The 60,948-nt window shown below is 37.0% G+C and overlaps 2 protein-coding genes across 2 annotated transcripts; one reads left to right on the plus strand and one right to left on the minus strand.

Annotated features, from left to right (window-relative positions):
* Nucleotides 1–14,533: 14,533 nt before the first annotated feature.
* Nucleotides 14,534–22,940, minus strand: LOC145156311 (protein C2-DOMAIN ABA-RELATED 4-like). The gene is made up of 3 exons (XM_079075736.1): nucleotides 22,574–22,940; nucleotides 21,968–22,063; nucleotides 14,534–14,991 (listed from the first exon to the last, which is right to left on the minus strand). Exons 1-3 carry the CDS (start codon nucleotides 22,682–22,684, stop codon nucleotides 14,716–14,718), a joined length of 483 nt encoding a protein of 160 aa, XP_078931862.1. The 5' UTR covers nucleotides 22,685–22,940; the 3' UTR covers nucleotides 14,534–14,715.
* A 19,490-nt stretch (nucleotides 22,941–42,430) lies between these two features.
* LOC145157385 (uncharacterized) lies at nucleotides 42,431–43,048 on the plus strand. The gene has a single exon (XM_079076431.1). It carries the CDS (start codon nucleotides 42,431–42,433, stop codon nucleotides 43,046–43,048), a length of 618 nt encoding a protein of 205 aa, XP_078932557.1.
* Nucleotides 43,049–60,948: the final 17,900 nt, after the last annotated feature.

Consider the following 60,948-nt stretch of genomic DNA (forward strand, 5'->3'; position numbering starts at 1 on the left):
CATATACTCATACATTAATTTAATTATTTACTTGTTAACCCTAGTTTCATGTTCACTATTCCTAGGCATATAATCTTGATGGTCATTAAAATCATAAGAGGAAAGCAATCAAGCAAATGTTCATACAACTCAATATATTTAATAATTAACAGAAAATAATTGTCATTAACACATAAGGATCTTTTAACAAGCTTAACAAGATAAATTAAACACGAATAAAACAATCAAATATAGCAATTAATCCACAAATCAAGGTTTCATCTAATCATAAACTCAAAGCAAATGGTTTTGACACCAAAATCAGAAAGTAAAAACATAATAGTATCACAGTGGAATGCTAAACATGGTCACGATAACAAACCACATGATTACCGACACGAATCCGCTCTTTAATCCTTCAGAGCTCCTGTCAGCTTAACGGCCTTCCGGCCGCCTTCTAGACCCTCAAAACGGCAGTTACGAAGTTTTCTTGTCGCACAAGTCGAAGTGACATATCATAGATTATGAAAATGGTGGAATGATATGGGGTATTTATAGTTGAAGGAAGATGAAATTAATATGGAATATTAGAGTTGGATTGGAATAAGGAAACTAATGGTGGCTTAGGGATTAAGCAAATAAAAATAAGATAAGTGGTGCTTGGGGAATAAGTAACTTGGAGGGAATTTTCGTCGAGCTTTTATGCTTCATCTTCAAGGCCGATTTTGCATAAGATAAATCCCGAATGAGCAAAAAGGCACTCTCACATAAGTCGTAGGAAATTTCGTCTAGTTTTCAGAACATTTTAAATCACGTAAATTGGACTAATGAGTCATCAGATATACCCGAAACAATTAAGATGGGTCAATCTGCCAGCAATATCCTTTTTGCATATTTTCAGCTCCATTCTCTTCCTTTTGTATTCCAACTCCCATTTTAACTGTAATTGAATATTTCAAAACATATTAAGTATCTTTTAGTTCTAAATAACAAAAAACATAGTATAAAATAATAAGAAAACATCATAAATATATGCATAAAATAGACGTTATCAGTCAACTCAACTGAGTGTCAAACTCATTGGTAATGAGTTCTAGCCTGGTTAAAGGTCATTCTAAGGAGTTTTGAGCCTAATACACTTAAGGAATGAGTGTAGAATGTACCTGCTAGAGACACTGTTCAACAAATTGAGCCTTAACCTCTTCAAAAAGAGTTCACGGCCACAACACTTGAGTTTACGGCCGTAAACTCAAGGTGGGCCGTAAACTCCCCCTTAAGGACTCATTTTCTTCACTTTTCATTCATTATCTCATTTCCACTTCAAGAAACTTGATTTCTCTCTCAAGTATCATCCCGATTTTCATCCTAGATCATCAAAAGTTGTAAGTGTTCTTCCTTGATTAGTTGATACATCTCTTAATCTAGTTTCATCCATTGATTTCATCCATGAAATCATTCCATTTGCTAGATCTTCAAGTTTCACCAAGAACACCAAGAACACACACTAGTGTTCTTGGCCAAAATCAACCATTTCAAGCCTCTACATCGTAAGTACTCTTCCCTACACTTGATATCTAGTTAGGACTCATGCTTAGAGCCTTGAAAACATCAAAAACACAAGTTCAAAAGGAGTTTACGGCCAAGCCATCTCCCATGCCCGTAAACCCCTTTAAGGGTGCCATTTTGGCCATAAACCCTCCTAGATGCAAAGCTTGTGACCTAGAACCCTTCCTTGATGGAAATAGGACCTTAAACTACTCTCAAATGCAAAATGACCATGAGTTTACGGCAGTAAACTCCCTTGGGCCGTAAACTCATCAAAAGCCTCCATTGAATCGGTCTTTCTCATCCTTGTGTAGAGCAAAAGTCCCTAAAGCTTCCCTAGCCTTCAAACAAACACTTATGCATGTTTGACCATGAGTTTACGGCCGTAAACTCCCTTTGGCCGTAAACCCATGGCAGTAAACTCATATTAGTACCATTCCACTCTCCTTTGATGAATCACATGTGATTCCAACACTTGGTCAAAGTGTTTCCTAGTCCCGGAAGGTGTTTCCTTTCATATAGTTGCTTATAAACACTATATTCATGCCAATATATGTCAATATATGTCATTTAGGACTTGTTGTGTCTCGGGACTTCATTCGTGGAACTTCTCATCCTTACACGCGTATTCGTTGAATCACCCACATCAGGTGAGTTCATACCCCGTAATGAATCTTTTAACTGTTTTAAATGCTTTTAAGGGGGGGGGGAATATAAGTTGAACACAATGATAATTGTGTAATTGTTTGTTATAAACATCTTTCAAAATGTTGCTTATGTCTTTTATAAGTGATCAAAACATTTCAAAAACTCTTTTAAAGTTTTGTTACTTTATAGTTTAATCAAACTCCGTTTTCAAAGTACAAGCATAACTTAGTAGTAAAATGAGTCTTTTCAATAAAACATACTATGATGAGAAACAAACAGAACAAACATATTAAGTTGCTATAGCATGGAACTACTACAGGATCTAATTATACCAATGAATCACTAACTCATTGTTCTAAACAAAAGGTGATAGTTATATTGGGTATACATGATCATATAACTTTAATGTGAATTACACGGCGTAGCAACTGGTTTGCTAAAAAGTCGCGTTTGGTTACCTTAATCTCTAGACAAGGAGAGCGTATAGTAGGGGTACTAGCCTTCACATTATGACCAGTATAAAATAAACATGTTTTAAGGTCATCAGTACATACGTATGTCATTTCAAACGACAACTGTGTACTTACATTTCCCATTACTTTCATAAAGTGACAGTACCACTTGAAAGTCAAATGCAAACTATTTTCGAGTTAAGATAGTTATAAACTAGGGAAAACTTACATTTTACAAACGACAAACAGAACAGTTGAGTCTAGTACATTCAGTAGAAAGGGACCATAATGCTAACCTTATGATTCCTTAATGTATACATCAAAGGATATATATATATATATATATATATATATATATATATATATATATATATAACAATAGGATCCGACAGATAATAGGATGTGTGCTCTCCGCTTCACTTCCTGTTCCTTGTTTGGTTGTGGGCTTGGAACGGATTCACCCAATCTATTATCAATTCGATTTTAGATATATATATATATATATATATATATATATATATATATATATATATATATATGTTCAGTATACATTAAGTCATCATAAGGGTACCAGGTATGGGTCAAGTCATGGGACACAAAGTCAATGCACAGTTTTCTAGTACAAAACATACTTTCCAAATCAGAACTTTTGGTATACAAAACTAGAAACTTCCCAGTAAAGGGTTTAATCCATTTTATTAAACCAATATAAACTTAAAGGACTTTAGGTGATTAACTCTATAATACCTTAGCTTATACATCATGGTTATATATCATTAATACCCAACAGATAGTTGGATGTGTGCTTTCCGCCTTACTTCCTGTTCCTTGTTTGGTTGTGGGCTTAGGGCAGATTCACCCAATTAACTATCTATTCGATATTAGATCATATATAGCCAGTATAACTAAGCGATTGTAGAAGTAATCACTGTGGTCACCATTTTATTATAAGAAATAAGGGTTTTCTTAAAGAATATTTTCATCAAATATAAAGGAACTATTACAGTTAACTCCGTGAGTACCAAGTGAATACGCCAGGGTTATATACAACGATGATCAAACAACCAATGGACTGTGTGCCTTCCGCCTCATTCCCTGTTCCTTGTTTGGTTGTGGGCTTAAGGCAGATACACACAACCCATTGTTTGTTTATTCTGGGTTTTATATAACTTGTATCCATTTAATACTCATAGAAAGGACTGTAGAGTCATTTTTACTTATCTTTCATCAAAGCAGGAAATATAGGATTTTCTGGAGGAATAGACAAACTTTTCTAAACTAAACTTACTACATCTTACTACATTTTCAACTACATTTTACAGCTTACTTACATCACTAAAATCTTATGAACTCACCAGCTTAATTGTTGATCAACTCTTTCAAATAACTTGTATTCTCAGGAGACTAATAGACAGGTACTCGTGCTGGGAATTCAGAAGATGGAGCATAGTAGCTTCAAGTCTTGTTTTGTTATTTGCTTATGAATTCGATGTTTTGTGAACACACACATTGTAAACACTTTCTTTCTAATGAAATGGTTGTTCATTACTTGCTTACTATAATGCATATCTTGTGATACTAAACATGACGTCCACCACCCCCGAACGTTTCCGTCGTTCCGGTTTTGGGGTGTGACAATATCTGAGTATAGTCCATTTTAAACTGTCATAACTGCCTTATTATAAGTCCGTTTGGGTTGTTTTTTTTATTAGAATGTAGTTCAATGTTTTGGTTTAATTTTAGGCTTAGAAAGACCTTATTTTCATATGTATTGGCTGACTTACATGTATATACATAATTATCAAAACAACAAACTTTTTTTAGGAGAGTATAATAGTAATATGGCGAAAAGGGTATAAATGAAAATAAGGCGAAAAGTACCAAAATTTCCGATTCAGGAACCCAGTTTCAACCTACCCATTTTGACATTTTCGGTTTTCCGGTTTTAGACCTATTTTCATTGCTACTTTAATTTAACTAGCAATGCAATGATGGAATAGTGTGTTTTATTTCATTGTATTTGAAGATCTGATCTTCATGTTTGCGACTAAAAAGTGAAACCATCTCATAAGTGTTCATGTCAAAAGGGTACATGTCAATTCCCAAAATGACCTTTAATCCTTAAGGTACCGTTTGGTAGATGAACTGGGTGGAACATAACTAGATTGGACTGGACTAGACTGAACAGAATTGGACTGGACATGACAAATAATTTGTATAGCGTTTTGTAAGACTGGAACAGAACAGAACAAAACAAGCTGCCTGGAACTATTTGGTAACAATAGAGCTGGATAGAACAGGATGTAAAAATGACCATATTATCCTTTTGCAAAAATGTTAATAATAACTCTATTTGACATACATAACTTAAAAATTAACATTTTTATTAAAAATTTTATTTAAAATTCTCATATTAACACAAGTTCTAATAACAAATAATCAAAAATTGCTTCAAAATATGAAAATTCTAAACCCAAATGGTTTCCGAAATCCATAATTTTAAACATAAAATAACAATCTTCAATTGTCTTCTTCCAATATAGTCTTCGCAAAAAATGGTTTGGTAGTTGCATCCAAGCTATTCCACCTCGGTAACAAATACATGTTTTTTTTTTTGCAAAATTGAAACAAATCCGCATGACTTCTGAAGAAGAAAACTCCATGGTCTTCAACTCTCCATATCTACAAAGTTTTTTTTTTTTTTAAAAAAAGAGGATTCTATTGATTTTAAAGAAAGACGTTTGAGTGACGGATATGGCAGATTTTTACCGGTATGGCAAAAAATATTATTAAAATAAATGAAATGTTTGCAAGAGGTTGGAGAGATACAAAAGCTAATAAAATAAAAAAAAACTACACAAAACAAACAATGTACTTAACCTCAATAACAATTCACTTTCACTACCACCAACCAAGACAACTGAACAATTGAATAAAGTCTTCCAACTAACAGGTAAAAAAACTCGAGGGCAAGTAGAAAAGTTCAGGGGCATTTTCGTCCGAAATTGAGTATCTACAACTTGAACCGGGCAAAACAACATAAACTTGACAAGGACCAAACTAGGCAACAACAATTTGCTTATTTTAGCCTCTCAAGAACCAACAAGGATGTTTATCATAAACTGGACAGTAACAAAAGCTTAGGGACAATTTGGTCAAAAAATGGAACACATTATCAATCTGACAAATAATGTTTAGCCTCCTAAAGTTGATACTACATTTTAATGATCTGAAGCATAACCAATAACACTTAAATCATATTCTAACATGTTCCTTTTAATTAAAAACCAGCAAAAGGAAACAAAATACACAAAGTAATTGAATTTCTTTGGGGAAGATCGATTAAGAGGGATAAAGACATAGCATAATCGACCCTTATCTTCCCTCTATGTCGTTAAAAACTTTTGAAAATTGCTGGCAAGAGTTTAATAAACATACATTACAAGGTACCTGATTAATTCTGCAAAAATATTGCAAATCGGTAGTGATTACTAATAACTTCAAGCCATTCAAAATTAAAACATATGAATTACAAAGCAACATATGCAGGTTAAGTTGCTGAAAAGTCGTATGACATCAAATCGAAATTAAAACATATAAATTAAGAAATCGTTCAGCTAAGTGAAGAGATGCATATTCTGAAGTTTAATCATACCTGGTGATGATGAAAATCCGATGACACTTGTAAGAATTCAATGGCTGGAGAAGTCGTATGGCATCAAATCGAGGATGAAGAATCGATAATCAGTTTGTGTGTGCAATGGATTGAGATGATTATACGAAGAAGAAGAAGATGATAATTATTTGAAGAATGCGATAACAGCTTGATAATGTAGATAGAGAGAAATCTGGAGTCGCAAGCCGTTCCACGTAGGGTTATTTTGGTCACATTAATAAAAGAAAGGAACGTGTTCTACCGAGTTCCACCTATTTGGATAGGACTATTTTTTTAGTAAATTGTCCCATTGGACTGGGTCAAATTTTCATTTAGTTCTATTCTGGACATGCAAAACACCATGGGAAGTTTTTTAGTTCTCCTCTGTTCCACTTAGTTCTCCTCACCAAACGGGGCCTAAGGGTGAATGGAGTCATGCATCGGATCGGTAGATTTTATAGGAGGTACAGACGGTACCTCCAAGGTACGGCTCCTTCTTTAGTGAGTTGAGAGCAATAGGTTGAGTATGTTTGATATGTGGCTTCCCTAACTTGATTCCACAATTTTCAACCCATGCAATGATCACTTGTACATTATGCTTTTATATTTGTACCAAAAAATTTTGTATGTTTTTAAATTAGTTTTATATGTTTTTAATATTTTGTAAATTAGTTTTGTATGATTTTTATTAGTTTGTGTTTATTTTAAAATTAAAAATTAAATGAGTTTAGAAAAATACATTTTTCATGTGTTTGTGGATATGAAAGATGGAAAAGAGAAAGAAATAGAAAATCTAATAAGAAGCTGATATGACAGTGAGTTAAATAGATTGAGACTTGGAAGTGGCAGAACCCCATGGATCCAAAAATTGTGTTTTAAATCTTGTCGATTCTTAAGATTATCAAAACTTTCAAGGTTATGAAACCTCTTTTTTTTCTCATATCTTAGTCAATTCCTTACCTCACAAAATACTGGAAAAAACACAAGATGCGATTAATGAGATGTTGATAAAGATATCACTTTAATGCCAACATATTGTATTGTTAGTTAAGATGAGCGGCGTGGAAAAAACCAAAAGAAAACATCAATATAGTCACAAATGAAGGAACTATATGATGCAAATCAGGCGGAAAACCAAGAAAAGCTTGGTAACGGGAAAAAAGCTCAAATGAAATGTCGTTATATAAACGACTTAATGAAAGTTCCATTAAATGGATTGGTGTTTATCGAGGAGCATAAAGAACAAGAAGAAATGGAATGAGTATGAAAGATGTTGAGAATGAAACTCTTAAACTGTATGAGACAAGTGGAAACAAGTTTAATGACAAGTGGAAACAAGTTTAGTGACACGATTGTTTTTAATGAGGTTATGTCTAAAAATTGAAAATGGGATTTACAACTAGACTATGATGTACACAATCACATCCTAAATGTGAAGTGGGCGATGAAGAAAGTGTTGGTAGCACAAAACGATCAGTGACTACCGATAAGGGGACTAGTGTATCAAATCCAACACATAACCACCACTAAGCGCCAAATAGTGGCGGTTCAACAATTAAATGTCCAACGAGTAGAGATGCGACTAAAATATAAGAAAAATGTAAGTCTTCTAATGAAATTGTTGCGAAAATTCGTGCAATGAGACTTAGTAGAGATAGTGAACATGGACAGGGTGAGTCTTCTAATATCGAAGTTTTTATGGAAACTAATTATAGTTTAGTGTATATTTTATTTTCAGTATGCTTTCAATATATTTTTAAGATATTTTATTATTTATTTGTATATGTTGTTGGATTAGTGTCTAAGCCCGTAACTATATTTGGTATGTACTTGACCCGGTTGTGCATGGTCCTTTTGGGTTGCCTTCACCAAAACAACTTGACAGAATGATTTATAGAGAGAGAAGTTATTATGGTTTATTAATATATTATATGAATAATATATTAAAAGAGAAATCATATAGTTTAATTAATATTAGTCAAGAATTAATTTTGTAACTAAAATAGATTAATTAAATAAAGGAGACTGGAACTGTCAATTGTGTGATAGTTGGTTTTGGGCTGTGGATCTTCCTGGATATGAGGGGGACAAAATTAGGAGTGGAAGCCCACTCTAATTTCGGCCATGGAGGCCTTATTCCAGAAGGTTCTCAAGCTGCTTAGGGCCTAAGTCATCCAATTAGGGTTTTGATTGAAACCCTAGCAGCTCAGCTATTTAAAGGACCCCAGGGCTTCAGTTTCGGCTACACCAAGAAACCCTAAGGTTACTATATCCGAAGTCTACCCTCTCTCCTTCTCTCTTCTAGATCATCCTCTTGATTGTGGTGTTTGTGAGCCATTAGAGGTGTTACGCTTGTGACACTAAGCTTCTTGAAGATCAAAGGATTCTTTATTGAAAGGTATCATCTAAACTTGTTATCTTCTAGATTTCGATTTTAATAGTATGCTAGATTAAGGATTCAAGTCTTGGTCGAATTGCATGTACAATAGAGAAACCTAGATCCAAGCTTTAGGGTTTTTTTCATGAGCACATAGGATTGTTCTTTTGCTTTAAACCCATCATCTGTAACATCCAAAAATATGGTCCCAAAAATTTCAATTTTAAATAGATAAAATAGTGTTTTCAAATATCATTCATACATCTCAACAACACCAACGTATCAAATGTTATAAAAATCAGAGTAAATGTCATATGTGGAATCCCAATAGTGTGTGCGATGCAGTCAACCCGAGCTCTTCCTCTTGGAACCGAAAGTACCTGAAACATAAACTGAAAACCGTAAACACAAAGCTTAGTGAGCTTCCCTAAGATACTGCATACCAAAATTATCACATAACGGGCCCCGCCCAATGAGATACGGTCCTCGCCCACACTCGTAATACGGGCCCCGCCCAATGAGATACGGGCCCTGCCCACACTCGCAATACGGCCCCCGTCCACACTCGCAATACGGGCCCCGCCCAATAAGCATACATATACAAGCACATACAAGTATCACACAGATAACAAGTATATCAACATAATCATCAAGTGTGACAACCCGAAATTTCTATCTGGTAAAGCCAATCAATCCAATCAAATGTCAGACTTGTTTCTGCTATCTTTTAGCCTCGTTAAGGGTATTTCTAATGAGTTCTAAGCCTAGTACACTTAAGGATTATGTGTAGGGATGTGTTAGCTAAAGTTCATTGGGTTGCAATCGATCCGGAAACTCCATCACAAGGAGTTTACGGCCGCAAACTAGAGTTTACGGTCGTAAACTCTTGGCAGCTGTGAACCCCTCCCCTTATGTATCAATTTCCTTCATTTCTTCATCATTCTTCACATCTTCAAGGTTGAAACTCATTTCTCTCTCAATTATCATCAAGAACACTTCCATTTCTCTTCAATATTGTAAGTGATTCTTCCATTGTTTCTTGATATCCTTCTTGATCTTGTGAAACCCTTTGATTTCATCCATGAATTCAACTCTTTTGGGTTAGATATTCAAATCATCATCCTTTTCACCAAGAACACCAAGAACACATACTTGTTTTCTTGGGCCGCAAACACTCTAAAGACCTCCAAACTGTGAGTATCTCTTCTATCATCTAGTTATCCATAAGAAACACTTGATTCCTAGCCATGAAACAAACAATTAGTGCATGATCTTCAAGAGTTTACGGCCGTAAACTCTTCCTATGGCCGTAAACCCTTCATAAGATCATGATTTTGGCCGTGAACCTTCTTAAGACCAAGAATAGGACAGCAATCACTTCATAGAATCAAGTTTGGGCCGTGAACACATCATGTGTTCTGGCCGTAAACTCTAGTGTGGCCGTAAACTCTAGTGTGGCCGTAAACACACTTTGTGTGGCCGTGAACTCCCTTTAATCAATCACATGTGATTGTAACACTTCATTTCAAGTGTTCCCTAGTCCCTAAGGTGGTTTCCCTTCATGTTAGTGGTGTTAAACTCTAATTATATACATATATGTATCAATATATGTCAATTAGGACTCGTTTGTGCCTCGGGACTTCATTCGTGGAACTTCTCATCCTTACACAAATCTTCAATTGAATCACCCACATAAGGTGAGTTCATACCCCTATAATCAATCTTTTAAATGTTTTAAAATGCTTTTAAGGGGGGGGGATACAAGTTGAACACAATGATATTGTGTAAATGTTTATCTGTGATAACCATCACATTAAAGGATTTCTTATACTCTTATAAGTGATCAAAACAATTCAAAAACTCTTCTAAGTTATGTTACTTTGTTGTTTATAAAACTCTGTTTTAAAGTACAAGTATAACTCAGTAGATAATCGAGTCTTTTCTACAAATCAGGGACAATACAAAACAAACATACTAGTAAACTATAATAGGTATAGTTTAGGGTTTCAGAACATACAATAACAAGAACAGGGAGGAACATACAATAACAAGAACAGAAGGAACATACGATAACAAGATCAAGATAACAATAATGTGAAACCACTACTTCACGACATAACAATATACTTGTTATGTCGCTTTTTGTAACCAGAGTCTCCTGGAAGGAGAGCGGACATTGTGTGTATAGATCTATACGGGATTGACAATCCCTCATCCCGACTGTTCGCTACAGTTTGGCCGGCAGGCCAAGGGGTGACAAATGTCACATCAGTTTCGGCGCCAGTAGGTTGTCGTGTTAAACACTCGTCAGTCAGTATGGTTATAATCACCTCACATTTTAACCTTAATGAACAAACTGGTTTTAAGGTAGTTAGTGTTCGGTAGTTACTTTATACAACATTACTGTACACTTTCATTTTCCCATTACATTCATATAGTGACCTTCTCACATAAAAGGTAATGCAAACTATTTTCTAGTAAAGATAGTCTCAAACTTGGGAAAACTTACATTATTACAAAAGACCAACAGAACAGTCGAGTCTTAGTACACTCAGTTAGAAGGGGGCCTATAATGCTAACTTTATGATTCCTAGGTAGATACATCAGGGATATATGTTAATCGGGTTCGACAGACAGTAGGATGTGTGCTTTCTGCTTCATTTCATGTTCCTTGTTTGGTTGTGGGCTTAGAGTAGATTCACCCAATCTACTTTCTATTCGATCTTAGCTATATATATTCCGTATACACCAAGTAATCATAAGGAGTACCAGGTATGGGTCAGGTCATAGCATACAAATTCAATATACCGTTTTCTAGTACAAAAACATACTTTTCAGATAGAACATTTAGTAGGCTAAACTAGAAACTTATCAGTAAAAGGTTTAATCCATTTTATTAAACCAATATGACTTAAAGGACCTATAGTGGTTAATTCTATAATACCTTAGTTTATACATCAGGGTTATATATAATTAATATCCGATAGACATTTGGATGTGTGCTTTCCGCCTAACTTCCTGTTCCTTGTTTGGTTGTGGGCTTAGGGTAGATTCACCCATTTAACTGTCTGTTCGATATTAGATTATATATAGCTAGTATAAACTAAGTGATTATAGAAGGAACTATTGTGGTTACCATTTTTACTAAAGGAAATATATGATTTTCTTAAAGAATGTTTTCATAAAATATAAAGAACTATTACAGTTAACTCCGTAAGTACCAAATGAATACGCCAGGGTTATATACAATGAAGATCTAACAAACAATGGGATGTGTGACTTCCACCTCATTTCCTGTTCCTTGTTTGGTTGTGGGCTTAGGGCAGATTCACACAATCGATTGTCTGTTTACTCTAAACTTTATATAACTTGTATCCATTTAGTACTCATAGAAGGAATTGTATAGTCATTTTTACTTTCATTCATCACATCAGAAAATATAGGATTTTCTGGAGGAACATGCGAACTTTTCTAAAAGAACTTGCAACTTACTTTTCATCACTTAAACACTTATGAACTCACCAGCTTAAATGCTGATCTACTCTTTCAAAATAACGTGTATTCTCAGGAAACTAGTAGACAGGTACGCGCACTGAGATTCAGAAGATGGAGTATAGTAGCTTCATATCTTGTTTTGTCATTTACTTTTGGAGTCAATCTCATGTGAAACTCATACTTTGTAAACACTTTCATATTAATGCAATGGTTGTTTGTTACTTTGATTACTATGATGCATGTGTTGTGATACTAAAACATGACGTCCTCCGCCCCCGAAGGTTTCCGCCGTTCCGGTTTGGGGGTGTGACATCAAGAATCGGCCTTGGTGCCTTAGACCCGCTAAACCTGGTGAGGAAAACTCACCTCGAAAAACTGAAAGAAGCGAATGATCCTTAACTGCTGGTCCTACGGCTCCCCGAGCTATCAATTGCCAAAAACAACTAATTAACATTTGGGATCTACATCATTAATCAAAACTCCCTACTTGGGGTAAAAAGACTATATTACCCCTAACATAACTTGGTCCAAGAACGAAACCCTAAATCACAATCCAATGGTCCAAATTAAAGTTAACAATCCAAAAAGGCCCAATTTCCAATTGGACCCAATCCCTTTGCATGAGCCTTAGCCTAAGGCCCAATAATGCTTCCTTAACCCAAAAGGTTTGATTCCAAATGGCCCACTAAGGCCCAAAACACAAAACCCATGCAAGTAGCCCATCCGAGGCCCAAACGACGCAAAACCCAAATTCATCGAGTACGGTGGGCGTACTCAACTGTACGCTAAGCATACAGGCTGCATGGCTTGTACGCTGCGCGTACTAGCTTATACGCCTAACGTACTCACCCATTAAGCCATAATCTCAATAAGCACTTAAATTCTATCATTTGTTGTTTTCGGTGATTCAAGGGATAATAGAGGCGTAAATAATTTATCAATATAAATTATATCTTCTGTTTTGAATGTAATACTATGATGTGAGTTGGTTAATGCATGGTTTATTGGATATGTAATTGTAAACATATGATTACCTTTTAGCATAAAATTTGGTCTTAATAATTTATATCGTACGGTAATACTATTACTTAAATTTTTATCTTTAAGATTTAATCCTAACTGAATATTGTAAATTTTATTTTTCCTTCTATTAAATTACCTTTTCCTTTTGCAGTAATATTTTATTGATCATTAATTATACGATCGTCTCTTATTTCTAATTCTATTGAGGTATCTAAATCACTAGAAGTACTTTTTAAAATTACTTGAATTATTGATATGTGAATATAGGCAATTTTTAATCTACCTATCTCTTTAATATTATATAATCGATTTCTTATTTGTTGTTTATTTATTATAGGTATAATAATCTTCCCTTGAGTTGATTCTATAGGTATAGGTTCTTCTCCTATGATTTTTCCATAATATATAATATTTTTTTCTAGAAAAGAAGTTTTTTAAAGTGTTATTTAAAATTTTGTTTTTCTTAATGTAAAATTTGTTTTCCGTATAATGTCTTTGTTAATATTGTTTTTATTAATGAGGGCATCAAAAGTATATCCTGATACCAAAATGAAATAACAAATGGATGAAAGAATAATAAAGATAAATAGATAGACTAACCTGAATATTGTGATTGTAATGGATGATATGAACTTAGATGTTAGATGCACTCTGCTATTCATAAATACAAATTTCAACAGAGGAAATCTTTGAGAGTATTCAAGTCTTACACAAAATAACTCTAATTTATTCATAATGAGCAGCACCGTATTTATATATATATGAATCATCGGGGAAATCAATGTTTGTTCCTGTCACCAAGCTCTTTGTGCAATATGTATATATAATAATGTGAGTGAAGTAAGAGTGATGTGAGTCCTTTTGTCGTAATATGTTTATAATAATGTGAGAATAATAATTGTGTTTGTCGTCTTAGAATAATAGCTTGCAATAATAGATTGTAATAATGTAAGTTTATCGTTTGTAATCATATGTGTACCAGACTCTTGAAGAGTCTATATGTATATATAAATAGGGTGCTGCCCATTGTGAATGAAGCAGAGTTGTTTTGTGTAAGACTTGAATACTCTCAAAGCTTTCCTCTGTTGAAATTTATATTTCTGAATAGCAGAGTGCATCCAACATCTAAGTTCATATCATCCATTATAATCACAATATTCAGGTTAGTCTATCTATTTATCTTTATTATTCTTTCATACATCTGTTATTTCATTTTGACTCATGATTTTCTTAAAAACATTTTTAGAATCATTTCGCCAAAAAAAAACAACATAGTGATAGGAGTGATAGTAATCAAACTAATAATGAATTTTAATAACTTTATGTCATTACAAATTTCATAGATAAAAATGGGCTATATTGCAATTTTTCATTCAATTCCAAAGACATAATGAAGAAAAACACCCTCGCATAAAGAATGAAAATAGTCAAATTCATTCCATCAGATCAAACAAACAAATTTTTACTTTTTTTTTTTAATATCATTCATATTCCACGAACCATTCCATTCCATTCTTTCTCTAGCTCCATCACCCCAAACCCTATTTGGGAAGATCAATCCAGTGCAATTCGAGTTCAACTTCACCACATTCAACGTTTTGCAATCTAAGAGTCATACCTTGAACGACCTTTCCATCTTTAAAAGTTACACAACTTTCTTCGGACAAACAATTATTCCTATCAGGTTTTATCGTTTTGAGGACGGTCCCATTTGGGACAGTGTCTATGGATTTTACTACATTGTAAAATGGTTTGATGCTAAATTGGGCATCTCCCATCTCGTCATCTTTAGTAAATATGTCATGGTCAAACACCATCTGCAGATATACATACAAGAAAAAAAATGCTTAAACGTTTATTTATTTGATATTATTTTGTTTTTTTTTTCTGGATTTATGCAAGAAAGTGGTTTTAGACAAAATATGCAATAATGTTTCACTCTTTATAAAGTTTGGGCACGGAAGGTCTAAATTTCAAACATTAAGAGTTTCATTAGGGATGGTTGGGAGAATGATGTGCTAGTGGGGAACCCATTTTTTCTCTTTTTTTAACCATTTTTTGCAACAATGTTTTGCTTTTTTTACCAATTTATGAAAAATTGAACTTGCTTTTTTTTTTATCAGTTTATGCAAAAATGATTTACTTTTATACTAATTTATTCAACAATATTTCATTATTTTTACCAATTTGTGAAAAAACTTCTCACTCTTTTTTACCCATTTATTCAAACATAGTTTCACCAATGCAATAATGTTACTTTCATCAATTTAGGCAACACAATTTTACGTTTTTTTTTTACCAATTTATGCAACCGGCACAAATTATGCAGCTAATATTTTAGTAGGTTAAACATGTTTTCGGTAAAATATTTCATCTTTTGATCCTAAAATAGAACATTGTTGCAAATTCTGTATTAGAAAACCACTTAATTGCATAATTAGGAAAATTATCAAATGTTGTTGCTTAAATCCACACATAACCTAATTGAGAAATGGTAGATATATGTCACACAACTCAAGTACTTCTTGCTAGTTCTCGGCCCATTATAGTGTTCTTTTCATAAAAGTCAACAAACAAACCGATACACCATGAATTATAGAAATGCACTACTATACCATTGGAACAGTATCAACTTAATAAAGTTATGGTTTTACCACTAAGCTAACTTTAGAGCATGTTTAAGAATTATAGATTTATTTATGAACTCTCCTTCATTTCAGGGGAAAAAAGGAAAGAAGAAAAAGTTACCTATGATTTTTGTGTGTCAAATCAAAATTCCAACTTGACATTGATTATGAGTATTTGTAAAGAAACTGTTACATATATGAAAAACTACTATAAGGAAAAATATATAGATTAATATTGACATTAAATTGAATTGACATTAAAATATGGGTTAACAATTTTGTATTCGAGAGGTGGTGATATTAGATTCTAGCATATGCTGATTATCTTGTAACATTTCGGTAAATTCCATATCCATATTGATTATTTTAAAATAGATTTAGAAACTTGTTTGGCACTTTAGAAAATATCGAAATTTATAGGAGAAAACGGGAATAAAATGATATGTCTAAATTTATGAAAGCTGAAAGTATGTTGTTGTTTTGAGGTTGTAGGGGTTTAATATGGAAATAATGATTGATGGATTTGTGTGATTTTCGATCATTGCGTGATAATGGGATTGATCCGTATTTAAGATTATTGATGTATATGATGTTTAGTATCATCTGTTTTACCGACTTGATCGGTCTAAATTATTACAAAAGCGTAATTAAAAAGGTTTAAAAAACATAAATTGTAAAAAACTTTTTGAAACTTTTTAAACATTTTTAAAAAACCTCTAAAAAGGAATCATCAATTTTAAACATTTTTACTTACGTTTCAAACTTTTTAAACCTTTTTGTTACGGTTTTTCAACATTCCTATATTTTAGAAAAAGTTTAAAAAGACTTGTAAAAAAGTTTAAATATGGTATAAAAAATTGTAAAAGAAAAGTTTAAAAAGTTATAAAAAAAAGTTTAATAAGGTTGTAAAAAAGTGTAAAAAAATACTAAAAAAAGTTATAAAAATATGTAAAAAGTCTTAAAAAGTTTGTGCATAAAGTACTTAAAAAATACGGAACAATTTTGTAAAAACAATTGACCAAAATTAATTGTAACAAATTGAATACTTGGGCCAACAGTGTAAATATGTAAACGACCTAGTAAACTTGTAATAGCAAGTCAAAACATATACGCTCTAAGCTCGTTATTGGAGATAAATCTCATATATAATTAGATTATTTGTTTACTATAGTTAGTTTATAATATTCCATGTATATCTCCTATATTCTTGTTGTAATTTGTATAAGTACACGTTTAATGATCAATAACAAGTAAGGTGAACAATTATCACCTTCTCACATGGTATCAACCATCTCACGTTCCTAACCCTAATCGCCCATCCTCTACTCTTGTTCCTCACTCAAATCGACGATGGCCTCCTCTGAAAATACCTTCTCCCTCAATACCCTCATCCACATGCTGACCATCAAGCTAAATTCTTCTAATTACCTCTTCTGGAAGAATCAGATTACACCTCTCCTTCTTCATCAAAAGTGGATGAGTCATGTCGATGGTTCCTCTACCATCCCGCCATCCACCATCACCGTTGACGGAAAAGAAGCTCCCAACCCAGCCCATGACGCTTGGGCGTAACTCGATCAAAAGGTCCTTTTGATCCTTCAATCGTCCCTCTCTGAAGAATCCATGGCGGAAGTTCTCGGTCTTTCCACCCCCCGTGAAGTGTGGACTACTTTGGAATCTGCCTATAGCCACGATTCCCAGGAACGATCACAGAATCTTAAAGATTCCTTACGTCAACTTAAGAAGGGTAATCTCTCTGTCTCTGATTATGCTAAGCAATTTAAGGGTATTTGTGATCAGTTACAGGCCATTGGAAAACCAGTTTCTAACGATGATAAAAGTCACTGGTTCTTGTGTGGTTTGGGACCGAATTTTGAGACCTTTTCCACTGCTCACCGCGCTCTCCCTACGCGTCCTCTATTTCGTGATTTGGTCGCTCACGCTGAAGGTCACGAGCTCTTTCTCTCTTCCTTGCATGAATCGACACCTCCCCCTGCTGCTTTTAATGCAAATACCTCTTGTGGAAGGGGCCGATCGGGTCAATCAAACAACCATGGGAACTCTTCAAATCGAGGCAGAGGTCGGTCTGGTCGACGACCTCCTCACTACCATCTATGTCGCACGGATGGTCATTATGCGAGTGCCTGTCCAGATCTCAGCAGCTATGCTCACCGGTCATCTCATTCTGCCGCAAACCTCGCTCAAGCTTTTTCATGTGGATTGCAACATCAATGAATCTCCTGCGGATTGGTATGTAGATTCAGATGCCACTGCCCACATGGCTCCTTCTTCGGCTAATCTTGATTCATCCGCTCCTTATCATGGCAAAGACAAGGTTGTCTTTGGAAACGGTAACATGCTTCCCATCTCTCATACTGGTACTTTATCGATTGCTCCACACTTAAAATTGCGAGATGTTCTTGTCGTTCCCCATATCAAAAAGAAGCTTTTATCTGTCAGCAAATTAACTAATGATTACCCGGTTGATTTTCTATTGTCTCGGTCCTCCTTTGCTATTCAGGACAAAATCACCAAAAAGATCTTGGCAACCGGCAGGCATAAGGATGGTCTATATGTGCTTCACTCCGCATCTCAAGCTTTGGTGGTATCCGTGGTCTCTTCTAATAAAGCGTCCTTTGATTTATGGCATAAAAGACTTGGTCATGTTGCTTATGATATTGTTTTTCTTCTTAATAAACATGGATATTTGAGTGTTACTTCTGCTTTACCAAGTTCTAGTATATGTTCTTCTTATGCACTTTCCAAGCAACATCGTTTACCCTTTAAGTTGAATGAGAAACGATATTTACATGTTCTTGATTTAGTTCACTGTGATTTATGGGGACCAGCTCCGGTTACTTCTGTTGATGGTTATCGATATTATGCCTTGTTTGTTGATGATCACTCTCGGTTTTCTTGGTTTTATCCGCTTAAAAAGAAATCCGACTTTTATGAGGTTTTAGTCACATTCTTGACATTTGTTCAAACCCAATTCTCTTGCAAGATGAAAACTTTTCAAAGTGATGGTGGTACAAAATTTCTTAATCATCGGGTTGCTAAATTATTTGCTGCCAATGGCACTCACTATCAAATGTCATGTCCTTACATTCCTCAACAAAATGGTCGTGTTGAACGCAAGCATCGCCATCTCACTGAAACCGGACTCGCCATGTTATTTGGTGCTAATGCCCCTGCAGATCGTTGGGTAGAAGCTTTCACTTCTGCAACATATGTCATAAATCGTTTGCCAACCAGGTTACTACTAAATAAATCTCCTTTGGAGATTCTCTTCAAAGTTGTCCCTGGTTACAACATTTTCAAGGCCTTTGGTTGTCAGGTTTTTCCTTACTTACGACCCTATGCGGAACATAAATTAGCACCACGGAGCATTGCATGCATCTTTTTCGGCTATTGCACACAGTACAAAGGATACAAGTGTTTTGATCCCATTACTACTAAAACTTTTATTACTCGGCATGCCAAGTTTGACGAAACTTTCTTCCCATTTGCTGGTGGTCCATCATCTACAGACGAGCTCACTTTATTTTTAAGTTCTTATTCGGATGACATACTTGTTGTTGTATTCGATAAACTAGTAGCACCTGTGTCCTCGCCATCATCAGCTTCGAGTCCTTCTACAGCCCCATGTATTACGTGTCAGCATGATGATCCTATTACTGCTGCTGCTGCACCCCTGCCACCGCCCTCACCACAGCCGTCTTCGGCTCCTGTGCCTCCGCTTTCACCACATCCCTCTCCACTGCAACCCTCTCCACCGCATCCCTCACCCTCAGCTTCTCATTCACCACCTGGGCATTCGATGATCACTCGTGGGAAAGCTGGCACTATTAAACCCCGCCATATTTTTGATCTTCTAGCAATTGCTCCGACACGTTTACATGCTGCCTTATTTGCTGCTAAAGAACCTAAGGGTTTTAAATCAACATCCAAACATGATCATTGGTGTCGTGCCATGAATGAAGAAATTCGAGCTCTATGGGATAACCATACCTGGACTATCGTACCTCGGCCATCAAATGTCAACATTGTTGGATCTAAGTGGGTCTTTCGCACTAAATATCATGTCGATGGTTCTGTTGATCGGCATAAAGCTCGTCTAGTAGCACAAGGGTTCACCCAAATTCCGGGGTTTGATTTTTCCCACACATTTAGTCCAGTTGTTAAGGCCACAACTGTTCGAGTTGTTTTATCCTTGGCCATCACAAATCGATGGAATCTTCATCAACTTGATGTTAAAAATGCTTTTTTAAATGCTAATTTACGTGAAACAGTATATACGGAGCAACCTACGGGGTATGTTGATTCTCAGCATCCAAATCATGTGTGTCGTCTCAACAAGGCGTTATATGGTCTTCGTCAAGCTCCAAGGGGTTGGTTTCAACGCCTTAATTCCTTCCTAGTTGCTCAAGGCTTCAAATGTAGTCAAGTTGATACATCACTTTTTATTTTCCATCAAGGGTCATGCTTACTCTACCTCCTTGTTTATGTTGATGATATCATCTTAACTGGAAATCACTCCCCATCCATTGCACGTTTTATTAGTCGCGTGAAAACTGAATTTGCTATTAAGGATCTAGGCAAATTGAGTTATTTTCTTGACCTTGAAGTTACTTATACCTCGGATGGTTTGTTTCTCAATCAAAGTAAATATGCTCATGACATCTTAAGTCGTGCAGGTCTTCTTGATTCCAAACCTGTTGGTACTCCTCTTGCTACTAATGATGTCTTTACTACTACTGGCACTCCTTTTCACGACACTACCTTATATCGATCCTTTGTTGGAGCATTACAATATTTGACGATTACAAGACCTGATCTTTCTTATGCTGTTAATTAAGCAAGCCAGTTCCTTCATGCTCCTACTGTTGACCATTTTACACTTGTTAAAAGGATTTTACGCTATGTCAAAGGCACTATAACTCATGGTCTTCATTTTTCGGTTCCCACAAAGTCAATGCTTATTGGTTATTCGGATGCTGATTGGGCTCGTTGTATTGAAACCCGGCGTTCCACTTATGGCTACTCCATCTTCTTTGGTGGTAATCTTATTTCTTGGAGTGCTAAGAAACAACCTACTGTTTCTAGGTCAAGTTGTGAATCTGAGTATCGTGCCATGGCGAATACTGCAGCAGAATTGATTTGGATTACACATCTGTTACGTGATCTGAATGCCTTGCCATCATCTCGCCCTACCTTGCTTTGTGACAATTTAAGTGCTATTTTCCTGAGTCAAAATCCTGTTGCACATAAGCGGGCAAAACATATAGACATTGATCATCATTTTATTAGGGAACTTGTTTTATCTGGCAAATTGCATACACAGTTTGTTCCTACCAAGCTTCAAGTGGCCGACATCTTCACTAAACCTTTACCAAGACCGCTGTTTGAGAAGTTCCGTGATCAGCTTCGAGTTCGCCCACCACCTGTGCGCTTGAGGGGGGTATTGGAGATAAATCTCATATATAATTAGATTATTTGTTTACTATAGTTAGTTTATAATATTCCATGTATATCTCCTATATTCTTGTTGTAATTTGTATAAGTACACGTTTAATGATCAATAACAAGTAAGGTGAACAATTATCAATTTCTCACACTCGTTACCTTTTTATACAGTAAATTGGGGTTGTTAGAAACTTAAAGACAATTTAAAGAGTTTTTTTGGTGAAATAAGTGATAACCATTGTTAAAACTAGAGGTGTCCATAAGGTTAAAGCCTCAATTTATATACAAATCGGACTACCTAAATAGGAAACTAGAGATAAAAGGGTATATCAAGAATAAAGTAACCCTATACTACAAATATATTATCTATAATGTACCTGTTGTTCAATACAATTTGCCAATTTTAAGTTAAAAAATCCATTTCTAAGTATCACGTGTATTCTTTTATCTAAAAAGGTAGGATTTTCAGTATATATATATATATATATATATATATATATATATATATATATATATATATATATATATATATATATATATATATATATATATATATATATATATATATGCCATTATTATGGTAAATCTAACTAACATAAGTGAATAATTTCACATAAAATAACTAACAGGTATTATACTAGAAATTTCCTGATGAGAATATGATAAATTTAAGATGTAATTGTATATGTAAGATACATACCAACTTAATTGGAAGTTCTGGATTTTCAACAGGAAGAGTCAAATCTTCTTCCCACACAGGGTTAAGCTCTTTATCAATAATACGGGTTTTCAGTGTCTGTCAAATAAGCAAAAAGTAAACATTTATTTAGGTGGAAATAATGAAAAGAAAAACTAAGGACAAAAAACAAGCAAGTTTCAATATATGCATGAATCCCTCCCATTAGATAAACTAATTAAAAAAACATAATTCATGTTAACACTAAATGAAAATATGCATTAATTTATAGTAGTTCCTTTCTTTTTGACTTAAGGGACTTAACAAGGACATGACTTAATTAATCAGATAAGCTTAATATGGGTGTTGATTTTTTGACCCAATGCATTTATAACTATAATGATCATGACTGTATCTAATTAATAGCTAACAATGCTATCAATACAATTTTCATGTCAGTCCTTGATCGATTGATCACATATCTTAAGGAATTAATTACATTCTATCAGTTCAATTCGTTGTATTGGCATATTGTTCTACTGAAGAAATTAGCATGTATGCATGTAATTAATCGAATGAAAGTGAAAGAGCATACGCTTAGAAGAAAAAAGAAGGGATATATATATTAACCTGGTCGCCCATTGTGACTACGACATAAGGATCGCTAGATTTGAAATCACGTATCGCGAGATCTATACCTCTTTTAATCCTAATTCTAAGAAGACCCAGCAAATTATCCATTACGCAACAATATTAAAACAGCCGCCCATACAATGATCCTGAAATTCAAATCGGGAAGATGAAAGAAGGTGCTAGTGATCCTAAATTGAATTATCGAATGAAATGTAGGGTTTATATTTTCTGGGAATCGGGAAAAGGATTTGGGTTTGGGGATAGGGGGAACATGCATTTGGGTTGGCTTTGTTCATCAACGTGAGGTGGGTTGCCAATTGCCACCATCAATTCTGTATATGAATGACCATGAAAGGACATGAAATCTCATTGGTGATGGTGATACACATGTTCTTTCTCGATTTTTTTTGCATGGGAAGTGTTATCATTAAAAAATTATTAAGAAAATAATATTAAATTTTGACATAATAGAAAAAAGGGCTTATGACGTTTTGGTCTTTTTCCAAATTATACAACATTTATTTTTATACAAAATATGCAACGATTTTTCGATCTATGAACATATAATGCAACCATTTAATTTTAATGAAATGTTAAAAATATGATGTCAGTAAATTTTAATTTTTGAGACTGCATGCATGGTATGGGCAACAGGAGGCTCCGTTTTCCTGAGGCAGCACCCAAAAAACGCCGGTATAACGGTTTGAACACCGCCCCCGACGCGTGTTATTAGTCATTATGTGATTAAGCGTCATCGTCACAACGAGAGGCAATGCCTCAAAAACTTGCAAACGGTCATAATTCAGACTATTCCTCAAAGGTCAAGACATTAAAAAAAATCAATTTTACTCACATATAAATAAACATATTATTGGGTCTAAAATATTGGTTTATACTTTGCTTTTCTAGGCAATTGTAATTTTCCGTCTAGGACCGGAATCTGTTCACGGCCCAGGTGGTGTTTACGGTTGTGTTTACGGCCGTGAACAGGTTTACGGGTTCACGGCCCATGTCTCATATATATAGGGTGAGGAGTGCATGTGTGAGCAAGAGGAGAGTGTACGGCTAAGAGAGAGCAGAGAGAGAAGAGAGGAGCTTAAGTGTGTGTGTACTATGTGTATGGAGCATCATTCTATTCATTGAATACATCATAGATTCACTTGTTCTTCTTTTTCTTCTCTTCTATTTTGATCTGACATCATCCGTTTGATTGGGATTCCGCACCATCAAACGGATCTGATTGATAAACAAGCAGATTTGGGACTTACAATTGGTATCAGAGCTTGGATTTTATCAATCAATTTGGTCAGATCTGGAGCGTATTTGATTTTATTTTTGAAGGATTTTTGCGTTTTTGGATAGATCTTGGCAAAATAAAGGGGGTTTGTTCTTCGCGTTTTTCATAAAAACGAGTTTTTGATCGAGTTTTGGAGCAAAATGGTGAAAAACGTCGTTTTTCTTCGCATCTGTTGAAGGGTTTACGGCCCTTGAAGGGTGTACGGCCCAAGAAGGGTTCACGGCCCGAAGTTCGTTTACGGCCCTCAGAGTTCACAGCCAGCCTTGCACGTGTTCGGTCGGGGTTTGCGGTCCGAGGTTCACGACCGGTCTTCACATGTTCACGGTCCTCGGTGTGCGGCCAGCCTCGCACGTGTCTGGCTCACTTGCTCGTTGAGCAGCCTCTTTCTCGTTCAACGCTTATTAAAAAAAGAGGGATTTTTGGGGCTGCCGAGTTTCGAACCCAGGTCCCTGATTCATCAACAAGGCGCATTTCCACTTGATCTAGCTTGCTAGATGGTATCCTCATTCCGGAATTAATTCATAAAGGCTCGCAACTTCAATCCAATTTCGCATTTTTTACACTTTCAGCCCAAAAATCAATTTCTTTTTATTTTTAAATTCCACTTTCTTCCAAAAATATTAGCTTTTAATTTTTGACTTTTATTTTTGACTTTTTCCTTAAAAAATTGACTTTTGACTCTAAAGTTTGACCTTTGACTTTAAACTTTGAATTTCTCGTTTGACTTTCAAATTTTCAAATTAAGCTTTTCGGTTTGACTTTTAAGTTTGACTTTTCAAGTTTGACTTCTAAAGTTGACTTTTAAGGTTGACTTTTGAGGTTTTAAGTCAAAGGGCATTTTTTTTAAAAACAATGAGTTCCTCAAACATTCCGGTCACTGAAAATTCTTGCTTTCAAACTTGCATTGATAATGTCAAAAATCTACATGAACATATCGATATTATGCGTAGAGAAATAGAGGAACTTAAATACGAGAGATATCAACTTAGGAAAGGCCAGAAACCCTTAAAAGAACAACTAGAGGCCAAGACTAAGGACTTCAGGAAGCTACAGGCAGAATACTGTGATAAGTGCATTGATTTTAAATGTCTTGAACAAGAATTTGTTGTTATAACTGCGGAACTTGACACATTGAAGACTCGTTTTGCAAATGCTGAATTTAACTTCAAAAAGTTCGATGTGTCAAGTGAAAGAGTTGCAACAATAATTGAACACCAAATGAAATGGAAGGACCAGAAACAAGTAGGCATAGGTTATGAGAGTGTCCCTCCCCTATATAACCACAATTATACTGCTACTCCTTTAACTCAAGATGAGATAGACCGGAAACCATTTATGGTGTACGGTAAACCAGATCCTCAGGTGCCAGAATGTAGTGCTAGGAAATTAGATACTAACGTTTCTACTTCCGATGCAGATTCGTCTCTAAGCCAAGGAAAGCAAAAGGCTGGAGAGAAAGTGTCTAATGATAAACCTGATGTTTTGATTTGTGATGATGTGGTTTCAAAATCTGATGATTCTGATAAGAGTGATGATGTGTCTGATAAGTCTGATGTTACTAGCACATCCACTCCATCTACACCTGTCACACAATCTGTTTCTTGCACTTATACATGTGGGAACAACCAGAAACAAGGCAAGGATACGCCACCAGGGGCAGGAAGAAACAACTTCCCAGTGAAGAAAAAGACATGTTTTCACTGTGGAACACTTGGACACATTGCCAGAAATTGTCCTAATCGCGCATACGTTCCCTACTACGCACAAGGCTGGCAAAACGCACCAAGAGAGAGATACTTCAAAAGAAACCCTTCGAGGCCACGTTCAAACAATGACAACTGGAATGCCACGAAGAACAAGAATTCAACTTCCAAGGCCAAGAATCCAACTCCCAAGAACAAAAAGGGAATGCCGGCCAAAAAGGACACTTCAAGAGATGCTCCAACGAAACCAAGACCGGCTAGGTCAAAGTTATCTCGGCGATTGGCTTCAAGTTCAAAAGCAAGTGCCGAGGCATCCATCGGATCGAAAAAGAAATGGGTTAAACCCAACTACAGATGGGTACCAAATGTTCAATCTCCCAAATCACCTAATGACTCTAATATTTCTACATCTTATTTTTGTGATAAACATGACATGTCATGGGAGAAAGTATCTTGCGTTGATGACAAAGGTCGGCCCAGTTTCAAAATGGACTGGATTCCAAAGACCAACTAATCCCGCTTTGTGTCGGAGCAGCTATGGAGGCATATCATCAGACTTCAGGTTGTTGATAGTGGTTGTTCCAGGCACATGATAGGAGGCATCTCTCAACTGTACAACACTCAGAACATTGTTTGAGAGTATGTGTCCTTTGCGGGAAAGGAAGAAAGGAGAGGATCACAAATGGGGTTTTATGCTTAACAATGTGAAGAATTTTCAGATCTGTTCTGAGATTATGCGTGCTGTTCTCAGACCTTCTGGATGCAAATTCAATCGGTGACTTACAGTTTGAGTTTTTCTTCTCTATACTCCTGAGTTTATCTTAAACTGATTCGTTTTGAAGACAAACTTTAATTTCTTATATTTTTTCGTTAGTAGGTATTATTGGGAAGTGATATCAAGATAAAGTGATAATGGGCAGTTTAAACATGTGTAAAGGACTGAATCTGAATTGTCTAGACTCTGTGTTCAATGTGCTGATAGGCACGAAGGATTTGACAGTGTGGATTTAGATAGGATTGTTTAGACTAACCATACGACGCTCGGGTAGATTGAGCAGTGAGATAAACACGAGAACCTCAGGATACACTAAATTAATACACATCTAGAACAATGGTTCAACTTTTCCTTGATGTACAAACTTATGTCCTTAATTCTGGTTCTGATAAAGTAGGTATGTAGGAAATTATTTTCTTGCTTTCTATCTGTCAGTCATATGTTGCTTCCTTTGCGTGATTAGAAGAGATCCGACCTGGAATACAACATATGCAACTCTATTTCTACGCACCTCCTTATCTATGAAATTCTTTCTATCTGTTAGCCATATGCTGTCTCCTCTGCGTGATTGAAATGATCCGACCTGGAACACACCATATGCAACATTCTACCTCTCAATCCCTCTATCTTTGTTAGTCATATGTTGTCCCCTCTGCGTGATTGAAAGAGATCCGACCTGGGACACAACATATGCATCTATCTCTAAATCTGACTTCCTCCTTAATAATTGTTTACTCACCTAAAGTAAGGAGTCTTTAGGAAGTTCTTGATAACCAGGGTATATCGGGAAGTGGGGAACACGTTCTAGTGCAACTAAAATTGAACCATTTAGAGGTTGTCTGTAGATCTCGTTGCTTGATTTAAGTGGACAACAATACCTGTGGTCGTCGTCAGCTAAATGGTTTATTTAGAAAAGTTTGTCGATATTCTTCGTGTTTAAGTGGACCACAATACCGGCAATTGACCAGATCTATTCATGAAAGTGAAGGTACTGATAAACAAGTTAAGGCTGTCTCACAACTTTGATCCCAAATATTTTTGTTTTTGTTAAATTTGTTCATAGTTTTCCTCTATGCACAAATTTAGGGGGAGAATTAAAAATATCAAAAATAAAACAAAAAAAATCAGAAAATAAAAAAATAGTGTTATTTATGTTTTATTTCTTTTTCAGAAAATATGAAAAATCCAAAAATATTGTGTGCTAAGTTTTCTTTTAGTTTTGTTTTGTCTTGAAAAGTGAATTCAGATGTAGATAAGACTCATGGAGACTGTATTGGAGAATTTCTGAGCCAAGGCTTCATCCGGGATCATCGAAGAATTCTCATTCGAAGGAGCAAGAAATGAAGATTATTCTTTCAACATTCAATCTTTCAACCCCAGAAGTAAGGTGAAACTGCACTTGAAGATTATGTGACGGATTGCATTGAAGCCTCCTCAATCAGTCTGTTGCTATCTTGAACCTGCTGAAGTGATCCAGAAGATTTGTTCTCTCTGATGTTCTCTCTGAAGATTCTCAAGCTGAAAGCGCTATCTTTCAAGAATCAGTACATCAAGCCTCCTCACCCATTGTGAGTTCAATGTCAAATTTTGAAGAAAAGCCCAACTGCTCAAGATGAAGTCATTCATTGAAGATTCATCAAGTTCATCTTGAAGTTGTGAAGAAATTGAAGATTAAAGCTGAAGCCAAGCTCCAAATGAAGATTGACAAGAAAAGCTAGCTACTTTTTAGGGGGAGCTTGTTGGGTCAATTAGAAAAGAAAGTTATAAACCAAGGAGGAGATTGTTGGGTCTAAAATATTGGTTTATACTTTGCTTTTCTAGGCAATTGTAATTTTCCGTCTAGGACCGAAATTTGTTCACGGACCAGGTGGTGTTTACGGTTGTGTTTATGGTCGTGAACAGGTTTACGGTCGTGAACCTGTTCACGGCCCATGTCTCATATATATAGGGTGAGGAGTGCATGTGTGAGCAAGAGGAGAGTGTACGGCTAAGAGAGAGCAGAGAGAGAAAAGAGGAGCTTAAATGTGTGTGTAATCAAGGTGTACCAGACGGTTTACGGCCCTGCTATAAAATCATGTGCATTGCTTGAGTTAATTCTTCTTCTACTTCATTTCTCATTTTGTTTGATTGCTATTTGTTTAATCACTGGTTTGGATCCTCAGATCTAAGGGACTTACATGTCTTGAATATAAGACAGAGTCAGGAAGGGATCTTTATCAATCAGGAGGCTTATACAAAGACCTTACTCTCCAAGTTTGGAATGGTGGGAGATTCAAAAGTGAAGGTTCCAATGGCATTCGGAACGAAACTAACACCATCTTTGGATAAACCAGCTGCTGATATGACTCTTTATCATCAGATGATAGGGTCATTGATGTATCTAACCGCTAGTCATCCAGATATCATGTTTTATGTTTGCTATTGTGCTAGGTTTCAAGCTAATCCTCGTGAACCTCACATGACAGTTGTTAAGAACATCTTCAGGTATCTCAAGCGAACATCCTTATTAGGAATATGGTACCCCTCTAGTTCAAGTTTCTTTGTGCAAGCATTTTCGAATGCTGATCTTGGAGGTTGTAGTCTAGATAGAAAAAGTACAACGGGAGGATGCCAATTTCTTGATGGAAAACTCATGAGTTGGCAATCTAAAAAGAAAACTCGCGTCTCCCTATCGACTGCTGAAGCAGAGTATATAGCCTCATCTTGCACTTCACAAGTTATTTGGATTCAGAGTCAACTTCGCGACTATAGCATCAACATGAAACGAATCCCTTTATATTGCGATTCCGAAAGCGTCATTCGCATTTGTCACAACCCAGTGCAACATTCAAAGACGAAACACATCGCACTGAGGTATCACTTCATAAAAAATCATGTGGAAGATGGAAATGTCGAGATACAGTTTGTAAGATCCGCTGATCAGTTAGCCGACATCTTCACGAAAGCCTTACCTGAACAATCCTTAAATCGCATTATTCAAGGCTTAGGAATGATAGAGTTTGAGTCCGTTCCGAAACCACCTTCGCAGTCATAAGTTTTTGACAGGCCTGCGAACTGGTGCGAACGCTCGCAGTGACTCGCAGTCATCATTTGTCCTGCGAATTGGTGCGAACGCTCCCAGTGACTCGCAACCAACTGTTCACACTGCGAATTGGTGTGAATGTTCGCAGTGACTCACGGTCTACTATTCATTCGTGGTTTGGAATTTTCTTGTATCCTTTGTACATTTTCTTTACTTATTTCTGTTTTTATTTATTTTTCAGAAAAACGAAAGTGCAAAAACATGTTATTTGTTTTGTTTTCACTTCTTTTTCAAAATATCAAAAATCCAAAAAAAAATTATTTTATTTTGTTTTCTGTTAAATCAAAAATCCAAAAATATATATATATTTTTTTTGTTTTTATTTCTTTTTTCAGAAAAACAAAAATATAAAAATATTTTCTTTATTTTCATCATTTATTTCTATTATAAAATTATAAAATACCAAAAATATTAGCCAATTGAGCAGATTTGAAGGCAAACATTTTGATCATCTCAATTACGAATGATGGGACAGGTATAAATTCTGAAACTTTACACTAGTTAGGTATTCCTAGAAGCATGTTGCTGCATGTCGACCAAAGCCTCAAAGACTTTCTATGTAGAAGCCTTAATGAATCGATAACACCAATCGTTTCTTCCCAATAAGGCTGTTTATTCACATAAGTCAAGAGCTACCTCACTCTTCTCACATTGAGTTTAGAGTTACCTGCTTTGTCACTTCGCACAACAGAGGTACATTCTTTCTTTGGAACCACCTCATACCATTTCTCCATCAACTTTCGCATTCACAAATGTAACCCTTGAGACTCTCAGAAGTTACCACTGAGGTTTATGGTTATAACCAATTTTGTGTTTATGATCTTAAATTCGTTATCACCACGAATTGAGTGAAACCCAAAATCCAACACATATATACAAATTGACGGTGAACAATAAACATGTTTTAGATATTTCACCTTGGAATTAACGAATGTCCACTTTCGTGGTCAGTACCAGGAAATCTTTTTTTTTTTGTGTGATCTTAATGAGACTATCTAGACCTAAGACGTTTCTTCCCAATAGATCCAGTTTTTATTTTCCTTGAGATTTCTATATCTATCTTAGTCACTTAAAATAATTCCAAAGCATACTTGTTTTTACAGCTACACCGGTCAGACAAGTACTTCATCGAACATTCGGACTTATATCAAGTTTCGTCGTTTGGTTGAAGATCAAACCACTCTTAAAGCCTAATTAAAAGATGTCATTCTAAGTTTCTCAACAAACATGTGATCGTAATTCAACGGGAAACCACACAGACACTTTAGAGTCTCTCTTGACTCCAAAGGAAGAGATCGTTGCCCGGGATCCACTACTTTGTGTCTTTATAAGACATCACTAATATCCCACATAATTTTGATTTATTTCTTTATCTTTGGCACACTCTCGCACGAAGATCCTTGTGATTTTCCAAAGTCTGGTTCGTGGCACTTGTATTTGCTTTTAGTCTCGCAGACACGTTGATGACCAGTCACTGCGAAAGTTCATAAATGAATCAACTGCGAAAGCGCGTATCTGATGCGGCATCTTAACGGATAAGATTGGGTGCAAGAATTTGAAACAACACTGATTTGAAACGACGTTGATTTCATGCCGCCTGACACACGTCACAGCTGTCAGTCACGCCTTTTTAGGCACCTTTTCAGTAACCGATGCAACAGATTGACGGTTTTCTCTCACCTACTACTCTGTATAAAAGGATTTCGATGCTTCATTAATCAATTACCACTTTCAAAAAGCAAACAAATCCTCTGGTGATTATTCTCTGTCTACTGTTCATCTTCTTCATCAACACGAATCAATGGCAGCATCATCAGAGACACTTTCTGTTGAAGAAACCATGGCTCAGTCCTCAATCCTCAACTTCAAGGCCAATCAAAACATGGTTCTCGATCTCGACCCCACCAAATACGACGAGTCTCTTCAACTCATCGTCGAATGCTTAAGGTACTCTCCACTTGTTATTGCACTCACTAAGTCAGAAATTGTTCCTCTGGTGCATCTTTCAAAGGCCTACTCCACTGCTAGTTATCAAAAAGGGGAAGAACCGGTCACGTTCGAAATCCACAACCACAAAACCCACATAAAGAAATCGAGGTTCTGCAACCTCCTAAGGCTTCCTCTGGGTCGTGACCTAATTAACCCTGAAAGCATCTCCAACTCAACGATTTTGGGGACGTCTACCAGATGGGCTACAAGGAAACGTTAACGGCAGTTTCCAAGTTCAAAAAGCCCAACTTGCTGCCGATGTGGAATGGCTTATTCACACTGCTCTTCAAGAGTTTCTCTGAACGGGTTACTGGCTCGGATTGTGCGAGCAAGTTTTTCATGACGATGATGTACGGCATCTACTCCGGCATCAACTTGGACTATGGGTCAGTTCTCTGTGCTCAGTTCGTACAAAGTACTCTCTCAACAACTTGACACAGTGAAATCTCCTATGTTCGCTTCTGGTCTATCGTTGTTCAAAGGGTGATTAACAAGTTTAGAATCCCCTATTTGGAAGGTTTATCTTTGGCTTCTATCCAGATCTTCCACAAAACGAACATCATTCTCGCTGACAACTCCAAATTCAACTTTATCGGTTCGATTCCTGAAGCAATGCTTCATGACATATCGACTGCGAGTGATGTACTGCGAGCCTATCACACTCTACCCCTCTCAGGCTTTCGCCCACTGATAGACGAAATGTGAAAGGTCTTGGATGAGGCGGATAAACCCAAGAAGGGAGGCAACAAGAAGGGTACGAAAGTTGGTCCTTCTGAACCAGCTCCTTCACCCAAAAAGGGAGGCAAACGAAAGTCTGATGCTGAACCTTCTGCACCAGCTCAGGCACCAAAAAGGAAGAGAGTCAAGAAGATGGCTCGTCAACCACGAACTCCGACACTAAGTGATCAAGAGGATTCACAATATCAAACGTTTTCGGATATTCACATTCAAAAGGAGGTTCAGAACGAAGAAGATGTTTCTTCTCAACCGAAGGTTTCGGAGCCGGCAACTACGAATCCTGAGGTATCAACTACAATCCCATCTTCTGTTCCACTTAATGAAGTTTTTTTCCAAGATTTTCCTGTCCCTTCTCCAACTGCCACTATTTCCACTCCCATTACAATTGCCCCATGCCCACCTGTTTCATTGGGAGTTTCGCAAGTCCAAACCCCATTCTTTTCTGATTCCACCGCCACTACCACTACCACTACTGTTGATCCTCCGGTAACTGTCAACGCATATGATGCGGGGGTAAGTGCTTCGGGATTCACAGTTGGACATTCCACTCAACATGTCTCTCCTTTCCGTCAGTATGATCCAGATACGATCTATGGTGATGATGATGACGACTTTGCGGGATTCACGACGAAGCCCCCGTCACAAGAGGCCAACTCAAGGCGATTAATGAGAAACTGGACTCGTTGCTCCAAGCTTCTAAAACATCATCAAGTGACGATTATTCACAAGCAACAATAAAGTCCTTCCTAGAGACCCTTACGAAAGAACACTCTGCTAACCTTGAGAAGACAAACAAAGCGGTAGATGCTTCTGCTTCGGTGTTCAACACCACGACCAAAAAAGTCGATAAACTAATTACTGATGCTCGTGCGTACATGGAGAAATTTCAAACCTCCTTCGAGTCCAACACAGTGAAGGCCAATGAAGTCATTTCTGGCCTTGGCTCCACACTTAAAACGGAGAAAGCGAAACTCGAAGAATTTCACACTGGTATTCAAAAAGATAATGTCGAGCTCAACTCCTCCATTTCATCAAAAATCACGCAGCTTCAGGATGACTTGGCCAATAAGAGTAAGATAATGGATTCTCTTGCTGTAAAGACTGAGAAGGTGAAAGTCTTAACGGTCAAGTTAGTGAATGTAGAGAAACGAGTCAATGATCTGTTGTCTGAAAAAGCAGCTATGAAAAGTTATATAGCAGATGTGAATGCACTGCTTTCAGACATCATTGAGACTCATGACTCAATGATCACGATAACAGTCAAGAAGCATATCTAAGAAAAACTCAGGCATGTATTCGCCATGCTTCACAGTCTGGAAGGTGTTCGGAATCCAGTTTAATTCCGAAACAAGGGGGAGAAGGTGTGAATCAATCCAAGAAGGAAAACCCCAAACCTTCGGTCAAGCCCACTATTAAGCCAAAAAGCAAAATTTAACCGAAAGGCAAAGAGAAGTTGTTCAGTGAAGAACCAATAGTTGATAACAGTAAAGATGAAGAGCCTGATGAACACGAGCTAAAAAGAAGAAAGGACTGTGAAACTCAGATGGATGAGCACCAAAGAATCATTCGTGAGGCTGAAGCGAAAGAAAAAGTTGAACGCGAAGCTCATGCCATGCTGGAAAGCCGAAAGAACTTGTTTCCAGTATGGACCTTGAAGCGAATCCTGAGTGAAGTTGTTGATATGCCAAGTCAGTATTGGTTGGAACTAGTTGTGCTGTTCGATCTTCAGAATACACAAGATTCGCAGTTGGACCTTCCGATCACTCCGAAAGCCTTCAGGTTTCGCAGGTTTATGAAAGTTGCGAATGTCCCGGCAACAGACATCGGTGCTGACCACTTGCTTTTCGTTCTACCTTAAGCATATGAAGCTGTAGTATGAGACTTGGAGTACAAGCAAAATTACGGCTGTGAAGGTCACTGGTCCACATGAAACCGATAGCTTCCCAAATGCGAAATTCAAGGTTGCTAGAGGTTCAACGAGTCAGATGCATGAGTTTACTCTTGCCGGTCTTCTATGCCAGAATCCATATGATTGGATCATGTTGTGCAACTTATTGTTGAGGGATGGACGGAAATATGAGCCCGTTGTTGCTCACCTTAAGCAGATGATAATTTCATACATTCATGAGGTTGGTCAAATGGATGTTGAGATTACTGCAGTGTTGCGAAGGAAGCCAAGTGAACTCCCCAAAGATAATCCTGATGATTTCGATAAAATGAAACTCGGGAAGATACAAAAGGATGGATGGTGCGTAGCTTTTCAGTTGAACGAGCGAACTGATGTAGAATTTCACAAAGTTTATTTCTTTCTCGACGACAGACACTTATTCTCGACTTCGTGCCTGGAGTATATTTTGGACTTCGTCAACAAGCATAGGGGTAACATAAAAGGTGACAAGAAGTGCTTTTCGGATATGATTCTATTCTATGTATCTTCAAGTTCGCAAGGTTCTGCTGGGCGTAATTCCGAAAGTTTTTGAAGTGCAGAAGCGAACTCAGCAGTGAAGGACTCTCGCCTCAATCGACGCAAATGGGGAGATTGTTGAGTATTTTAGTGTTGCGTCTTTTGGGCCCTTTACTTAGTGTTTTGTATATCCGGGTTGGGCCTGTCCACCCGTGATTAATGATTAGGGTTTTACTATTTAAGGTGCATGCATGCATCCTGTATTTGTTAATCGTGTCATTGTAAACCCTACACACCTCTACAGTAGCAGTTCTTTATCGAGCTCTTCTGAGGTTGTGATTTATAATCATTCGAAATATTCTTGATTCATATTATGTCTTTAATTGCTTATACTTGTTTGAATCTAATCGATCATTAGAGTTTTAAACTCATCACATTGAACTTATTTTTGTTCCATCTGAAGATGAAATTGTTGATGTCTTTACTAAGGCATTAGATGAAACCAAATTCAATGGTTTTCTGAACAAAATGGGTATGATGTTTCCTGATCCTCAATTCTTTCAAGAGGCTTGCACTCTCTGATGTTATCATCGGAAAAGTGAAATAATTTCGAAGTCAAATCAATTTCTCATCTCGGAGTTGTTTCCTCTCGGAATAAATAGGATCGTTTTACGTGTCTTTTTATCTGACCTCTTCTTCTAGTCATAAGTTATACAGCTCTCTCAATCTTTGGAAGTCCATGACCAATATAAGTCACATTGGTATTTTTTATCTCATCGTGGAATCTATATGAAAAAGTGTGTTATGAAGTTCATCTTAGAATTCCATTCAGAAACGGTAATGTGCTTTCATCTCTTACCCTGTCCGAGATCATTTCTTTCTCGTCTCGGAACTTCAAAATCTGTTTAAATATCTTCCTTCCTTTTACCTCTGATATTCAGCCTGAGTCTGTGCAATCTCGGAATCTATATCACGTACAAGTACTTTCTTTTTCATCTCAGAAGTATCTTATGACAATTCATCTCGGAACTTTTATGCTCCGAGATCACATTGTGAATCCATCTCGGAACTTTCTAGCTCCGAGATCACTCTCTTGAAAAGAAGTTCTAAAGGTTTTTCGTTATTGTTTGTGAAACATTTTCTTAATAACTCAAACGATTATATTTTTTTAATGATGATTACCCTTTAATCCTAGAAAATCGCACCTTTTTTGTACACGTCTCCGTAAAGTAAACATCATGTCAATCAAATGACGGTTTCCATTTTGCACGTCTTGCCATTGTTTTCTTTAGTCCTTGCAGATCAAATCATACCAAAAGTGGCAACACATTTAATGCGGTCCATATCCACATCCGGATATCATCATTACACTTTTTCAACCCGACCTATTTCTTTCAAACCTATAAAAAGCCTTCAAAAACCCATTTGTCACTTTACGCTCTCCAAACATTCATCCCTTTTTCTCTGCAAGAAAATTGTTCTTCGAGCTCTCATAACCTGCAACAATGCCATCTTCACAATCCGCTCCCAAAATCACCAAAAATGCTCCTAAGAAGAAATCATCAAAAGGTTCTGCCTCATCATCCTCAACTGAATCGTTTCTCCGTGATACCACACAACTCTTCTCTTTGGATCCCATGGACTATGACGAGTCCATCCGAGTCATGATCGAGTTTAGTGCTCGCCATCCCATCTCAGTTCCACTCACCAAGATTCTTGACCCACCCATTCCCCTTCGTCTCCTTCATACAACTTTTGACATAATCAAAATTGAAGACAAAGTTCTTGAGAAAAGGATCACTGGTGATCGCATTGTACCACTTCACAAGCCAACTTTCTTCAAGGCTATTGGGATTCCAGAAAACCCTAAGGGTTTCAAGGTTCAAGAACCAACGTCTAAATAGTTTCAGACGTTTCTCAGTCACATTAGGTATGCTGAAGAGTTCAAAGCAAAGAAATTCAAGAAATCTGCAGTTCCTGGGCTATGAACAGTCCTTATGCACTTAATCCTTCGAGGTCTATCTGGGAAACATGGAGGCACGAACACAATGAGCAAGGATTGGCTCTATTTCATTTACAACATCTTTTCGGAGAAGACAAATGTTGTTGATCTAACGGAAGTCCTGTGGCAAGAATTTCGGAAGTTTTCTGTCAAACGAAAGCCTTAAGAGATATCGAGTCCGAGATTCTGGGCTCTGACCATCCAACAACTATACCGAGAGAGGCACGAACCAATCCCAGTTAACGCAGTTTTGAAAGAGGTATTTCTATCCTTCAAAACTATTAAGACTTATCGCCTTCCGAACCAAGCATCTTTCGGACCAATTCGTAGATTGCCTGAACATATGTTGGCCACTGTACCATCCGAGTCCCCCCATTTGAAACAACACTTGGAGACTTCGATTATGTATAGCCCTACACAGTCTAACCCTGTCTCCGTTGAGCCTACCTTGGATGTGGCCAAGCCAGTTCCTTCTGGCGGAAAGATAAAGAAGGTTGCAAAAAGAAAGACCTCCCCCTCGAAACCTAAATCCAAAAAGAGAGCCAAAGTCGACACTTCCTCTCAAAAGGAATCTGTTAAAGACATTCCGACTGAATATGGTCATCCTCTTACCCCACCTGCCCACTCTTCTGAAGTACCCTTCGGAGATTCAAAAACCACTGCACACACTCACGGGGAGTCTCCTCATAATCCACCCTTACCTTCCCAACAAGGTGATGCTGGTGTTAAACAAAGTTCCTTGCACCCCCCCCCCCCCCCCCCGTGAAACACACCCACGTGTCATCTCGGATATCCCTTATTTTTCTTCCATACAAGCACGATTTGAGACCCCTGTCTCGGATCCTAAACATTACGAAGCGGGAGTTGTCCCTCCTGTCTCGGATGCCACAACTGGTCTGATACCTGGCAAAGGTAAAGGACGACCAGGTACTGACGATCTAGATTGGTTAGACTTTGTCAGCAGGGCTCATTCAAGGAATCCAGAGCTTACCAGATCACAGGTTGAAGCCACTCTCATTTCAATGAGGAACAGAGCGATCCAAAGCAATCTTCCATTCGTTGCTCCATCCGATGAAGTTGTTGATCAAGAGTTTGCATGTAGAGAGACCTTGTCACACCCCCAAACCGGAACGGCGGAAATGTTTAGGGGCGGAGGACGTCATGTACAGTATCACAACAATTGAATAATATTAATCAAAGCAACAACAACCATTGTATTAATAGTATAATGTTTACATTACATTTGAATCATACACGATTGACTCCAAAAGTAAATACAAGTAAAGACTCAAAGCTACTATGCTCCATCTTCTTGAATTCGGGCGTATACCTGTCTACTAATGTCCTGAGAATACAAGTAGGTTTTGAAAAAGTATCAGCATAAAGCTGGTGAGTTCATAAGCGTATTGTTTTAGGAAAACTGTCCTTTGTTCTTTCGAAAAGTGCGTTGTGTTTCTCCAGAAAACCTTATATTTCCTGATGTGATGAATGATAAGTAAAATGCTTCATACAAGTTATTCCTGCGAGTACTTAGTGTATACAAATCATATACAATCCAGATCGAACAAACAATCGATTGTGTGGTTCTGCCCTAAGCCCACAACCAAACAATGAACAGGAAATGAGGCGGAGGCCACACATTCCACTGGTTGTCGGATCCTCATGTACATAATCCTGAAGTATTCACTAGATACTTACAAAGTTAACTGTATTGGTTCTTTGATATCTGTTGAAAGTGTTCCTCAAGAAAATCCAATATTTTCTTATGAAAAGCATGATTAAACTCATTCTTTCTATAACTACTTAGTTCATACTAGTTACGCAGGAACCAATATCGAATAGATAGTTAATTGTGTGGATCTGCCCTAAACCCACAACCAAACAAGGAACAGGGAATGAGGCGGAAACCACACATTCCACAATCTTTCGGATATTCTTCGTACGTAACCCGGATGCATAAACTAAGGAATTAAAGAATTAATAATGAATACTTGTTAATTGAATAATAAACCAACTGTTTATAAAGTACTGATGTTTACCCTGGAAAATCCTATATTTTCCCTAATTATAAGTTATTGAATTATCTGTTCCAAATCGTAGAGTACAAGTATCTACCATACTTATGTTGTTTAAGCATTGTTCTGTTTGAAAACCCTAGCTACCACCAGTATGTATAGTAGTCTTATTACATAAATAAAACTAGTTGAAAACGTGTTGTTCTATATACTGAAAAATGTTGTTAATACCCTCCTGTGATCACTTAGTACATACGAGTTATAGAAACCTAGATCGAACAGACAGTCGATTGGGTGATTATGCCCTAAGCCGACAACCAAACAAGGAACAGGAAATGAGGCGGCGATCACACATCCCACTGCATGTCGGATGTTAATTTCATATTACCCAAATGTACATACTAAGTTATCACATAGTTACTAACCCTGTTGACTGTTTGTTAAGTACATTATTACGTGAACGAGTCGTTGTTTCCCCTGTGATTTCTTATAACCATACTAATGGACAAATACCAATACGACGTACTTCGGATGTCGAAAACTGAACAGACGTTTGTCACCCCCGGTTGACTATAGCTAATAGTCAGGGTGCGGGATTGTCAGTCCCGTATAGATCTATACACAAACTCACGCTCTCCCTCCAGGAGACTCTGGTTCCTAAGAAGTCGTATCTCACACTGTAGTTCTCTCAACGAATCCACGAATAATAATATGAAAACCTTTTTGTTACTAACATGAATTCTTATAAAATAATATCTTTCATTTCATAATTCATAAGTTTGTTTCCTTTGTTCTGAAAATTGTGTTTGCAATGTTTGTATCCTAACATTGTTTGTAAAACTGATTTCAAGTCTAGTAGTAACGATGTTTAACATGTTTTAGTAAGTTCTACATTCGATGTATACTAATGATGGAAAATATATTAAACCAAATAATATTTTCAAACACAAGATTACTTGTGCTTTTACTTGTATTCCCCCTCCCCCCTGAAAACATTAAAAACTCGGAAAATATAGGGGTATCTCTTTTACTGGTTTTTGGAGCCTTGGGGTGTTCACGGCCGATGATAGTTGAGAGATAATGGGAGTGATCACGGTTAGGAGGAGGAGTAATGAGAAGAAAATGAGCACCATATATATATATATATATATATATATATATATATATAGGGTGGTGTACGGCCGTAGACCCGGTGTACGGCCGTAGACCCGGTGTACGGCCGTAGACCCTGTTTACGGTCGTACACACCTTGTGAATGGTTTTCCGGACCGAGTCAATCTCTCAAACCTCGAGTAAACACATTCTAACACCCATTCATACATTACACTAAGGTTAGAAGCTCTCAAACGGTCCTTTAATATGGCTAAAAGGTAGCTGAAACAAGTTGGACCTTGGATTAAATTGATTGACTTTACAATGCGAAATTTCGGGTTGTCACAGACCCTCAACGACAACATCATCTCGGACAACCCTCCGAAGTCTCCCTACCATGATGCACTCCACCCTGATCCTGATGAGGAGCACTCGTCTGAATTCATGTTCGATGACGACAGTGCGTCCATTGTTGCTCCTCCTGATCGCTCATCTATTCTTTTTTCTCAAAAACCATCTTCATCTAGACCAGCTTGTGACTTCGGGACTCTCATTATCCTCGTCCGAACCAGTTGATGAAGAAATTCAAGCTGAAGGAGAAACTGAAACCAATCCTCCAAAGGATGATCAAACAATAACTGCCAACAAACCTAGCCCTTCTGAACCGCATGTGAATCAAGAGCATGATAAAGCCAAGACTACGAGTTCCTCTTTGGACACAGGATCATCAACAGGAAACTATGTTGATCCCTCTCCCTTGATGGAACTCCAAGACTGTGAGTTCCTTTTTGAATGACGACCCTGAGTAGTCGTCTCTGGTTATTCACTCAGTCGATGTAAAAGAGATTTTGCGGGATGAATACAAAACACCGTCGCTAGCACCTTTTAGGCGTTCTAAGCGCCAAAAAGTTATGTCCATATGGTATAGGTCGCCTTTGATACAAATGAAGAGGAAAAGTGTTACACGACAACAACCGGCATCGTTGGAAAATCTTTTAGATCCTACCGTACACACTGTTTATAAAGAACGAGATGACTCGTTGTTGTTTGGTTACAATTATTTGACCGGTTTTGCTACGCTTGAGTTTTGGACACGGTTATATGTGGATAGTCATGGAGGATGGTTGTCATGTGATGTAAGTAATATAATTATTTGCTTATTACATAATACGCTTCTAATAACAATACTTACTTTACTGCAAAAAAAAATTAATTGGTAGCACATCATGATGTGCATCTCATTGTTGGTAGAGCGTAGAGCGGATGATGCTCGGTGGATGGTTGTGCCGTCAACTTTCAACACTGATACATTTGACTGGAGTGACACGGTTGATGGATCCGTTTACCCAGCATGGGCAGAGTGTGATACAATATACTTTTGTTTGGATTACATTACCTGGGTATTTATATACTAATTAATTATTTCTAACCTTTTTTGTAGATTTACATTCCAATCAATATACCACATGCTTATCGGTTTTTGGGTGCTTTGTATTTGAAGACATTCCAAATGACTATATACGATAGTCATTGGAAGGGCAGCTACCATTTGAAAAATGAGGATTGGTTTATAGGTATGAAAGCTCGCATCCACAAACTGCTGGTGGGAGTCAATTACTGGGGTACCGAACCAACCGATTAAATCCTACTTGAGAGCTTCAAGATGACCCTTGAAAAGCCCCCATACATACCACAACAGATTGGCATTAGAGGGGATTGTGGGGTATTTTTCTGTTGGTTCCTGGAGGCATTGATCACTGGGAAATCGATTTCCATAGAGGGTAAAACCACCGGTCCATGAGCTATGGGTTATAGAAAACTGAAAGGTCATAGTATATGGTTTGGGCTAGGCATTACATGTATAGATGAGTTAGGGCATTTGAGATTGTTAGTTGGAGTCTTTTGGTATGTTTTAGAGTTTTCGGTCTAGGAAGGTTTTCGGTCAAGGTGTGACCGAAAACCTGTTTTCGGTCAATGTCTATTGGTATAAATAGGTTGTCAGATGTCATTTGTCAGAGTCGTTCACTGTGTTTTCGGTCCATTGAGTTGTATTAGACGATTTTCAGATCTAATCGTATGCCAGCTCAATTTTAATCATTTTTCTTCTCATCTTCTTTATTATTTCATTTGCTTGATTGATCATTGGTATAGATCCTTCCATCAAGGACCTTACAATTGGTATCAGAGCTTCAAACCGGTGTCAATTAAGCTTGTTATTCAGTTCTCGGTTTCACAAGCATTTGTTCATCAAGTTCTCGGTCACTCAAAGGTTGTTTTGATAGAATTTGAAGATCAGATTGGAGTTTACATCGTGTGGAATTAAGATCTGTTTGGAATTCAAACTTTTTGGTCAAGTTCTTATAGTTTTCGGCTTGATCTTCATCAACCGAAAACTCATTTTGAACCGAATTTTCGTTGATAAGTGGTGTTTTGAAGCTTCATTTGGTATTCTCATTGCGTGGAAATCAAATCAGAACGAAAAATCAAGCTCTTCATTGAAATCTGTGGAGTTTTCGGTCTAATCTTCAGAAACCGAAAACTGCTCTTCAGCCGAAATTCTTGTGTTCTTCAACCGAAATCTCTTGAATCTTCAAAAACCGAAAACTCTTGAATCTTCATAAACCTAAATCTCTTGAATCATTCAGAAACTGAAAACCTCATTTCTTCAACCGAAAACCCATTTTTCTTTGTTTTTTGGTTTATTTTTCAAGTTAATTTCTTTAAAAAAAATTCAATTAAAAAATGGAATCTCAAAACATGTCTGCTCATCATGAATTGGATGCTATCATGGGTACCACTACTCGAATTCATCGATTGTTATCAGCAGAAGGATTTCCTGAATGGAAATATCGGATTGAAAAGTACATTAAGATGAAGGATTTTAAAATTTGGAGAAGTATTTTGAGAGGTCCAATCCGTATCACAACCACATTGGAAGATGGCACTATAATTGATAAGCAAGTTGAAAACTACACCGATGATGATTTCGAGAGAGTCGAGGAACAGGAAAAGGCTCTTGCCACACTCACTATGTCATTATCCCTAGAAATTGCTCAAGGTTTCCATGAGTACACTTCAGCAAAGGCATTATGGGAAGCATTGATCGAAGTTTACGAAGGAAATGAAGACATGAAACAAAGTCGCCAAGACATGTTGCGACAGAAGTTCAACATGTTTAACTATGTATTGGGGGATACTCTTGAGAATCAATTGCAAAGGTTTATCACACTCACAACCGAGATGAGTTCTGCTGGTGTTATGGTTACAAAATCTGAGATCAACAAGAAGCTGCTAAATTCTTTACGAAAATATTGGGATATGAATGTTTCAGTGATAAAAAAGGACCAAAGATTTGAACCGTTTGAGTTTGGCTGAAACAATGGCGATCATTAAGGCTTGCGATCTCGATGATAAGCAAAGAGAGATTAATCATGTTAATTCATACTCCTCTGCAAATCTTGGAATTCAAACCACCAACAACACTACTTTCTCAAGTTTCTCTATTCCTCAAGTTTCTCAAGTATCTCATGTTTCTCAAGTTCAACCCTATGTGACTCATCAGCCCACTTCATATGTTATCCCATCAATGCAAAACATTCAAGTTTCTCAACCTCAATCTTCTCTTCAACAAGTTGATCCTGTTGTTGGTTCATCCTCAAATGCACCCATTCAGGCTCAAGGAAATAATCTTCAATCTTCATTATTGAAAGAAAAAGAATAAAATCTGGCCCTCGCCACTGGTCTAGTGAACTACTACAATGCTTTTGTGGTCGGAGAACTTTCCCCATAATTATCATTTACTGACTTAGATCAGATCCATCCAGAGGATGTGGAGGAGATGGACATCACATGGCAAATGGCTATGGCTGTTTTTAGGGCAAAACAATTCTCCAAGAAAACTGGGAAGAACAACTGGAGTGTGAACTCTGACAAGAAAGTAGGGTTCAACAAAGGAAAGTTGAGGTGTTATAACTGCCATGAACCTGGACACTTTGCTCGAGAATGTCCAAAACCAGACCGAAGAGAGAATTCTGAGCGAGCTATGGTGCCAGTGAACAACAATAAGGGGTCCTCTGCAAACAATCAGCCTGCAAACTTGGCTATGGTGGCTCAATCCTTTGATTGGGAAGACCAGATTCAGGCTCTGAATATTTCAGGACCTGAAAATGCACATCTTGCCCAGATCAAGGATGGTGTGGAAGAAGAAACAGAGAAGGATCCTGAAGAGGAAATGATGAATCTTCAATTTGCATTCATGGTGCAAACCACTTCAGAGCCTGCCAAACCCGAGGTCAGTGAAATTGGTTGCTCTCAATCTTGTATGAAAACTGTTAAATTCTTACATGGCCAAATTGAACTAATCAAGAGAGAGAATGAGGACCTTAAGTACGAAGGCTATACACTTAGGAAAAATCAAAAGCCTTTGAAAACTCAATTAGAAAACAAAACAAAGGATTTTAAGAAATTGCAAGAGGATTACAGCAACAAGTGTGAGAATTATGATCATCTTAAAAGAAAACTTGCTGCTGTAACCGCTGAACTTGACGCATTGAAAAACCGATTTGAAAATGCTGAATTTAATTTTAAAAAATTCGATGGGTCAAGTGAACTAGTTGCAAAAATGATCGCGGAACAAATGCAGTGGAAGGACATTACTTGTGGTAACCAGATAAAAGTAGGATTAGGATTTGAGAGTGTCCCTCCTCCTTTCAATCATAATTACACTGTTATTCCTCTATCTCAAGAAGAAATTGACAGAGAACCTTTCATGGTTTATGGGAAATCAGCTTCTGAACAAGCAACATGGTCTAATGATAAAATTTTGGATACTAACATTTCTACCTCAAGTGCAGATATGTCAGTAGTTCAGGGGGAGCAAGAAGCTGAAAAGTCTGAGTCGAATAATTCTGTGTCTAAATTTGGTGTTGAATTTTGTGATGAGTCTGTGTTAAACTCAAACACTAATGTCTTTGTTTCTGGTGGTGTGTTGTTTCAGACTAATAATTTTGAAAATAATGATGTTGTTTCTGATAAAGTTGCCAAATCTGACTCGAGTGCTTCTACATCTTTTACGTTTGCTACACAATCTAGTATTTGTTCTTGCAAATGTGAAAATGCTAGAAAAGATAATAAAAGCCAGAAATCTGACAAAAGCAGTACCAAGTCGAATGATAATAAACAAATTTGCTTCAATTGTGGTACTGTTGGTCATATTGCCCGAAATTGTCTCAATCAGATGTTTGTTCATTACTTGTCACAAAGAGGAGAGAATGAGTCTAGAGGACGGTCTTTAATTAGAAAGTTCTCAAGACCTCGCTCTCGAGATAATGACTCGATAGCAAATCAAAACAAGAAAATGGCAGTTTTTCATAAGAACAAACAGGTTTTTAATAAAATCACAAACAGTTTGCCAAAATCGACCAAAGCTAAGCCAAAGTCGATTTCGTCAAAATGCAGGTCTGGTTCTTCAACTTCTTCAAGTAGCAAATCCACCTGCTCAAAGCAAACTAAAGAGAAAATTGTTTCAAAACCTAAATATCAATGGGTGCCAAAAATAAAGTCTAATCAGTCATCATCATCCTCTGTACCTGCTGTAAATGAGATTTCAACTTCAGGAAAATTAAAAGATAAATTTGTGAATGTTAAGGGTCAACCCAGGAATGTAATGACCTGGGTCCCCAAATCTAAATGATTCCGCTCATTGTGCAGGGACAGTTGTGGAGGAATGTCGTCAGACCCTGGTATGTCGACAGCGGCTGCTCCCGGCACATGACAGGAGATATCTCCCAATTGCACAACATTCAGACCTTTAATGGGGGATATGTCTCCTTTGCGGGCGGAGAGGGCGGAAAAATCACACAAAGAGGAACGGTGACCAATGGAGTGCTTAGTTTTGAGAACGTCAACTATGCTCCTGAGTTGAAGCACAGTTTATTGAGTGTTTCTCAAATCTGCGACAAGGGTTATTCGACACACTTCACTGATAAGGAATGTCTAATCTTAAAGCCTGGCATTGTCATCCCAGAGGAGTGGATTCTTGTCAAATCAAATCGAGATGGGAATGCCTACATTATTGACATGAACAACAACATACCTGATGAAGTCACTTGTCTCTTTTCAAAAGTCTCAGAACAAAACGCTATGTTGTGGCATCGTCGACTTGGCCATGCAAATGCAAAGAATCTGAATCGTCTTGCCAAAAACGAAATGGTCCTTGGTCTACCCGTCAGAGACTTCATTACTTTTGAAAAATGTGTGTCATGTGCTCAAGGCAAACATCATCTAAAGCCACATCTGCCAAAGCATGTCAACTCCATCAGCCAGGTGCTCCAATTGTTGCACATGGATTTGCTTGGTCCGGTCAACGTCCTCAGCATCAACTGAACTCCTCTTTCCTTTCACTTTTCTTATCCCAGACCGAAAACCTCTCGTTTCTCTCTCAACCTTCGGAAAATTTTTGTGCTAATTCCTTGAAATTGATCCAAAATCTTCACAGGTATGATGTTTTCGACCATGGATACACCATTATTGCAGAGAATCGACCACGAAATCGAGGCCTAATCGTTAAAAGGGAACTGTCGACAGGCTTTCGGTCCAACAGTTCTCGGTCCTGAGCTTTAGGTCCATCGGCTAACCGGCTTTCGATCTAGCCGTATTCGGTCCAACGGCTCACAACTCCAACGGCTTCAAGACCATCAGCTTTCGGTCTAAATGGCTAAGATGCTTTCGGTCTTGGAGCTTTCGGTCTTGAATCTGTTAACCAAAAACCTAATTTTTTTTTAATATCAAATGGCCAATTAAATTGATTTAATTGAGAGAATTATTTTAAGTGTTAAAATCAAAAGTTTTTCTCACTTGGCTAGGTTTGTGCAGGCAGAAATGGCAAGTCTCAAGGTTGCTGAAAGTCATAACGTGTCAATTCTCCTAGATGATCCCCCAGTGGCACACAATGAATTCAAGTCAATGATGTTTGGATTAAGGGAACGCTGCATCTTCACTGCACTAATCTAGAATCCAGTCATCTATCTGAACCTAATCAATGAGTTCTGGAGATCTGCAAATGTCAAGAAAGGAGAAGATGGCTCAGTGATCATTGAAGCTTCTGTCAAAGGGTGTAAAGTTGTCATCACTGAGCAATTTATCAGAGATGTTTTAATGATTGATGATCAGGCAACTTACCCAACTGATATCAATTTGGAACAAGTTGAAACGTATCTTGAGAAAATGGGATATGAAGGTGACTTCCCACCCACTTTGAAAAAGTTGTTACCTCCTTACTGGAGGTTTCTAGCTCACGTATTCGTTAACTGCATTTCTGGAAGGAAGGGTGGCTCAGATGAGATATCTTCAAGGAATACTCAGGCAATTGTTGCTTTGGCTGCGGGGATTGACTTTAATTTTTCAAAGTTCATTTTGGAGGAAATGGTTACAAATGCCAACAAGAAGTCAAAAGATCAATTTCTATTGTACCCAAGATTCATTCAAATCTTTATCAACAAGCAATACCCTGAGTTGGTCAAGACAGGAGAGATACTAGACATGAAAGCATTTGGTCCCAACACTATAAGCCTCATCAAGCAAAATCGAAAAGGGAAAATCATGTTTCAGGGAAAGTATCCACTCGTGAAATTTGGAAAGTTTATGGAACTGGCCGACTCGTCAGAATCTCATGGGTCCCCGGAACAAGAGTCTACAGATCAAGCATCGTCAGATCATGCAAATGTAAATGATGATGTCATCACCGTTTCAGACCATGAGATTGAAGATGTTGCTCCGTCCACCATTGTTGCTGAAGAGCATGATCTTGAGAATGTGACAGTTCAAAATGATTTCAGTGAAGGAGGAGAAAATGATGATTATGAGGATCTTGACCTATCCGGTTACGACAGAGATGATGTAGCGGTGAATTGTGGTGTGAATGAGAATCTTTTGTCAAACGAAGACCTTGATGACTTCTTTGACTGCATCCATGATGGTGCTAATCAAACACCGGAGATAAGGGAGAAAGCTGATGCTCAAGAGACTGTGCCTCCGTCTACCGTTCAGATGGCTGATTCATCAATTCCTATGGACACATCATCAGGGATTCCTCCCCTTGACAATGTTGTTCCGACAACCGAGCCCATTGTAAGTGATTCCCTGACAACTCTGACCTCCCAACATCCTTTGAAGAGACGCAGAAATGATCCAAGGATGGGAGTACTTTTTCCTGACCTGACTCAAACTACCGTGATTCCTACATCTTCAACATTTGCCCCATCCTCATTTGTACCCACTCAAGAAGGTCCCAGCTCAATCCATGAAGCTGGTGGTTCGTCTGCTGGCCAGGAATCATCCCCTCCAAGGTCAGATCATGATGTTGCATCTGAGAGGCTAGCTATGCATATGGCCCAGCAATTAAGTCCAACTCATTCCTCTCGCGGAAAAGGAATATCTTTTGAGGAATGTTTGTCTGGAGATGATGATTCCTTGGTGCCTGAGCTGAGAAAAGAGATTGGTGTGCTAAACCAAAAGCTTATTGAGAAAGACCTTGTGATCAGTCAGCATTCGTCCCGAATTGCTGATCTTGAGGCCTCCAATGCGCAACTCATTATTCGTATTGATGATCTTGAGGCAGATAAGTCACTGAAGACTGAGAAACTTTCAACTCTTGAGACTCACCTTGGTGCTCTGTCAGCATGCTACTTTGACATGAAACAAAAACTGACAGAGGAACTTGGTGACAAATTCAAGTCCTCAGTGGAAATCCTTCGAGTTGACCCTCCATCTGGAACCCATCCTGGTGACTCCTCCTCATCCAAGAAAACTATGATCTATGATAAATTTCCCACAGAACCTGTCCAAGCTCCTCATATAATAGCCATCAAGAAAGCAAAGTTGAATGAATCCTCCAAGAAACCGCAAATCATGTTCAAGAGAAGTTCAGATGACAACGCGCCTCCAGGTCAACCAAAAATCACTCGTACTGATCTTGAAAAGAAGAAATTTGTTCATTGTTACGGTGACCGATTTGGAATCAGATCATGGGGATTCCACGACCGTTTGAACATGTGGGTCGTGAGACGGAAGAGCAATAATGTTGAATACTACAAGAATGTTCATGATTTCGAATCTTGGACAAGAGTTGATCTCACTGAACTTGTTAACGCTCCGTTTGCGAATCCGTCAGGCAATCCTCAAGCAACTCAATTCAGGTTATTTCTGGAAAATCAGACAAAGAAGGGATTTCCTACTATGAAGACTGCCAATTCTATCATCAAGCTATACCCAAAAGTTATCGATCCAAAGACAGACAAACCTTTCAGAACTGTGATGTGGCCTCCCACTAACCAAGTGAGGCAAGTTCCTGTGCTACAAAACTTCGGAGACAGGTCACTTGAAAACATGCTCTACTGGATTGATGATGAAACAACAGCTACCGCTATCATCAAACTTCCAAATGACAGTCTTCGTCTCTATGACAAAAATGACCTGCTTTAGTTTGGAAAGTGGGATATCCATCACTTGTCTATGTTTCAAATTAAAGTCGCTGAGGAGATTTTTGAGCATGCTGCAAAGGAGTTCACTTCGATGGTGGCAGAAATCATCAAAAAGGGAATGTGGAGTGGATCGATGGAGGGGATCAATGTGATGCTGGTTGATAAAGACGAACTCATGCTAGCTGCAAACCAAGGGGGAGATTGAAAGGTCATAGTATATGGTTTGGGCTAGGCATTACATGTATAGATGAGTTAGTGCATTTGAGATTGTTAGTTGGAGTCTTTTGGTATGTTTTAGAGTTTTCGGTCTAGGAAGGTTTTCGGTCAAGGTGTGACCGAAAACCTGTTTTCAGTCAATGTCTATTGGTATAAATAGGTTGTCAGATGTCATTTGTCAGAGTCGTTCACTGTGTTTTCGGTCCATTGAGTTGTATTAGACGATTTTCAGATCTAATCGTATGCAAGCTCAATTTTAATCATTCTTCTTCTCATCTTCTTTATTATTTCATTTGCTTGATTGATCATTGGTATAGATCCTTCCATCAAGGACCTTACAAAAACGACTAGCGGAAATATTTTAGGGTACAAAGACAAAGATAATTTGAACATCGTATTTGTAATATGACCTACACACATTCTTTATTTTGGTTTATGTATTTATTAGTTGTTTGTTCATTTTAATTGCATTTTATATTTTATAAAACCAAAAGTTATACATTTTATCAAAACAAAACTTATATACTCCGGAACCATGTATTACAAATGTATTCCGAAACGATGTATTACATTTTATGAAAGCAAAACTTACACGCAAAAAAAGTCAAATGTATTTCAGAACAATTATCTGGAATCGTACTCCAGAATTCCGGAGACCTTTCTGGAACTATGTGTTCCGGAGAATGTGGTTACTTTATCATTTTTTTAGATTACTTAATTTTCCTAGTTTAATTTGTTATGTGTGACTAAAAATAAACAACTATCATAATATAAGAAAAAACCTTGACTATAACAATTTTATGGTCATAATAAAATTTGCGATGTGTGTCTAAATGTGATCATAAATATTTTATGATCACGGTTTAATATTTGATTTGTGACTAAAAACAAACAATGGTTATAATAAAATTAAACAAGATGTTACTATAAATGTTTTATGGTTACAATTTAATTTATTATGTATCTCTAAAAATAAACAATTGTCATGATATATGAAAAAAAAAAAACAAGATGTAAACATATTTTAGTCATTCCCTTCAAGGGTATTTGGATCTACAGTGTTTAAGTCGTTGCGAATTGAAGAATCAGAATTACATAATCCGTTAATTAGTTCTTTCATAGAGTTAGGGGTACATTAATAATTTTACATTTATGTTAGTAGTTATTTTCAAGGGTTGGTGGCCTAAATTTAGGAATGTTTTGCTTGGTTTGAGAAAATAGCTAAAAATACATTGTTCAACAAATATATCACCCTAAGATTTTGGAAGTAGAAATTTCCTTCACTTGATGCAGGAGTACTCGAGGTCAAGTATATACTCAAAATGTTGTCCTTTTTTTAGTATTTTTAATTTATTTTATTGGTTACCTACCTTGTTTTCAAGATGGTAAATGGATAAACGATGTATGACTGGGAAGTGTTGTAGAATAAAGTTTGTTTTTTTGGCTGAATGAGTGTGAATGACCATTTTTTTCCATGTGTTTAGAAGTGATGTTGACTAAGAAAGACTTTTACTTTTTTGCAGTTCAATTACATGTTTTATATTTTTAGAAAATGTTTGTAGTGAAGGTTCAAGAATCTTAAAAAAATCTTGATAGTTTACTCAAAATTTTATCATTTAGAGTGTTGTTTAAAATAGGTTTTACATTATCTTCAAGAGTATACAAGAAGGAAATGTCTTTACGTGATAGAGAATCGTCTTCATCACATTCTTCATCAGATGACATTGGGATCTCTTCTACTTATGGTATCACTTGTCTCTAATCCAGTCAAACAATGGCTCATTAAATTGATCAACATAAATGTATATATGACAACCAATTGTACAACCAAAGTCCGTCGACTTCACCTTGAAGTATTTCTAACCCATGTGTTAATGATTCAACAGGAGTAGGACATGAGTAGGACACCAGTCTTTAATCACTTGCCTTAATCTTGCTGGAAACCCTCGAAGGTGACCGACTTATAGTCAAAATTTTGTACTTTCATAGAAAAACTCAACACTAAAGTATGGATTTCAGTTTTCCCCAGTCTTTTTTTTTTTTAAAGAGCCAAAGCTCAGGAAACCAGTTTTCCCCAGTCTTCATCACTCACAAAATGCTCGATTCTTAGCGTTTTTTGTTGTTTGGCATGTTTGGGAACAAAAATAAATGTTTGAATAGGTTGTGGTATATTGATAATGGCGATAATGAAGGATTAGACATGGTCGTCGATTTTTAAAAAAGATAACGTCGTTTCACCACCTTCTTTTAATTTATAGGTTAACGTTCAAAATGCATTTACTCATACCCTATACCGGCCACGTAGGCTCCAGGTCATCAAGGGAATCGGGAGCGGGGTGTCACCAATGCCAAAATGGCAAAAAAAAAAAAAAAAAAAAAAAGGTTGAGACTTCATGGGTCAATTGAGCATCATCAAAACTTAAGTGGATGAATTGATATGAAATCGAGAGTTTGATGGCCCATTATGTCAAGTAGGAACTGTTTCCCACGCATTGTTGTGAAACTTTTTTTATAAGTTTTTTTTTTTTTTAAGAAAGAGAACTTTTGTTATAAGTTTAAAACGACTAAATGAAACTGATGAAGAAAGTGTTCAGGTAAACCTTAGAACATATGAGGTAAAACTGGATAAATAAAACTCAAAACAATTTATATAAAGGTAGCAAGATTAAAATCGAAATATCTAAACAATTATTAGAGATAAAAACAGATAATTAAAATTTTAGTCCAACGATATCAAGCGATATCAGGTGTTCTCTCTCATTGACGATGATTCAAGTCTCGTTTGTGACATATCTAAAATTAGAAGTAGATTAGATTTGTCGTTTAAAAAAAATAATGGAAAATTATTATAATTTAAATTAAAATATTTAGAATCTAAGTAGGTAAATTAGATAAATTAGACACTATATAAGTACACATTCGTAGTTTATTATTTATATTAGTTATATATTTGATAAAGAAGTTTTTTCTCAAGAAAAAGGTTTATACGATATTATTGATGGCTCTCAATATTTTGGTTCTCATTTTTCTTTTAAATATGAAAGTGTTAATATTGACCGTAAAATATTATATTAGTAATTCAATGACTTAAATACTTGCAAATACGAAGGAAAACCACACGCAAAATATACATAACTTAACATTAGTTCATGGTTTAAAAAACTATTTATTAATAATTATTTGATGTAAAATAAAAAATAAACACAAATTCAACCTTAAAACATAAATAAGTAAAAATATTTGATATAATGACTCATTAAAATTCCTAAAAGAATAAAAGAAATTTCATTTCACAATATTTCAGATATATCTAAAAATTATATATCAAAACTTTAAAAAGAAAATAAAATCGGTGGAAAACAAATAGAGCAGGCCTTAAAGTAACAAAACAACACCTCTAAATTATTTGACATTAACAACTTCGTATCCTTCATTTATTGCCTTTCCGCCCCGTTTCAAAAAACCAGTATTTGACTTTCTACGGCGGCAAACAAAATTTTCAAATTTCATTGAATGAGGTGGCAACAAATAAATGGTAAAGATAATATTCATCTAGTTTTTAATTTTACAAAGTAAAGCTAAATTTATTTCGGACACATTTTGAGCTTAGAAAAGCAATTGTCTTGTTGTCTACTCGGGCTCGAAGGAGTATAACGGGAAGGAATAAGGGGGAAAGAACCCGCACCTCGGAACACTACACCGAGGGTGCGGGGAAGGTGGCGCAGGAATAGAGTGATGAGAATGCTCATCTAATTCTCTTTCCTTCTTTCATTCGTCAATTTTCCTTTTTTTCTATCCGTTCCAACGGTTACTTTTAAAAAAAATACTTTTTTCATTCACTAACGGCTAGAATTCGAATATATATATATATATATATATATATATATATATATATATATATATATATATATATATATATATATATATATATATGTGTGTGTGTGTGTGTGTTTTACCATTTTACATAACTATAAATATCTCATTATTTTCAACAAGAAAAGCATTCAAGTCACATGACTGTAGCCCAAGGTGGAAAAAATGATAAATTTCATGATACATAATAACTTTTGTCTGTTGAATTCCAAAGAGGCAAAGCCTTTTTATACAAGGGATAACAAATCAAAGCTAAAAATAATATAATCATAAAAAAGGATAGAATCAATCTATATCTAGAACCGATAAGAGGATCTTTTAAATCCAACACTTCCCCTCAAGCTAGAGCATGAGGATTACGAGTGCCCAGCTTGTTAAGAAGAAAACGAAGTTGTTCAGTCCCTAAGCCTTTAGTGAGGAGATCAACAATCTGCATATTGGAAGCAATGGGAAGAAGTTCAATCTCCTGCGACTCCACTCTTTCACGAACAAAAAACAATCCATCTCAACATGTTTCATCCTTTCATGGAAGACCGGATTGTTAGCAATATGGCGTGCAACTTGGTTATCACAAAACAAGGGGGTTGGTTTGATTGAATGAACGTCCGACTCACTCAAAAGCCATCGAACCCAAAGAATTTCACTGATAGTAGATTCCATTGACCCGTATTTTGCTTCAACAGAAGAGCGCGAGACGATCGATTGCTTTTTAGTTTTCCAGGAAATAGGAGCACTCCAAGTAAAAGTAAGTACCCGGTCCTAGACTTTCGCGTGAATGGACATCCGAGCCAGAGTCATAATATCCGGTGAGATGACAACCTCTGTTGCATGGGAAAAGGATACCTTGTCCTGCTGTACCCTTCAAATAACAAAGTACCCTATGCGCAACATCAAGGTGAGGTCGTGCGAGGATCACCAACGAATTGACTCAATACATTCACTGAGTATGTGATGTCAGGTCGTGTGGCTTGCAAGTAGAGAAGTCTTCCAACTATACAACGATAATGACCAACATCAACTGTTGGTTCCTTTTTAACTTTGTCAAGCTTCAGATTTTGTTCAATTGGAAACGACCTCAGTATGCATCCTTGTAACCCACAATCGTCTAGTATATCAAGTATCTATTTTCATTTATTCAAAACCAATCCCTCAGGAGTGCGAGTAACCTATATCCCAAGAAAGTATTTTAGGTTTCCTAGGTCCTTAATGGTGAATTTGTTGCCCAGATCATCCTTTACGGCTTGCATTTTCTAATTGCCATTTCCAATCAAAACGACATCATCAACGTAGATAAGTGCAGCAACAAAACAGTTTCCTTGCTTGTGTATACAAAGAGAATAGTCTGCACGAGATTGTTTGAAACCAAGGTTGATTAAAGCATTAGAAAGCTTCTGGAACCAATTGCATGAAGCTTGCTTTAGACCATACAAGGACTTTCGTAAACGACAAACTCTAGTCTCTCCTTCTTTTGCAAAGCCTTGAGGAGTCTTCATGTAAATTTCTTCATTAAGATCACCGTGCAAGAAAGCATTATTGACGTCCAGTTGGTGAATAAGCCAATTTCTTTTCACTGCAATGTCTAGGAGAGTTCTAACGGTGACAAGCTTTGCAACTGGTGCAAATGTGTCGTGATAATCCACGCCTTCCATTTGAGTGAACCCTTTGTCAACGAGACGATCCTTATATCTCTCCACTTCGCCATTAGGTTTATACTTTACTTTGTAGACCCATTTCGAGTCAATAATATGTTTTCCAGTAGGCATGTCTTCCAAAGTCCATGTCCCATTTTTCTCTAAGGCTTGAATCTCCTTTTTCATAGCTTCTTTCCACCTATCACTTTTAACAGCTTGATAAAAGGATCTTGGCTCATCGTTAGAGTCGATGGCCGTGAGGTAAGCCTTGTGAGAATCAGAGAATTTTTTATATGAGACAAAATTGGATAAGGGATGTATCGTAGAGGAGGCTTGACTTGGTGAAGCTTGTGCATGGTCTATCGAAGTGGGGAGTTCAACGTGATAAGTGGTCAAGTATTTTGGTTGGCTTTTGTTTCTTTTCTCATGTGTTGTAGCGAATGGTTCCCTGGTGACGCCATGTAGTTCCTGGTTGATTTTTTGGTCGCCGTTGACAATGTCTAGATTGGTAGTAGATATGTCGGTTTCTAAGGGAGAGTTCTCTTCATCGAGATTTTGACTCGGTATGTTCATTTCAACATGATTTTGAACATACGTTGGCTGTGTTTCATGATGGTCCCATGTATTCTATTCATCGCTGTGATGAGATGGGCTAAATACTTCTAACGAATCGTCATCTGTGGACTCATTAATTTTCTCGAGGAAAGGGAAATGGATTTCATGGAACCGGACATCACGAGAAACAATAACCTTCTTGATTTTAATATAAAAGATTTTGTAACCTTTGATCCCTTGAGGATAACGTATGAACACGCTAGGCCTCCCCCTCGCTTCAAACTTGTCTCCTTTTGTTTCATTACTCTTGAAATAACCAAACACCCAAATATTTTCATGTGTTCATAGTCTGGATATTGTTGAAAAACAACAAGGGGTTTTGTTTCTTAGAACCTTAAATGGTAGTCTATTTATAATGTAGGCTGCAGTTAATACACACTCACCCCAAAATCTTTTTCGTAAATTTACTTCAAATCTAAGGGCTCGTACGGTTTCGAGAAGGTGTCTATGCTTTCGTTCAACAACCTCGTTTTGTTGCAAGGTGTGAGGACAGGTGGTCTCAAGTAAGATTCCTTCCTTGTAACAGAAACCGATTACCTCATGAGAGGTGAATTCCCCTCCGTTATCACTTCTAATTTTCTTAACTTGTTTTTCAAATTGATTTTTTTATCAAGTTGTAGAAGTTAACGAGACATTTCCTAGCTTCATGTTTGTGTTTGAGTAAAAATACCCAAACACCCCTACTGAAGTCATCAACGATGGTTAAGAAATAGTTGGGTCCAGAAATAGAAGAAAAACGATACTTTCCCCAAACATCACAATGTAATAATTCAAAACAATCATTTGTCATAATTTCACTAAATTGAAAGGGCAGCCTAGTATGTTTGGCTTTGGAATAAGAATCACAATGTTTATTAAAAGAAACATTCTTAAGGAAGTTGATTTGAGTCAGTTTATCACCAGAAGCATGGCCAAGCCTTTTATGCCAAACATTTGTAGTTGCCATGCAAGCCTTCTTCTCGGTTCCAAACATCCCCATTCGATAAAGACCTTTTATGCACTCACCCGCACCAATCAAGTTCCTCGTGTACAACTTATGCATCACACAAAAGTCAGGGAAAAATGTTATAGTCGATTGAAGTTCTTTGCTAAAACTACTAACTGAAAGAAGCTTACATGTGAATTTGGGAATGTGAAGAACATTTTTAATCCTAGCACCCCCTTGTAAAGGTACATTCACCCTTTCCTTTGACAGGTATGAATTCTCCATTAGGAATAACAATAGGAGTCTCATTGTTAGTTTGGACCATGTTCTCAAGAATCTCAACGTTGTGGGTAATGTGCTTGGTGGATCCTGAATCAATTACCTAATCTCTTCAAGGTCAGTTTTACCTTTCATGAAGGCGGTGGCAGTTTTATTACCCTTCGTGGTCTTTGAGTTGTCTCCATAATGCTTTATGTCACAACTAGCATTTTAGCTAGGAAATTCTATTCCTGTGTAACCATTCAACTATTGTAAATCATATACTCTAAGTAAATATCACTCAATGCTCATTTAGATTCATCAATTATGTTCATCAAAGAGTCTGGAGCCCTAAGAACCATGGTTTGAGTCCATATTGGACTATGATTTCCTTATTGGGCCTAATGGACCAATAAGCATCCAATTCAACCATTTTGGGCCTGGAAACCCTATTTGGATTCTAAATGGACCTAATTCTTAAAATCTATAACATTTTGGACCATTTGGGCCTAGAATGATTCATTCTAACCCTAATGGGCCTTATTGGTCCATAGCTAACCCAATTAACATTAGTAAGCCATAAACCCATTCTTTAATCCTATTGGGGCCGTGAGCTATCTAATGAGCTCATTGGGCCGAAAAGTAATCATTGGGCCTCATGATTTTGAGTAAAGGCAAGCCAAAGCCCAAACTACTCCACCCTTTCTCCTAGCCCAAAACTCTCGGCCCAACACATTAACAAAAAAAAATGAAATGGAAGGGGGGTTGACTTTGGAGGTGCCACCTCCATATTGTCCACCATGTATCAATGCATGGTCTCCCATATTTCCATGCAAGGTCACCTCACTACCTCTCTCCCCTCTCTTCTTCTACTCTCGGCCGAGAGGCAAACACACACACACACACACACTACATCAAATTCTCTCCAAACACTCTCAAAGATTATCCTCCTTCCTCCAAGATCTCGAAAATTGCTAGAGTTCTAAGGATCTTCATCAAGTCATTCCAATCTTTGGTAAGTTTTTGTCAAACACAAGTATCTCCTTCCATCTTAACATGAAAAACTCCTTCTTACATAGTTTTATTCCATGATCACACCTTTGAAGCTTCATAAACTCGAGATCCACTTCAAGGTGTTGCTAGGACCAAAAATCCTTTCCATTCTCTCTTCAAAAGCCGAAACATCAAGCAAAGATGAGTTCATACCCCCTTGTTTTCGGTTTTCATATGATTTTTGGGGTAGAATGCAAGTAAAATGTGTGGATCTATGTGTTATATGCATGTTTTGTGTGAATTCTTAGTTTATTGGTAAAAATGTGTTAGATCTTAGCAAATTTTGAAATTTTAGGTAATATTGAACAAAGATCTATGAACTATGACATTATATACATCACATTATCAAGCCAAAAGTGATTACATGTTTAAGATACAAAAGATTTCAACAAAAACCTTGTTAAAGGTCAAAAATTGTCAAGAAAACAAAAGATAAGGGCAAAAAGTGACATTTATGTTTTTATAGGGACCAAACAGGTCCTACTTGTATAAAAAGGGATTTTTATGATAAACATACTTTCCAAAGGGCCAAAAATGTAAATTTTAGCTTAATGGGCCAAATTTTTGGGCCTCACGGTTTTGGGCCTAAATTTGCAAAAAAAAAATGAGGTTTTGGGGATTAAAAATGTAAATTGGCCAAACTTTGAATCATAAATGTAAATAAACCAAATTTTGGGGTAAAAATAACATTTATTCCTAAATTGGACCAAAAATGTAACTTTTATCAAAGATTAGGCCGAAAGTGACAACTTTTACAAACAAGAGGCTGAAAATGCAATTTCTACAAAACTAGGCCATAAATGTCAAAATATAAAATTTTGGATTAAATTTGTGAATTTCTAAACATTTGGGACGAAATTGCAAATTTTTATAAATTATGGACTAAAATGTCATTTTTACAAAACTTTGGGCCTTAATTGAAAATTTGTAGGATTATTGGCCAAAAATGTCATTGTTACAAAAAGAAAGCTTCTTATCATCAATCTAGTAAACCTCGGGATAAAACAAACAACGGAACAAAACAAATGAACGAAATACGTCGATAACTATTTATTGGACCTAATATTCACGTTACTTGGCCATTGGGCCTTAAGGGCCCATTCAAATGTATATTGAGCCCAATATTTTCCATGACATGTTTATTGGGCCTTGCGACCCATTTACATGTTAATTTGGGCCTGAGTTAGGGACCACATGTTTGTTGGGCCTTTGTGGTCTATTTACATGCCTATTGGGCCCAAATTACCCACTTACATGTTATTGGGCCTTTGTGACCCATTTACATGTTAATTGGGCTTGGACTGAAACTTGCATGTTTAGTAGATTGAAATTATACCTTTACATAACTATTGAAGTTCGTATACTTATATATGTACCTTTCGATTCGATAACATACAACATACACGTAAACATTAAACATAGTACGAAAGGTTGAGAATCTAGTGAGACGTGTCGGTTGGCACCTTTGAGTGTACAATCGTAGCTTGTAGTTATAATCAGAGTCTCCTGGAGGGAGAGGGAGAGTTTGTGTATAGATGTATACGGGGTGACTCCCCACGCCTTAGCTGTTCGCTACAGCTAGACAAGGCCAGTCTAGGGCGACAAAACCTTGAGCGAATACCGGCATTTGGAAAAATGTTAAGACAGGCAACCTAGTCATTATCATGTATGATTATAACGGCTCATATAGAGATTCAATACCAATATAATGTTTCGAAGATTAACCCTTCGATTGTGTCAATACAAAACAACTTATTTAACGATACAAGAACCCCGACATTTTAACAAATCAGAAAATATCGGATTTTCTGGGGAAATACTACTATTCAATTTATCACTTACAATACAAAGATATCAAAACTACATTCATATATGTTACAACTCATAAATTCACACATGCATTTATACTTGATTTTCACATCATTTTCAGACACTTTACAGAAAATATCGGATTTTCTGGGTTTTTACAACGGATACAAAGACTTTTATTCAAACATACTTATGAACTCACCAACATTATATATGTTGACCGTTTTCAAAATAACTTGTATTCTCAGGTAATCGTTAAGCTGGAAGATTTGCAAGTGTGTATGGTTTTGTTTTATGTAACATCACTTATCGTACTTTTAACAATTTGAACTTATGTACTTGATGTGAACAATGTTGGTTGTAATATGTAATGTTGGTGATGAATGTGTTATGTTTCATGTCTATTCATTGTGATGATTATTCAATTGTTAGTCACACGAGCCCCCGGACGTTTCCGCCATCTGGTTCGGGGGTGTAACAGGTTGGTATGAGAGCAATGTTTATAGTGAACTAGCATATCTAACCATACATGATATGCAACTATAAACACAATGGGACTAAATAACTCTGAACCAAAAATAAAAATTTCACACTTATGTGCGCATACTAGGATAATAATCTAACAACATCTAATAAAAGCTTCTGGAGGAAATTGAACACTATGATTAAACCTAGGCAGTTATGTAGTCATATTAGGGATAAATATAGCCTGATCAACAATATTTATTCAGAATATGACCAACATGTGTTCGGGAGTAATCATAGCGGGAAATAAATCCAAAAGCCTACCTCATTCTCTAATAACCCTGGGAAACCCAAAACTCAAATAACTAAAAATATACTATAGGGATAATCAAAACAAGACTTATTCATACGCCCCCATGCAGTCACCATGGATGATGATCAGAAAGGGGTACATTTCTATCAAGCGCTAGTGGCTCAAGGAATGCTTGAGGAGGATCCTGAAGAAGAACAAGGGGGAGCCCATGACGTTGGGCCCGACGAGTACACTGATACCGACTATGAGTTTGAGGGTACTGACGAAGACATGGAGGAAGATAGGGACGCGAATGAGGCCCCTGTCGAACCACCTACCGATGAGGCACACCAGGACCACCCTGCTCCACCAGCGGATCCCGTTGGTGAGGATCGTTCTCTGGAAGCAGAGGTCGCCACACTTCGGCAGCAGCTGTTTGCTATGGAGGCACGAACCGTGCAAGCTGAACAGGAAAGGGGTGAGGTCATCGGAGAAATGACCGAGATGGCTCAGTTGTTGGCACAACATTTTGGGATATGATTTCGCTACCACCTTTAGACACTTCTTCGTATGATCAGGATTAGTAGCGTATCCTATTAGTATTAGGTTTCTCTTAGGCGTGCTATGCTATTTACTATCGACTCTATGTTTAAGTGATT

This window comes from Lactuca virosa, chromosome 2 (assembly GCF_052849685.1).
Source record: "Lactuca virosa cultivar CGN04683 chromosome 2, Lactuca_virosa_CGN04683_v6, whole genome shotgun sequence".
NCBI lineage: Eukaryota > Viridiplantae > Streptophyta > Magnoliopsida > Asterales > Asteraceae > Lactuca > Lactuca virosa.

What these genes read in the sequence shown, in the direction of transcription:
- LOC145156311 (XM_079075736.1), bottom strand. Translation starts at nt 22,684, where the DNA reads ATGGATAATTTGCTGGGTCTTCTTAGAATTAGGATTAAAAGAGGTATA. An exon ending in TAGTCACAATGGGCGACCAG is followed by an intron (nt 22,064 to 22,573) that starts GTTAATATATAT and finishes CTTATTTGACAG; the next exon opens with ACACTGAAAACCCGTATTAT. An exon ending in CAGAACTTCCAATTAAGTTG is followed by an intron (nt 14,992 to 21,967) that starts GTATGTATCTTA and finishes GTATATCTGCAG; the next exon opens with ATGGTGTTTGACCATGACAT.
- LOC145157385 (XM_079076431.1), top strand. Translation starts at nt 42,431, where the DNA reads ATGTCTGCTCATCATGAATTGGATGCTATCATGGGTACCACTACTCGA.